Source organism: Pan paniscus, chromosome 7 (assembly GCF_029289425.2).
Source record: "Pan paniscus chromosome 7, NHGRI_mPanPan1-v2.0_pri, whole genome shotgun sequence".
Classification (NCBI taxonomy): Eukaryota; Metazoa; Chordata; class Mammalia; order Primates; family Hominidae; genus Pan; species Pan paniscus.
In genome coordinates, this window is record NC_073256.2 from 14,874,414 (window position 1) to 14,946,502 (window position 72,089).

The 72,089-nt window shown below is 40.6% G+C and overlaps 1 protein-coding gene, 1 long non-coding RNA gene and 1 pseudogene across 4 annotated transcripts; 1 reads left to right on the plus strand and 2 right to left on the minus strand.

Annotated features, from left to right (window-relative positions):
- Positions 1 to 6,396: 6,396 nt before the first annotated feature.
- LOC134728391 (large ribosomal subunit protein uL23-like) lies at positions 6,397 to 21,344 on the minus strand (annotated as a pseudogene).
- A 6,359-nt stretch (positions 21,345 to 27,703) lies between these two features.
- On the minus strand, positions 27,704 to 29,986 carry LOC129395831 (uncharacterized). Its single transcript, XR_010112882.1, has 3 exons — positions 29,848 to 29,986; positions 28,519 to 28,621; positions 27,704 to 27,865 (listed from the first exon to the last, which is right to left on the minus strand). It is a non-coding gene; the product is annotated as an uncharacterized LOC129395831 (long non-coding RNA).
- Positions 29,892 to 45,063, plus strand: ZNF596 (zinc finger protein 596). 3 transcript variants are annotated; one of them, XM_063606618.1, is made up of 8 exons: positions 29,892 to 30,134; positions 30,543 to 30,675; positions 38,004 to 38,198; positions 38,526 to 38,609; positions 40,601 to 40,727; positions 41,436 to 41,519; positions 42,339 to 42,421; positions 42,876 to 45,063. In XM_063606618.1, the coding sequence occupies exons 4-8, from the start codon at positions 38,598 to 38,600 to the stop codon at positions 44,082 to 44,084; spliced, it is 1,515 nt and encodes a 504-aa protein (XP_063462688.1). In that variant the 5' UTR covers positions 29,892 to 30,134; positions 30,543 to 30,675; positions 38,004 to 38,198; positions 38,526 to 38,597; the 3' UTR covers positions 44,085 to 45,063. The 3 variants fall into 3 exon arrangements, with proteins under 3 accessions (XP_063462688.1, XP_034821492.1, XP_063462689.1); XM_063606619.1 differs by lacking the exon at positions 38,004 to 38,198 and having other exon boundaries at positions 29,909 to 30,134; XM_034965601.3 differs by lacking the exons at positions 30,543 to 30,675; positions 38,004 to 38,198 and having other exon boundaries at positions 29,902 to 30,134.
- Positions 45,064 to 72,089: the final 27,026 nt, after the last annotated feature.

Genomic DNA, 72,089 nt, shown 5'->3' on the forward strand with positions numbered 1-72,089 from the left:
ATATCAACAATAAACAAGGTCACTCCGTAGACTGAAAATAAAACCACACAAAAAGAAGGCCACTCTATTCATTTCTGAACACAGACAAAAAAAGATCACAGTGTAAACTCGAAACTCCTCAAATATTCATTCCCCTTTCCTGACTGACATGAGTATTGTATTTTAACCAATTATAACTTTAGTTCAATTTCTCTCACCTCCTAAATAAAATTTGTTCAGATATACAATTACAGAATTATCCAATTTCTTGAAAACATTCCATCAAAAGAAAATTCTTGCTTCCTTGAGCCCTTCTCTAAATGACCCAACACAAGTCCAAATCCTAGAACAAGTTCCTCTTGTTAAGCCACGTCCCAGTTTCTCCTAGTAGGCTATTTTCCTTGCTTAGCAACTATCAATAAACCCAATCTTGTTACAGGTGGTCATTGACAATGGGCATCAATAACCCCCTTCTATCTCTTCTCAATGTAGCAAACACAGTGATTGTGGCAAGTCAGATCTTGCAAGTCTTCTGCTCAAAATGCTCCCAGTCTCATTTAAAAGCTAGTGTCCTTACAATCACCCATAAGGCCTCGGCTGAAATGGTCCTCAACCTTGGCTGCACATAATTTAAAAACTGTGAATGCCAGGATTCTACCCTAGAGATTGTGATTTAATTAGCCCTGCCTCAAGACTTTTTATTTCGACTTTTATTTTAGATATAGTGAATACATGTGCAAATTTGTTACATGGCAATGGTGCACGATGCTGAGGTTTGGAGTACAGATCCCATAACCCAGGTAGTGAGCACAGTACCCAATCGGTAGTTTTGAAACCCACCCACCTCTCCACCCTCCAGTAGTCCATTGTCTATTGTGTCCATATTTATGTCCATGTGAACTCAATGTTTTAGTTCCCACTTACGAGTGAGAACATGTGGTATTTGGTTTCCGTTTCTGTTAATTTGCTTAGGATTCCGGCCTCCAACTCAATCCATGTTGCTGCAAAGAACTCTGAGTGTCTCTCACACACAGCCAATGTTGGGAACCATTGCTCTAGGTGGGCTGCTCTTCCTCAGCCTTATTATCCTATAATTGTTCTCTATAATCAACCTCGTCCAGCCACATTGGTCCCCTTGCTATTATTGTTCAAATTCACCAGATGTATTCCTGTCCCAATCCCTTAGTTCCTTCTTTCTGCTTTGAACACTCTTTCTTTTCTTTTGAGATATCTCAAAGCTTGTTTCCTCACCTTCTCAAGTCTTTGTTACAATGCCACCTTGTAACTGAGATGTACTATGACCACTCTCTTGGAAATTGCAAAGTTCTCTTGCCTTCCCCCATTGCCCTTTCCTTGCCTCATTTTTTTTTCTACAGCATACATCCCTTCTAAAAATAGTACATAATTTATTCACTCATTATAAGGGTCAGTCTCTCCCAAGCTAGGAAGCAGGGCCCTAATATTAATCCTCTTTATGCCTTACTTTACAGAGCTATAAATTAGTTTGTGCATGCAAATTTACTTCAAACACTGTCAGCTATAAAGTAAGTGCTTAAAAGTAAGCATGTGAGTATTTATACTACGTAAATTAACTAAATTATTATGTGGTCTTTTAGGTGTCTTTAAACGTATAACCCAAAGAGATAATTATATCACATCAGAAGCAGTGTACATTTCACTCCCTACAGTGGTGTGTTTCTGCAAGGCAGGGAGACGTCGATTGCTTGGATGCTTGGAACACTTAGTGTTAGGTGGGGAAGGCTCTTTCCACCCCCTTTTTACCTATCACACACATTGCTAACCTGAAAATGGAAACAAAATGAACAAGAGTAGTGGCATGTGAGAAAAGAGAAGAACTGAATAGTTTCAGCAGATAAGCAACAAAAAGAAAAGGAAAGGCAGTAATACTTCTAACACAATTTTGAGAGTGAAGAAGAACAATGATCTTGTCAAAAAAAATAATATCCCAGCCGAGCTCAAAGTATGACATGGAAAAAAAAATCCACTCTCTCCACAGTCACCATTAATAATCTAATGTATTGAAACTTAATCTTAAATAATTACAGAAAAAGGCTTTCTTGTTAAATGCCTGACTTTTATTCTCAATAGAATTTTCAATGGCGGAAGAAGAATCACTTATTTTCACTACTATCCTGAATTCTCCTAATTTAACAACATGATTATCTGCAGCAAAGATTGATCAAAATAGCGTGGGTTATTTATCAGATTTTACCTGACTATAGAAATAGTTTTCACTTTTCTTTATCGGAGATCAGTGACTTCCATAAATGAGGGTGAATGGACGTTTTCTCCACTTCTTGATTTCATGCCACAGAAATGATGAGCCTTCACCAGAAACAACCTCCCATTAGGGTCTTTCACAATGACATCTGTCTAGAGGGGTTTGTCTGAATAGAAAATAGTTGTCTAGATTTTAAACTTGAGGACAATGAGAAGAGAATGGAAATCCAGTTTACTAAGGAAAAATAACTAGATAACCTTTTTTTCCCTACAGAGACTTATTTGCCAATATGCATTTAATAAAAGGGGAAGATACTCAATAATTAGCAAGTGTAGGTATATTTTCAGACTTTTTTTCCTTGTATTCAGGGCTATGGAAAAAGAATATAAGATAGAACATAGAAAACAGCAGCTCATTTTTCTAGACCTTACAAAATTAAAAGTAATTTGTAATTATACAGAGAGACACATCATAGAAATCCTTTAATATTATAATTAAGATGAAGTATCTCCAATCTAGCCAAAAAGGCCTACTCAGAAACATTTTTCAGAAAATACACTGAAAAAAGTAGTCCTAATTCAAAGACTGACACGCGCACACACACACACACACATCTCAAAACATATAGAGCAGAGAGTTGCTATAGGAAATTCAAGCCTTCTCTTAATACATTTATGTAATAAAAGAAAACATAAGTCTCAGTGCAGAGTAATGCAATTATTCTTGGTCAATACTGAGTACATAAGATACATGGCTTGCAAAGTATCAACACACATAAAATGACTTTGTCTCTATTATGCATCTCTGCTGTGGAAATGCCAGTGTCTAATGCACATATTTCTGTATTTAGCAGATATACTAGTTTGAGGAAAATATATAATCAGCATCTAAGATTGAATAAATAAATAAATAATAAATCACTCCTTTTCCTTGTACTATTCAACCTTGGCTAAGGTTTCATTGAATTCAACTACTCAGTAGAGACTTACATGTTTTTTTTTTTTTCTCATGAGTAGACAGAAAAGTAGAATATAGGAAATTGTTTAGAATTTTTTCATAAAATTAGTACATGCACTTTGCACTAAATAGGTTTTAGACAGACATAAATTATAGGGCTCACTAAATGTTGTTTGGAAATATTAAAATGTCTTTACAACTTACAGAGCTGCTTAAGTAAATTTTGGCTTTCTTGCCTGCATTACATAGCACAGCCAGAACAAAATAGTTTATATATGTCCTGTTAATACAATGTAGGTGTGAGAAAATGTACCATTTATACTATTTGACACATAATATCTTCATTTTCCAGTATACACATTATCTCTTGGAACGAAAGAAAGCACTACATAAAGTAGCATTATTTATTTTAGTCTTGAGGAAACAAAGTATTTGTTCACAAAAATAGGAACTTATAAATAGTATTTGCATAATCATGAAAAGTGAAAGTAAATTTCAAAATGGACTTCAAACACAGGGACACTGCCACAGTTTTACTTTGTTGATATGATTGTTTATTAGCATAATGTTTTGGGGAAACATTTGGCAAAATGTGTTGAATGTCATTAAATGACAATTTAGGCCAGGCATGGCAGCTCATGCCTGTAATCTCAGCACTTTGGGAGGCCAAGGCGAGTGGATCACCTGAGGTCAGGAGTTCGAGACCAGCCTGGCCAACATGGCAAAACCCCATCTCCACTAAAAATACAAAAATTAGCTGGGCACGGTGGTGCTCACCTGTAGTCTAGCCACTAGGGAGGCTGAGGCAGGAGAATCACTTGAATCCGGGAAGCAGAGGTTGCAGTGAGCCAAGATCGCACCACTGCACCCCAGCCTGGGCAACAGAGCAAGACCCTGTTTCAAAAACAAAACAAAACAACAACTACAAAAAACTCAAACCCCAAATTTCCCTTTTTATGATCTATCCTAAAGAAACAATTCAGAGTAACAATTTTGATCTAAAGAAAAATAAAGATAAGCTTTCAAAAATGATGAGGTAGCATTTTGATTGGCCTCAACATCAAATAACCCGTCCAGGAGAAATGGACTTTTCAGAACACTGGAACTATGGGAAGACACCTAGGTACTGGCTCTGCTCTCTGGAGCTCACTCCTCATCTGCCTTCTTTTAGGGTTTGTCCTGATGCCAAGTTTGACTTGACAGCTAAGATGTGCAGATCATGTTAAACATTCCCTTAAATGAAAACATACAGAGTATTTGTCTAGTTCCTCATAAATGGCAACATGATCCCAGGTCTAAAATCCACTCTGGCATTGAACTTTTCTGATACACTGTAATTTCGCTACGTCCAGGCAAAAATTACATCCAACAGTGATTCACCCTGCAGCCTGTCCCTTAGAGTTTCTGAAGGTCCAGAGAAGTTTTGTTGAGATATGTTGTATTTGTCATGCTATGTAGGTTTTTCAGCCCTTCAGTTATCATAAATAAAAATCAGAGATGATTTAACATCATAGTCAGTGTGTGGTGTTTTAACTGGCACAGAGAGAGAGACTCCTTGAAAACCTGTACACCTGGGTTACATTTTAAGTAACTGCACTTTTATATCATAATATAAATAAGTATGGAAACATTCGATTAAATTATCCAAGGCTATCAAAATTCTGCAAAACTTCCTAACCTCTATGTGTCCCAAACAGTTCTTGAACAAATCCAATAACTTGTTCTCTCATTTACCAAAATTGGTTGCAATTTATGTTTGCTATTTTTTTCTACAAAATTTGAAAATATTTCAAGGCACTGAAGACCTAAATTTTTAGCAAACTTAATAACCCGTTTGAAGTAGGTCATAATCAGTCTCATGTAAAAAAGAAAGTAAATTTTGTTAAAGATGGTTGTGAAAGTGAGAAAAATTAAAATAAATAGCATTAAAATATTAAAGGTTTGAAATTCAAGAATAGCAATGGTCCTTTTTAGGAGGATTTAAGTTCATAAATAGAAATCCTGAGGGTGGCATTGCCTTTTCCTCCTTATAAGAAACCCCTGTTTTTTCAAGCAGTTAAGGTCTCTGTAAGAGAAGTGATATGCTCATTTGTTCAACATTAGAATCGCAGCCTAAATTTTGCATGCTTCCTTCAAACCTTTTTGCTGCAAAGAAGACAAGAAAAAAAAAAGACTCCTACTTCTCTGTATTCTTCACTGTGTCTTTACCTCACCTCCACTCATTGCCAGAATCTTTAATGAAAGGATTCACAAAAATGGGATGAAGAATTAGCATTTCTATGAATAAACAGATTCACAGTATAAAAATTAGTTTTTTCAAAAAAGCAGGCAAAAAAAAAAAACCCTCAAAATAAGACTTTAGAGAACTGGAGGTCGTTTGCTAATTTTCTAATTCAATTCCCTATGAGGGTGGGTCCCTTATCCAAATAGTGATCTTTTATTTTCCTTTTATGTCTAAAAAATTATCTTTTAGGTCCCCGAAAAGCACTATAAGAATTAAAAGCAATTGAATACATTTCAGATTATAAAAGGTACTGTGATTAAAGAAATAATTACTAAGGAGAAAGTATTAAGTATTATTTTTTAAAGATATTCATTCCTTAAACTTCTCGACAGCATTTACTAAGTGACCATTTGACATATTAGAGACTAAGGGCATCGTTTCTCCTCCAAAAGTGAAGTTTTGATCATGGGCTTCAAACTTCCCATTGCTTAAACTGCTCATGTAGGGAACTTTTCACATTTTCTGAAAACATCATTCTCAATGTAATGATGACCTTAAAAGGATAGAAAGGCTATACGATTTGCAGTTAAGAATGTAGGTTTTGGGCCGGGTGCAGTGGTTCACACCTGTAATCCCAGCACTTTGGGAGGCTGAGGCGGACGGATTACGAGGTCAGGAGATAGAGACCATCCTGGCTAACATGGTGAAACCCCGTCTCTACTAAAAAAATACAAAAAAAAAAATTAGCCAGGCGTGATGGCGGGCGCCTGCTGTCCCAGCTATTCGGGAGGCTGAGGCAGGAGAATGGCGTGAACCTGGGAGGCAGAGCTGGCAGTGAGCCCAGATCGCACCACTGCACTCCAGCCTGGGCAACAGACTCCGTCTCAAAAAAAAAAAAAAAAAAAAAAATGTAGGTTTTGGAGGCAGACTGTGTTTAAAATGGAATTCTAACTGATAAGAAACTAAATGACAAGAAAGTTCGTAAAATGAGGAAAATAGTACCTCTTATATTTATTTTGCTGATTAAAAGACTATATAGGTAAGGTTCTTAAACCATGTACATTTGGTAACAGTCTTAATGTATATCAGAGACAGGCCTAGAACTGTTAATCCCTGGCAGAACTTGCAATAGACACTCTTCTTACACAGCAAGAAAACTAGAAAACATCTTAAGAAATTCCTAAAGTATAATAATAATAAAATAAAATAAAATTGCTGCTGAGGACTTACCTACTTTCTATTGAATATATTCTCCAACTTCCTAGAGTTAAAAAAGCTACTTGTTTACATCTCTATTCCAGTTATCATTACAACACTATTAAATCGATACATTTCTTACCTAATAGACTAAGCTTCTTTTCTTAATTTTTAAAACAAATTTTATTATGTATATTAAAGATATACAACATAAGGTTATGTGATACATACAGATAGTAAAATGGTTATTACAGTGAGGCAAATTATCCATTATCTCACATAATTGCCCTTTTTTTTCTTTTTTTGTGGCAAGAGTAGCTAAAACTTACTCATTTATCAAATCTCAAATCTCAAATCTGTTATTAACTGTAGTCCTCAAGTGTTATTAACTGTAGTCCTCACGTTGTACATTACATCTCTAGACACATTTCTCCTCCATATCTGTTACATCATATCCTCCGAGCTACATATCTCCATTTCCTTCCCTTGGCCCCTGCCTCTGGTAACCACTGTTTCATTCTCTATATCTGTATATAATTTTTAGATGCCACACATAATTGAGATCATGCAATATTTTCCTTCTTGTGTTTGGCTTATTTCACATAGCATAATTTCCTCCAGATTCACCTAGGATGTGAAAAATGGCAGAATCTCTTTTTTTAAGGCTGAATAATATTCCACTGTTTTTTAGATACCACAGTTTATCTATCTGTACATCAACAGACACTTAGGTTGTTTTCATATCTTGGCTATCAAGAATAATCCTGCAGCAAACATGGGAGTGCAGACAGCTTTATGAAGTGGTAATTTCATTTTTTCTGGATATATACCCAAAAGAGAGATTGCTAAATCATAGGGTACTTTTATTGCTAATTTTTTTAGAAACCTCCATACCATATTCCATAATGGCTGCACAATTCACATTTGCACCAACAGTATACTCTCCCACAGAAGCCCTAGAAATTGTCATTTTGTTAATCATTTTGGATGCCTGAGAACTTGTAATCCAATGAGTAGAAATGTTGGTACCCCATTTATGGCTGTCAACCTGCCAGTTCTCAGGAGTTTGTAAAAGCCTAAATCTGAAATGATCTCATCCCATTAGGACCCTTGTCTCCTTTTCTGTTACCTTTTCCCACTGGCTCTGGCAACAGGGGTCTTTCTCCTTGGCTATCTTTGGATATGGGGGCTCCATCTTCTGTGCCACCTTAGGGAATGCCTTTTGCATGCATGGCTAAGTCATTAAAAAGCCTTCAGTTTCAGTAACATTTTGAGTGAGTACTCTCTGAAGCTGCATTGGAATCTCAGGCTTCTTTGTCTGGAAGATAAATATTGGGCTACAAGTTTCTTATCCTAGCTTTGGTTTTGAGGCCTCTCTGTTCTCCTCTTGGGTTGGAAGTTATTCCTGGCTTTTTGTTTCAAGATGTCTCTGTGATCTTGAACTTGATCCTTTCATGGGAACTTCTCAGTTGACTAAATTCTCCCTTCTCAAACCTCTGCTATGTGTTCCACCAATATGGAACTAATTCTACTTCCTTTCCTGTTTACATGATTTTACTAAGAATTATTTAGAAATTTAATCACTCCTTTGAGAAAATTTTTGTCTTCCAAATTGCCTCCTTTTAGACTTTTCCTTTCCCAATTGAGTCTCTCAACTCCCTGTAATCACTGAAACTTTAGGGACCCCACTCCATGCCTTGGAGTGCTCTCCATGCTCTCAATGTTCTCAAGAATCTGCAAAAGCAAACACCTGGGGCTGAAAAATAAAATAGAAAAAATTTTATTTCTCAGCCTCCGTAAGATTGTATGTCCAAACAAAAGAAAATCTTAAAAATCTCCAAAAATATTGGTGAGAAAAAAGCTTTGGCCCTCATATGAAGAAGATAAAAACTTGTTCCATTTTCCAGATACACAGTTATAATACAAATATAAAATGGGGCAAACACAAAAACCAAGTCTTCTATATAAACTAGTGAATTTTGTATTATTATAATAACATTAGTCAGGGTTCTCCAGAAAGGCAGAATCAATAGGATATATGTAGATAGATGAGAGAAGACTCATTAGGGGAATTGGTTCACATAATTATGGATGCTGAGAAGTTACACAATAGCCTGTCTCCAAGTTGGAGAACCAGGAAAGCTGGCAGCATGGCTCACTCCAGATATAAAGGACTCAGAATCAGGGAAGCCAATTGTGTAACTCTGATTCTGAGGCCAAAGCTCTGAGACACTGATTCTGATGTCAAGGGCAGGAGAAGAAGGATGTTTCAATTTCAGAAGGAGATAATTCACCTTTCCTCTTCCTTGTTATTCTATCTGGGCTCTCAACCAATTGGATGGTGCCTGTATTCATCCATTTTTATACAGCTGTGAAGAAATACCTGAGTCTGAGCAATTTATAAAGAACAAAGAGGTTTAATGGGCTGACAGTTCCACGTGGCTGCAGGGGCCTCACAATCATGGCAGAAGGGGAAACAAAGACATCCTTCTTCACATGGCAGCAACAAGAAGAAGTGCTGAGCCAAAGGGGAACAGCCCCTTATAAAACCATTGGATCAGGAGAACTCACTCACTGCCATGAAAACAGAAAGGCAGTAACAACCACCATGATTCAATCACCTCCCACTGGGTCCCTCCCATGACATATACGGATTATAGGAACTACAATTCAAGATGAGATCTGGGTGGGGACACAGGCAAACCATATCAGTGCCCATCCACACTGGGTCAGGGTTATCTCAGTGTCTTCCAGAAACACCTTCACAGATATGCCCAGAAATTGTGTTTGACCAGCTATGTGTGTCTCTCAATCCAGTCAAATAGATGTCTAAAATTAACCATCAGAATATTTATGCCTGTTTCATGGCTGAAATTGTTTGACCAGCTATGTATGTTTCTTAATCCAATCAAGTAGATGTCTAAAATTAACCATCAGAATATTTATGCCTGATTCATGGCTGAAATTTCAGGATGAAAGCTATGAAATCTCTATTTGTGTTTGTATATCTATTAATGTATGTTATGTATATGTGATATTTTCTTAACTCCGGATAGCACTGCAAAATTCATTTATAAAACCCTCTAAAAGTGCTCTATTCTAACTTGGCTTGCAAAAAAAAACCATTTATAAATAAATATTCACCAAACTCCTAGAAATATAGGAACTGATCAAGTGTTTTTTAAGTTAACATGATTTGGATAAAACTGAGTTAAATGAGATTAATATAAAATTTTTGGTGTAATAAAACTATGTCTTCAAAGTTATCACTATTGAATATAAAACAAACATAAATTCCTATTCTGCTTGAGTTCTAGTCAAATAAGCTAATATTATACTTACAGAAATGTAAAATCTTAAAGCTTATAGATTTGATTCTAATTAAGTTGTCACTCTTATGAAAAACATTATTCTTTTATGGTGAAAAGATACACATGTATTTAGAGTTAGCCAGCTGGACTCAGTTTAGATGATCCCAATTTTGTTGCAAAATCCAAAGCTTCATAATCAGGAGCCAGTCAAACATATGCCTTGTTCTCTTTATCAGGACAAATCAGGGTAGTGACCTTGGCCACATCACTGTCATAGACCTTCTTCACAGCCTGTTTGATCTGGTGCTTGTTGGCTTTAATATCCACGAAGAACACAAGCATGTTGTTTTCTTCTATCTTCTTCCGGCCGACTCAGTGGTCAGCGGAAACTTGATAGCATAGTGGTCAAGCTTGTTTCTCCTGGGGGTGCTCTTCCGAGGATATCTGGGCTGCCTCCGGAGTCGCAGTGTCTTGGGCCGCCTGAAGGTGAGTGACATGCGGATCTTCTTTTTTGCGTGTGGCTGTGGACACCTTTCAACACTGCCTTCTTGGCCTTTAAAGCCTTCACTTTGGCTTCGGCTTTAGGAGGAGCAGGAGCTTCCTTCGCTTTCGGTGCCATCTTGTGAAAAGCGAAAAACATTATTTCAAAAATAATTTGTTCACAGTAAATCTGCCTAATAGTAGTTTCCAAAGTACTTTTGCTAATTTTTAACCTTAAACTTAAGCTAAGTAAAAGATTCGCATTAAATATCTAGACCATTTATAAATAAGATACAATACTAAAACATTAATTACTGAACATAAATAATTCAAGTTTATATACTTTTGGCTTCCTATTTTTACAGAAAGACTAAAGATATTTTGGCCCATTAATAAACATGTTTTTTTCTGCCACACTGAGAAATTGTATTATGAGGAAACACATCCCTCTAGATGTTGGGAGACAGTATATTCATACATTTTCTAACCTACTATAGAATGCTAATATATGACAGTTTATAACTGACTACTTCCTAGTTTTCTCTGGAAAATAAAAGATTACTAAGTATTAAAATTATAATCAGTATATGTAAATAAAACGACTAGAAATAATGGAATAACTAGAAACAACCCCATGCAAAGCATGCAAGAAAAGTAGGGCATGTTTCGCAAGTAAAGTAGGATGTATTTTTTATAAGGAAAACCATACATAAGATACAAATAAAAAGAGATAACTAACCTTCCCTGTGTTACATTTCTATGGGTAAAATGCTATGTTTTCAGAAATAATATAAAATTCCTGTAAATTTGTTATGTCCTCCTTATCCATGCTATGTGCCAGTATAGAGTAATGAGTCATAATTCCAATTATTATTTTAAATATTGTGCCGGGCGCAGTGGCTCATGCCTGTAATCCCAGCACTTTGGGAGGATGAGGAGGATGGATCACAAGGTCAGGAGATCCAGACCATCCTAGCTAACCCGGTGAATCTCCGTCTCCATTAAAAATACGAAAAAATAGCCAGCTGTGGTGGCAGGCGCCTGTAGTCCCAGCACTTTGGGAGGCCACAGAAAAAATTGAATACCCTTGTCAGTTGTGGTATAATAAACTCTCATCAGATCTTTCATCACAGCCATTTCATACTCTTTGTCATTTAGATATTCCCCCTGATGCTTTCCTGAAAGCTCTTGCAATCAGCTACAGGTCAGAATGTTCATCTCCAACACAGGACTCCCTCTGAGACTCACAGAAAAGAGTATGACAGGTACTCTGGTTATAGGCTTCTGATGATATTGCTTAAATAACTTTAAGACCATACACTTGACTTAGTGAACATCTCCAGAAGTCTGGTTGAGAAATTGATGGATTCATGACACTACTAACCCAAGATCCAACAAGACTGGAATTGATTACATGGCACTGAATGAGCTGATGAAAATTGATTATAATTTTATAGCTTTTTGGATCATTGATGGTTCTTTAATGTTCTAGTTTCTGAATTTAAGAAATCTCTTTCCTTAATCTAACTGTAAATTACAACAATTTAGTAGATTATACTTTTATAAACAGAAATGAGGCATTTATCTTTTTTCTCTGCCTGATTTCTCCAGAATTTTGAAATTCTTACTGAATACTCTTATTTTCATGATGATATAGTTGTTATCAAAAGTCCAATAAGAACCTTATAACAGGACATAATTGGAAATTTTGGTTATATTCTCAAGGTTTTTACAGGAATATCATATTTAGGAAATGTACCTAAGATCAGTTATGACCAGCAATCTTAAGGAAGTAAGGTTGACTTTATGGAGACAATGCTTACAAAGCACTGTGAGAAATGGGAAAGTTCTTCAAAGATTATAAAAAGTCACAATTTCTTATTATGAGATTGCTACCCACTATTTTTATATATACGTGTGTGTGTGTGTGTGTGTGTGTGTGTGTGTGTGTGTTCCAAATCAGTTGTCCTAGCTTGCTCCAGCATGCCTGGGCAGAACTAGACAAGCCCCAGCCCATAGTACATGCCATTCCTTATTTGGAGATGCTTCCTTACCTATCCCTGGGCAACTTCCTTTTCTTTCTTTGTTCTATTCCCCTTACCTAATTAAGAAAGTTTTAAACTAATAGCCAATCGGGTAAAGTGTAAAATGTGAGGTCCTATTTCAGCCAACGGAAACTAGACACAGCACTAGGGTAGACACATCAGGTTATAAGTAACTCCGTCTCCTTTGTTTGGTGTGCTCTTGTGGCTGGACAGCTATTGAGTAGCATCCTTTATGCAGAAAGTAAAGCTCGCCTCGCTAAGACATCATTTGTTCCCACGTTGTTTTTTTTTTTTTTTTTTTTTTTTTTTTTTTTTTTTTTGGAACACCAAAATCTTCATTCCCAACAGCACTCTGAGAAAAGCCAGCCTGATACCTAGATTACAGGGTTCACAGCCTTCAGGTTAGTAAAGAAGGTCATTTCCTGGTAGGCCCAGGAATTTGGGGATATTTTGGGGGCCTCAAGAAGAGAGGAATTCACACAAAGCTATGAGGACTGCAGCTGAAATTTGATAGTATGTGCTTGGCTTGGGTTTTAGCATGAATAAGGCCTTTAAAAGTCAAATCTGAGATTCTGTATGAAAACTTCCAGCAAAGAAACTTGAAAGCACCTATGTGGTCATCTCCTGTTCTTGCTGCACTTACGTAAATAATCAAGCAAAATCTAACAAAACTAGACTTATTTTTAAAACAAGAAGAGTCTTACTGTGATTATGATCAAAAATGATGGTTACTACAGAGAGAAATTTTATGTTTCAATGGAAAACTATAATTTAGCCGGGCATGGTGGCACATGCCTATAATTGCAGCACTTTGGGAGGCCAGGAGTTCAAGACCAGCCTGGGCAACATGGTGAAACCCCATCTCTACCAAAAATACAAAAATTAGATGGGCATGATGGCATGTGCCTGTAGTCACAGCTAATCAGGAGGCTGAAGAGGGAGGATCGCTTGCACCCAGGGGGTAGAGGTTGCAGTGAGCTGAGATTGCACCTTTGCACTCCAGCCTGGGTGACAGAGCCGGACCCAGTCTCAAAAAAATTTTTATTTCTTTTTGAGAAATTTGACCCCCACTGTGTCAGTGTGGGGCGGTGGGGCCTAATGGAAGGTGTTTGGGTCATGGGGACGGATCTCTCATGAATACATTAATGTCCTCCATGGGGGTGAGTTCTGCTGTCACAGGAATGGATTAATTCCTACAGGAGTAGCTAGTTAAAAAGAGTCTGGCTTCCTTGGCTTCCCTCTTGCTTTCACTTTTGCTACGTGATCTCTGGTGCACACCTTGCTCCCCTTCCACTTTCCACCATGAGGTGAAAAAGACTGAGGCCCCACCAGATGCAACTGCCCAATCTCAGACATTCCAGCCACCAGTATTGTGAGCCAAATGAACCTTTTTTACTTATACATTACCCAGCCTCAGGTATTCTGTTACAGAAGCACAAAATGGACTAAGACACAAATGTAGGTATAAACTCACTGAAGGTGTAGGGAAAATGGTGTTGACCTAAGTCACTTTGAAAATGAATAGAATCTGTAAGCTGAAGGCAAATGAACTATACTTCATCATTGGATTCCATTTTACAAAGTTCTTTCCAACAGAAGCAATTGTGAACAATTGTAAAACCACAGTGTCTGTATCTGGAATAAAACAATGACTCACATAAGTCGCAGATGGTGGGAACCAGGTTTCTCACTGTTGAACTGTGAGGTTACAAATTAGCAAGGTGAGAAGGCTAGAATGATTCATGTGATAGTAGATCAGAGGTGGAGACATAAACGTAAACTTATGTTTAGTTTAATATAGATACACACAGTTCTACATAGAAAACTTTATAATTAGATGTGTATAGGTAGGTTAGACACACACATATACTTCCTAGCATTACTAATGAGGGACAAGATACAATGTGCTCTTTCAGCAGCCAGACGTAAGTTTTCCTACCATTCTGAAAGGAGTCAGGCTCCTTGAAGAAATGTCTGAAACTAGAACTGGGAGAGTAAATATAGGAGCCAGGATAATCTGGAAGTATCAGAAAGTAAGTAAGTACTAAAAAAATTAAAATATATCAAAGAAAAATAAGAGCCAATAAAAAAAGCTACCGATTGCCAACACAGGAATGAATTGTGCAACATAATGCTGCAGTGTTGAATAATAGCTAAAGCTTAAAGTAATTATCTAGGTGTCTGTATTTGTATGCATAGGTGAATAAGCAAATGGAGTTGCATAGAAATCTCCTTTGCAAAAGAATTCCAAATAATTGATGTAGACACTCAGCCATCAAGAAGGTGGAGCCAACTCCTCACTCCGTTAAGGAGTGAGGCTCTGCATAGTGGCTTGCTCCAAAAAAACACATGTAGTATGGACAAGGAGGAAAAATAACTTCACAGTGGAGAAACCTGACAAACAGTAGCTCTGCAAAATGATCCAAGTGAATATCAAATGTAACAGTTCACCTTGAGAACATGAAGTGACAATGAGGGACATTCTACAAAATGCCTGACCAATCCTCCTCAGTACTATCAAGGTCACCTGAGATGGAAAGCCTGACACACTGTCACAGCCAGGAACAGCCCACATGATGACTACATGTCATGCGGGATCCTGGATGGGATCCTGGATCAGAGTAAGAAAGATCTAAGGGAATCCAAATGAAATATGAACTTTAGTCTGTCAGTATTGGTTCATTAACTGTGACAAATTGTGTAAGACATTAATAAGCCATGTGAGACACACTGATAGAAGATGTTAATAAGAGAGGAAACTAGGTTGCAGCTACATGGGAAATCTTTTTTTTTTTTTTTTTTTTTTGACAATTTCTGTGTAAGTAAAAAAAAGATGTAAAATAAAACTTTATTTAAAACACTGTTTTTTTGAACACTTCCTTGTTTAATTATTTATACCATGAATTACTAGTAATTGACACTGTTAACTAGTCCTATTTTTTTAAATAAGAGCATTTATGACACAAAAAATTAAACAGTGCAGACTGACATATAAATCAAAACAAATGTTCTTTACATGTTTTCTGTTACTGTAGTAACACATATGTGTAAACTTAATTCTCATATTTTTTTCTTGTGTTCTGGTTGTGTCCTGGGTTCATTCTCTAAAATGCTGTTCACCTCAGGCCAGGAAAAATATTAACTATACAGACTCTGTTTCAATTCATAGCTAAATATTTTCACAAGAGTGACTTTGTAAAAATATGTTCCAATGGCAAATTGATTCATTGTGATGGGATCACTTATTCCGAAGACTTCTTGTCTTTATTTTGTTCCCATGCCTACCTTTTAGCCATAATATAGCAGAATCAAATATTGCTCACTGGGAAAAAATATTCAAAGAAAGAAAGAATGTGGACAGAACTTATGACCATGATGATTCAGTGTTTTACCACAATGATTTCTAAAACAGAAGAGTGTAAAAGGATATTCAAAGTCAATTTCCTCAGCGAGGCTTTGCAGAAAATGAGGAAACTAGAAAAACAAAAATGGCAGGACATTCTACGGGTGATTTTAAATGTTGCTATGTTTATGGGAAAAAATACTTTACCTTTTAAAGAATCACAAAAAATTATTGTAAACCCAAACTCTGGGATGTTTGCAAATTTAGTTGAACTTCTATGTCATTATGTCTATATAGGTAGCCACGAAGTTGATGATTTTTTAAAAATCTGTGCCTCATTTGTGTAATAAAAGACACAATGAATAATTAATACTCATAGGAAAACCTTATGAAGGGAAAATAAATCTTGGGGACCCAAAATCACTAAGCTAAAGGGAAAAGTCAATCTGGGAACTGCTTAGGGCAAATCTGCCTCCCATTCTATCCAAAGACACCCACCTGCTCACCGAGATAAATGCATACCTGATTGCCTCATTTGGAGAGGGTAATCAGCAATGCAAAAGAATGAAATCGTTTGTCTCTTACCTACCTATGACCTGGAAGCCCCCTGTCTGGCCTTCTCATCTTTCTGGACTTAACCAATGTACATCTTACACATACTGATTGATGTATCATGTCTCCCTAAAGTGTGTAAAACCAAGCTGTGCCCCGATCACCTTGGGCCCATGTTGTCAGGACCTCCTGAGGATGCATCACGGGCACACATCCTCAAGCTTGGCAAAATAAACTTTCTAAAAAATCTGAGAGCCGTGTCAGATTTTCAGGGTTGACACATGTAATGTAGGATGTCAATGTTTATAAAACAGACATTATTGTATCTACTATTAGAAATATGCTGCCAATTAACCTTAAACTTTCTCAACAAAATAAAAAATGTTGAGGTATAAATAATACATCTAAGCTTAAGTGGTGTTGCAAGTTTTAATATGTCTACTTTTCAATTTTTCAATACTATTTTTACTAATTTAACACTGTAAGAAAAATGAGTAATTAAAACAAGAATAAAAGTGTTTACAGGGGGTGCACATGTTTCCTCCAGCCTCTGCCTAAGGACAATGAAACTCTGGTCTTCACTGTGGACACGCCACACTACCAGGTGCTCCAAAGCCATGGTGACCCACCCTCGGGTAGGTCCTGAGGAGAAAAAAGCTCTGGTTCTAATCCTAACCCTAACCCTGTCCCAAGACTTTGACCCTGAATCTAAATCCTGATCCCTACCCTGGTCCCTAATTCTGACCCTAACTTTGACCCTGACTTTGATCTTGACCCTGACCATGACCCCACCTCTAAGCATACTTCTGGCCCTGACTCTGACCCAGATCCTAATCCTATCCCTAACCCTATTATTATCTTTACAATCTATGTCTAATCTTACTGTCTAGTGCTAAATAGCTGTACCCAAAAGCACTTTTAAATTATTTAACTTCTTTTCCTTGAATTCTCTAAGGACATCCTAAAGGAGATGTCATTATGTATTTTGCTTTCCCTCGGAGTGGTATGGCTTCACATATGAAGTTCTAATACTTTGCAAGACATAAAATGTTTGGAGGGTAACAGCACTGGGTTGTTAGGGATGTATGTTGGCATTCATGATAGATTTTCCTTAAAATAAGAACAAATGGCTTGAGTAGGCTTTTGGAACGTAGGATGTTTCCGTTGGTTCATTTCTGTGTTCAGTATTCCCACATGAATCTAAACACGACTCTGCTCTTAGTAGCTGTGTGACCCTGGGAAAGTCACTCAACCTCCCTCAGCTAAATTTTGTTGTGTGTGTAATGAGAAGAGAGTTGTGATTTGTATTTAGTGAATAATAACAAACAAAAGGCATTTAGCTTTCTGGAAGCTGGTATGTAGTAGAACCTCACGGAAATACTAGCTCTGTTAATAAAACTAGCCCAAAAGAAGGTTTCAAGGTCAACAACAGTATCATGCAGTGAAGGACATAGATGAGAAGCTGCTTCTGCAGCCTGTAGCTCCTGGAGGCCCGTTTTGTCCATGATTTAGCAGGAACGCACTACCTTTCCATGAGGAGAAACTGCCCACAGAAACCAACACCATTCTTTGAAGACAAACATGTCTTAATAGCCTTTACATTAAGTAATAGTGCAATAAAAATAATAATTTATTATAAGTAATAATGTGAAATTATTTACACTACCCTAACCCCTAACCCTACCCCTACCCCTACCCCTAACCCCTAACCCTTAACCCTAACCCCGAACCTAAACCCTAACCCCTAACCCTAACCCCTAACCCCTAACCCTAACCCCTAACCCTAACCCTAAACCCTAAACCCTAAACTGTAAACCCTAAACCCTGCACACTGTGGTTCACGCCAGCAATCCCAGCCCTTTGGGAGGCTAAGGCAGGTGGATCACCTGAGTCCAGGAGTTCAAGACCAGCCAGGATGACATAGCAAAACACCATCTCAACTAATAATACAAAAACCAGCTGTGAATGGTGACACACAGCTGAAGTAGCAGCTACTAGGGAGACTGAAGCAGGAGGACTGCTTGAGCCCAGAACGTGCAGGTTGCATTAAGCTGAGATCGTGCCACTACACTCCAACCTGGGCAACGGTGCAAGACCCTGTCCCCAAAAAAAAAAAAAAAAAAGACATGGTATGATGGCTCATACCTATAATCCCAGCAATTTCAAAGGCTGAGGCAGATGGATCAGTTGAGGTCAGGAGTTGGAGACCAGCCTGGCCAACATGGCTAAACCTTGTCTCTACTAAAAATACAAACATTAGGGCCAGGCACGGTGGCTCATGCCTGAAATCCCAGCTCTTCTGGAGGCCGAGGCAGGAGGATCAACTGAGGACGGGAGTTCAAGACCATCCTGACCAAGATAAACAAACCCCATCTCAAACAAAAATACAAAATTAGCCTGCTGTAATGGTGCACGTCTGTAATCCCAGCTACTCAGGAGGCTGAGGCAGGAGAGTCACTTGAACCCAGGAAGTGGAGGTGGCAATGAGCTGAGATCCTGCCACTGCACTCCAGCTTGGGCAACACAGCAAGACTCTGTCTCAAAAAAAAAAAAAGAAAGCAAAAAGACAACCCACAGAAAGGAAGAAAATATTTGCTTGCACATTATATATCTAACAACAGTCCATTAACTACAATACATACAGAATATGTATAACTCAACAACAAAAGCAACCAAATTACAAATGGCGACAGAGTTGAACTCACACCTTGCCAAAAAGACATGCAAATAGAAAACAAGGAAATGAAAAGACGATCAATATCATTATCATTGTGGCCATCAAAACTGAAACCACAACCACATACTCCTTCACACACACTAGAAAGGCTATAATCCACAAATATTAAGTAACAAGTGTTGTCAAGGTCAGAGAGAAATCACAACCATTAAATACTGTATGTGGAATATAAAATGGTACAGCCTATTTGTAACATAGTTTGGTATTTCCACAAAAAGTTAAAAACACGACAGGCAAGGTGACTCATGCCTATAATCCCAGCACTTTGGAAGCCTGAAGCAGGCAGATCACTTGAGTGCAGGAGTTCAAGACCATACAGAGAGACATAGCAAAACCCCGTCTCTACTAAAAATACAAAAATTAGCCAGGCATGCTGCCACACACCTCTAGTCCCAGCTACTAGTGAGGCTGAGGTGGGAGGACCGCTTGAGCCCAGAATGTCGAGGTTGCAGTAAGCCAAGATGGCACCACTGCACTCCAGCCTGAGGAACAGCACAAGACCATGTCTTAAAAAAAAAAAAAAAAGAGTAGGCATGGTGGCTCATGTCTGTAATCCCAGCACTTTGGGAGGCCAAGGCATGTGGATCAATTAAGTCCAGGAGTTCAACACCAGCCAGAAGGACATAGCAAAACCCCGTCTCTACTAAACATACAAAAATTAGTCGTGCATGGTGGCACACACCTGTAGTCACAGCTACTAGGGAGAATGAGGAAGGAGGACTGCTTCAGCACAGAATGTGAAGGGTGCAGTAAGCAGAGATGGCACCGCTGCACTCCAGCCTCGGCAACAGTGCAAGACCCTGCCTCAAAAAAAAAAAAAAAAAAAAAAAAACTGGCCAGTCGTGGTGGCTCCCCCTGTAATCCAAGCATTTTGGGAGGCACAGGTGGGCATATCACCTGTGAATAGCAGTCCAAGACAGTCTGATCAACATGGAGACATCCAGTCTCTACTAAAAATACAAAAAAGTTGCTGGGCGTGGTGACCCATGCCTGTAATCCCAGCTACTCGGGAGGCTAGGAGGAGAATCACTTGAACCCAGGAGGCAGAGATTGCGGTGAGCCGATGTCACACCACTGAAATCCAGCCTGGGCAGCAGAGCAAGACTCAGTCTAAAAAAAAAAAAATCAAAAGGCAACCCACAGAAAGGAAGAAAATATTTACACGCTATATATCTAACAACAGTCTGTTAACCACAATATATAAGGAATTTGTATAACTCAACAAAAACAACCAAATTACAAATGGAGAAAGAGTTGAACACTCGCTTTGCCAAAAAGACATGTAAATGGAAAACAAGCACATGAAAAGATGATCAATATCATTATCATTATGGCCATCGAAACTGAAACCACAACCACATACTCCTTCACTCACACTAGAAAAGCTATAATCCAAAAAATATAAAATAGCAAGTGTTGGCAAGGTCAGAGAGAAATCACAACCATTAAATACTGTATGTGGAATATAAACGGTGCAGCCTATTTGTAACAGTTTGGTATTTCCTCAAAAAGTTAAAAATAGGCCAGGCACGGTGTCTCATGCCTTTAATCCCAGCACTCTGGGAGGCTGAGGCAGGTGGATCACTTGAGGTCAGGAGTTCAAGACCAGCCAGAAGGACATAGCAAAACCACGTCTCCACTAAAAAATACAAAAATTAGCCAGGCATGGTGCCACACACCTGTACTCCCAGCTACTAGGGAGGCTAAGGGAGGAGAACTGTTTTAGCCTAGAATGTGGAGGCTGCAGTAAGCTGAGACCGCACCACTGCACTCCAACCTGGTAGACAGCACAAGACCCTGTCTCAAAAAATAAAAATCAGGAAAGGTGGGCATGCTGCCTCACATCTGTAATCCCACCACTTTGGGAGGCTGAGGCAGGAGGATCACTTGAGTCCAGGAGTTCAAGACCAGACAGGATGACATAGAAAAACCCCATCTCTCCTAATAATATAAAAACTAGCCAGGCATGGTGGCACACAGCTTCAGTCCCAGCTACTAGGGAGGCTGAGGTGGAAGGACTACTTGAGCCCAGATTATGGAGGTTGCAGTAAGCTAAGATCGAACCACTGCACTCCAGCCTCGGTAACAGTGCAAGACCCTACTTCAAAAAAAATAAAAAAATAAAAAAAGGCCGGTATGGTGGCTCATGCCTCTAACCCCAGCACTTTGGGAGGCTGAGGCAGGCGGATCACATGAGGTCGGGAATTCAATACCAACATGACCAACGTAAACAAACCCCATTTCAACTAAAAATACAAAAGTAGCCGGGCATAGTGGCACATGCCTGTAATCCCAGCTACTCGGGAGGCTGAGTGAGGAGAATTGCTTGAACCCAGGAGGCAGAGGTTGTGGTGAGCCAAGAGCACAGCACTGCACTCCAGCCTGCACAAGAGGGCAAGACTCCGTCTGAAAAAAAAAAAGAAAGAAAAAAAAAGAAAGTGAAAAGACAACCCACAGAAAGGAAGAAAATATTTGCTTGCACGTTATATATCTAGCAGTCTGTTAACCACAATATACAAAGAATTTGTATAACTCAACAACAAAAACCAAATTAAAAAAGGAGAAAGAGTTGAACAACACACACTTTGCCAAAAAACATGCAAATGGAAAACAAGCACATGAGAAGGTGATCAATATCATTATCATTATGGCCATCAAAACTGAAGCCACAACCACATACTCCTTCATACACACTAGAAAGGCTATAATCCAACAAATGTAAAATAACAAGTGTTGGCAAGGTCAGAGGGAAATCACAACCCTTAAATACTGTATATGGAATATAAACAGTACAGACTATTTGTAACATAGTTTGGTATTTCCTCAAAAAGTTAAAAATAAGCCGGGCATGGTGGCTCATGCCTGTAATCCTAGCACTTTGGGAGGCAGAGGCAGGTGGATCCCTTGAATCCAGGAGCTCAAGACCAGCAAGAACGACATAGAGAAACCCCATCTCTACTAAAAATACAAAAAGTAGCCAAGCATGGTGTCACACACCTGTAGTCCCAGCTACTAGGGAGGCTGAGGCAGGAGGACTGCTTGAGCCCAGAATGTGGAGGCTGCAGTAAGCTGAGGTCGCACCACTGCACTCCAGCCTGGGCAACAGCACAAGACCCTATCTCAAAGCAAACACACAAAAAAGACCTGCCATGGTGGCTCACGCCTGTAATCCCAGCACTTTCGGAGGCTGAGGCAGGTGGATCACTAGAGTCCAGGAGTTCAAGACCAGCCAAGACGACATAGCAAAACCACGTATCTACTAAAAATACAAAAATTAGCCGGGTATGGTGCCACACACCTGTAGTCCCAGCTACTAGGAAGGCTGAGACGCGAGGACTGCTTGAGCCCAGAATGAGGAGGTTGCAGTAAGCCAAGATGGCACCACTGTACTCCAGCCTGGGCAGCAGTGCAAGACCCTGTCTCAAAAAGAAAAAAATAAATAATGGCCAGGCGTGGTGGCTCAATCCTGTAATCACGACAGTTTGGGAGGCAGAGGCGGGTGGATCATCTGAGATCGGGAGTTTGAGACCAGTGTGACCAACATGGAGAAACCCCGTCTCCACTAAAAATACAAAAAATTAGCCAGGCATGGTGGCCCATGCCTGTAATCGCTGCTACTCAGGAGGCTGAGGCAGGAAAATCGCATGAACCCGGCAGGCGGAGGTTGCAGTGAGCCAAGACCGCACCACTGCACTCCAGCCTGGGGAAAAGAGCAAGACTCAGTCTCCAAAGAAAAAAAGAGACACTGAAAAGACAACCCACAGAAAAGAAGAAAATATTTGTGCATTATGTATCCAACAACAGTCTGTTAACTACAATATATAAAAAATTTGTATAACTCAACAACAACCAAATTACAAATGGAGAAAGAGCTGAACACACACTTCGCCAAAAAGACATGCAAATGGAAAACAAGCACATGAAAAGATGATCAATATCATTATCATTATGGCCATCGAAACTGAAACCACAACCAGATACTCCTTCACACACAGTAGAAAGGCTATAATCCAACAAATGTAAAATAACAAGTGTTGGCAAGGTCAGAGAGAAATCACAACCCTTAAATACTGTATGTGGAATATAAAATGGTGCAGCTTATTTGTAACATAGTTTGGTATTTCCTCAAAAAGTTAAAAATAGGCTGAGCAAGGTGGCTCACGCCTGTAATCCCAGCACTTCAGGAGGCTGAAGCAGGCAGATCACTTGAGCCCAGGAGTTCAAGACCAGCCAGTACGACACAGCCAAACCCCATGTCTACTAATACAAAAATGAGCCAGACATGGTGGCACACAGCTGCAGTCCCAGCTACTTGGGAGGCTGAGGAAGAAGGACTGCTTGACCCCATAATGTGGAGGTTGCAGTAAGCTGAGATCGCACTATTACACTCCAGCCTGGGCAATAGTGCAACACCCTGTCTCAAAAATAAAAATAAAAATAAAACGGGCCAGGTAAGATGGCTCACACCTGTAATCCCAGCACTGTGGGTGGCTGAGGCAGATGGATCACTTGAGGTCAGGAGCTGGAGACCAGCCTGGCCAACATGGTGAAACCTTTTCTCTAGGAAATAATACAACAATTAGGGCCAGGCTCTGTGGCTCACACCTGTAATCCCAGCACTTTGGGTGGCTGAGGCAGGCGGATCACCTGAGGTTGGAAGTTCGAGACTAGCCTGACCAACATGGACAAACCCCATCTCTACTAAAAATGCAAAATTGGCTGGGCGTGGTGGCGCATGTCTGTAATCTCAGCTACTCAGGAGGCCTAGGCAGGAGAATCGCTTGAACCTGGGAAGCAGAGGTTGCGGTCAGCCGAGATTGCGCCATAATACTCTAGCCTTAACAACAAAAGCAAAACTCCACCTAAAAGGAAAAAAAAAAAAAAATTAGCCAGTGTGGTGGTACAGACCTGTAATCCCAGCTACTCAGGAGGCTGAGGAAGGAAAATTGCCTGAACCTGGGCGATGGAGGTTGCAGTGAGCCGATATCAGGCCACTTAACTCCAGCCTGGGCGAAAGAGCAAGACTTGTCTCCAAAAAACAGAACAAGAAAAAGGAAATGCATGGGACGAAGTGGTATATCCTGAAATGAGGACTTTCCTTCTGGACTAGGGTTTCCGATGAAGGTGACAGTTTATCCTTCAGTCTCCACAGGTCACAAATTTGCCATCCAGCAAGAGGCAACAGAGGGAGCCCCCCCAAGTCCCATGCCAGAACTATGACATAATCACATTCCCTCACTCATTTCAGTACCTAAATATTAATAATTCATCAGCTTAAACATCTACACTTACTTTACCAATTTTCCATTGTATAGATGAAGAGGTTTCCAAATTTTATATAGGTTGTCATGATGTGGACAGGACTTTTTGATAGTTAACTATAGCGAATGACTAAAATATAAGTGTTTAAACCTAAAATACCTTGTAACTGTTAACACAGGGCTAGAGAATACAGCAAGGTAACAGTCTGTCCAGTAAATTCTTCTGAAATTTCCTTTTTTTTTTTTTTTATAGACGGAGTCTCACTCTGTCACACAGGCTGGAGTGCAGTAGCATGATCTTGGCTCATTGCAGCCTCCACCTCCTGGGTTCAAGCGATTCTCCTGCCTCAGCCTCCTGAGCAGCTGGGACTACAGGTGCATGCCACCACACCAGTCTAATTTTTGTATTTTTAGTAGAAATGGGATTTCACCATCTTATCCAGGCTGGTCTCGAACTCCTGACGTCAGGTTATCTGCCTGCCTCAGCCTCCTGAAGTGCTGGGATTACAGGAGTGAGCCACTGCACCAAGCCCTCTTCTGCAATTTCAATAATCAATTGTGCTATTTGCCTTTCTTTCAGCAATGAGATTTTATTTTTCTTTCCTAATTATTTCAAACATGAACTTTGGTTCCAGAGAACTAGTATTTCCTTGATTTATAAATTGAGGGCAGCTGGGCACGGTGGCTCACGCCTGTAATCCGAGCACTTTGGGAGGCCAAGGCAGGCAGATCACTGGAGGTCAGGAGATCAAGACCAGCCTGGCAAACATGGTGAAACCCCATCTCCACTAAAACTGCAAAAAATAGCCAGCCATGGTGCCAGGTGCCTGTAGTCCCAGCTACTCAGGAGACTGAGACAGGAGAATCGCTGGAACCCGAGAGGTGGAGACTCTGGTGAGCCAAGATCGTGCCACTGCACTCCAGCCTGGGTAACATAGGGAGGCTCTATCCTCAAAAAAAAAAAAAAAAATTGACGGTCGTCTCACAGACAATCTAATAATGAATTATTTTTTTGTCTGTAGAAAATCAACATTAACTTTTCTACTTTTAGATATCGTAATTGCTGTGACTTGAAGGACTTATCTAGAAAAAGCCTTAAAAAACTACGGTCAGCACTGGGTGAATAGGTTGGGGGAACCCACATAAAATCCCCAAGACACCTGGGAGTCCATGTCCCCATGAGTGGGACTGCAGGCAGCTGTAGCAGACGGGATGGGAGGGGACAGCAGGCAGGAGAACTCGGTGTCTGGAGTCCACGGTTCTAAGGCCAGTGAAAACCATTGGCAAAGTGAAATCCGAAGCTTGACAGGATGAAATTTGTGATTGTAAATGAATATTTGCCATTTCCAAGTGACATCGCCAGTGGTGGTGGGATGGATGGGTGCTCCTCCAAGTGGGCTGCAGTGAGGAGAGCGCAGCACCAGGCCAGGATGTTCCTGCCAGGAACACAGGATCTGCACATGTTTAGGAGGAAACGCTGGGGAGACCCAGCTTGGAGTCATCTCTGCTCTTTACATCTGTTAAGGCTGTGAAAACTGAGAGTCGGCCGGATGTGGTGGCTCACGCCTGTAATCCCAGCAATCTGGGATGCTGAGGCGAATGGATCACCTGAGGTCAGGAGTTCAAGACTAGCCTGGCCAACATGGTGAAACCCCATCTCTACTAAAAATACAGAAAATTAGCTGGGTGTGGTGGTAGGTGTCTGTAATTACAGCTAATCGGGAAGCTGACGCAGAAGAATATCTTGAACATGGGAGGCAGAGGTTGCAATGAGCAGAGATGGCGCCATTGCACTCCATCCTGGGTGACAGAGGGAGACTCCGTCAAAAAAAACAAAAAACAAAAAACAGAAAACTGAGTCTCAGGAACAGTTCCCGAGAAGGAAAATTGGGCCCGCATGGAAATAGACATTTTTCTCCCACCTAGGGCAGGGAGTGAAGTGAAATAGGTCTGTGGAGTGGACTTTCACATAGAAACCCTGTATTTCCTAAATTGGGGGTTATTTGGGGATCACCTGGAGGAGTATTCCTGCTTTTGGTGAAACACACGGGGGTATTTTTTGTGAAGCTGCAAATCTGGCACAGCAATAACAGCTGGGGAACTGGAGATAAAGGAGAAGGCATACTAAGTGCTGTTGCAAGTTTCCCAGAAGTATGACATTATTGGGAAGTAAACTACTTTTTAAAACAACCGGGGCAATACCACGTCAGTAAGGCAGAGACAACACCATGAAGTTTCATGACAGAGGCCACATCCAGCCCAAACCCAGCCCAGCAGAGGCTGTCAACTCAGCGCCCCAGCGAGAGCCGGAAGGTTCCATTCTTAGAGCTGCAGACCCTCTCGTGTGGGCTGCAAAGGCCATGTCTGCATCCCGGGCGGTATGTACGCTCTGAGAGATACATGCGTGTTCCGAGGGTTATATGAGTGTGACGGGTGTGGCGTGAGTCTGACTGTGTAACGGGCGTTCCAGGGGTTACGTGTGTGCTCTGAGGGACACATGCGTGTTCCGGGGATTATATGAGTGTGACGGGTGTAGCGTTAGGTGACGATGTCATCTCCGCGTTCCAAGCGTTATGTGCGCACTGAGGGACACATCCACGTTCCCGGGGTTGGATGTGGAAGGCAGCTACCCCGACGGGTGTGCTCTCTGCATACGACGGGTGCTAACACTAGCATCACAGATGCAGTGTTATTAGCACTACGGAGGTTATTATCAGTGTGGCGGGTGTTCTAGTTGCTTTCCTGACACTACATTTCTGTTCCAAGACCGCAGCTTGGCCCTGTGGCCGCCACGCCTTGCGTGTGGAGAATGAACCTCGAGTGCGCTGGATTCACAGGGGATTTTGGTTTCTAATTTTCCACATGAAGGGTCTCTACCCCTCAGCAGTCAGGGCTGAAAACAGGAAGGATTTTACTCAACCATGGACGCCGGCTCAAGGTGTCCCAAAGCGAGGGGCGTTTCCTGGTATGTGCTGAGCAGAACGCAGCTCCCGCCCTTGCAGGGCGCAGGCGCGGAGGAAGCGTGCGGGATGCGGCCGCCTCAAGGCTCAGAAAAGCCGGGCTCGCGCGTGCTCTGCTGGCAGCCGGGGCACTGCAGCGCCCTAGAGCTCAAGGCACTGTCGGAAGCTGGGCGCCCTCTGCTACCCCTCCTGCTGCACCAGTTAAAAGACAGCATGGAGTGTTCGGCGCCATCATTCTAGAAATGCAAACTGACACAGAGCCCATTAGCCCGTGAGTTTCTAAAAATGCAGAAGGGACAATTAATTGGAAACCATAGGAAATGAAATCAACATGAATGCACATTTTACAACTTATGCAAAAAGTCACTCAACATAGTCCTCAGACTTAAAATGCAAAACCGTCAGAGGCCTCTTAACCACAGTGACTTTATTTCAAATAAAGGCTTTTAAAAAGTTAAATCTGGGCAGGGTGCAGTGGTCACATCTGTAATCCCAGCACTTTGGAAGGCCAAGGCGGGTGGATCACTTGAGATCAGGAGTTGAAGACCAGCTTGGGCAAATAGCAAGACCCTTATGTCTACAAAAAATATATATATATATTAGATGGCATGCTTGCACATACCTGTAGTCCCAGCTACCCAGGAGGCTGAAGCGGGAGGATTGCTTGAGCCCAGGAGTTCGAGGCTGCAATGAGCCAGCCGTGATCGCACCACTGCACTCCAGCCTGGGCGACAGAGTGAGACCCTGTCTCTCTCTCTCTGTCACACACACACACACACACACACACACACACACACGTTAAATTTCTTGGATTATATATTTCGGGGGTTGAGCACTTTTGGTTATAAAATATTTATGATTGTGGGAACAAGTTAATAAAGACACGAAACTTATTTAAATGTCCCAGAACTTTAAGAACAAAAAGCATTCTTAGTTTAAAAATAAGTTTTACTTTAAAGGTAATAGTACACACATAAATTGTTGTTAAAATCGACAGTAACAAAGAGAAGTAACAATACTAATAGCCTGTCACAAACTGATTCTTAATAACCTATATAAACAAACATTAAGCCCGGGCGCCGGGTGGCTCATGCCTGTTATCCCAGCACTTTGGGAAGCTGAGGCAGGCAGATCACTTGAGGCCAGGAGTTCCAGACCAGCCTGACCAACATGGTGAAGCCCAGTCTCTACCAAAAATACAAAAGATTAGCAGGGTATATTGGCACGCACCTGTAATCCCAGCTACTTGGGAGGCTGAGGCAGGAGAATCCTTGAACCCAGGAAGCAGAGTCGCAGTGAGCCGAGACCATGCCATTGTGACAGGAGAGAAACTCTGTCGCAAAAAAAAATTATATGTTTACAACAGGTGCATTTCTCCTCTTGCTTTCTGAGGACGCCCTGCTATGTAGCTGAGTAGTCGCTAATAAACTATCTTAACTTCACTATACTCTGTGACTTGCCAAAAGGTCTTTCCCATGTGAAATCCAAAAACCTGTTCTTGGGGTCTAGGACAAGACCCATTTTATAATGACAAAACTATACAAATTCTAGAGGAAAACATAGAAAGAAAGCTATGTGACCTTGCGTTTGGCCATGAGTTTTAACACGACACTATCAGAGGCATTTGAACCCCTCCTCTATATGAACTCCAGGGTGGTTTATGTTCCATTGGCTAAGAGAAAGTTTTCTTCAAAAATGTGACATGATTTGAGGTCAAACATTAATATCAAGTAAACTCAAAAGATTGAGAAGCTAGCATTAGTTCTGGGAAAACCAGAAGTGTGCCTTTTTTGGAAATAATCATTGGTAGCACAAACTTAAAAATCTCCAAAGGAAATAAAAATGAGTTATTAACTTACAGTTTTCACCAATTAAGATATAAATGAAGCTAACGAAATTCGGAAATACAATTTCACTGTTTTTAATGTTCATTAAAAAAAAATCCTTATCAAATAGCCCCAGTAAGTCACCAATTAAGTCTTTACTACTTAAAAGCAAAATCCACCTATGTCCTGAACAGTATCCACTTTACGAGCCTCATTATATGTACAGGAGATAAAATTCAGAAATAAATAAATATACATGTACATGTATACAAATATATTTCAAATTAAAAAATACTTTTAGATAGTGGTATGTATTACATTTAGAAATTAATAACGAAGTAAATTATGGGATGTCATCCACGCCTGTCCCAAAGGTACCGAATTTATAAATCATCTCAGGTGCAGAGCAGGACAAGTTGAAAATAGGAATGACATGAACCCGCGCGGAACAGCTGCCGGCGCGGTGTCCAGGGCAGCACCCCGCCCGGTCCCGGCCCCTCCAGCCCTGGGCCCGACCCCTACTACTACGCCTCTGCCTCGACGCGAACGCGGAGCCCGAGCGCGCGTCACGCCGTGTGGGGCCGAAAAGGCTGCTACCCAGAGGCGGAGTGCGGGCTCGCGAGGGTCCCCACCCCACTCTCGCTCCCGCCAGCACCTACGGACTCGCGTCCCCGCCGCGCGCCGACGCGGGAGCAGCACCGCCCCCGGCACAGGAGCCTCACGCGCCTCTTACCTAACAGGAAGTTGGGTGGAAGCAGCGCGGACCCACGGCGCACCGAACGCTCTCAAACAGAACCCGACGCAGACACGCGCTTTCAACCGGCGGAGACACTGGCAGGGCCAGAAACGCGCGCAGTGGGGGCGGGAAGTCAGTAAGCTCCCCGCCCCGGCCCGAGACCCCGCCCCGGCCCGGCCCCGCCTTTTTCTCTGCCTCCCCTCCCTGCATGTACGGGCCCCGCCCCTCGCGCGACGTTTTTTGTTGACCCGGAAACGGATTCTCCGGAGCCAAGGTCCGCTCGGGTGAGTGCCCTCCGCTTTTTGTGGCCAAACCCAGCCACGCAGTCCCCTTCCTGCGGCATCCTCCACACCCGGGGTCTGCTGGTCTCCGCGGATGTCACAGGCTCGGCAACCGCCCTCCTGTCGGCGGGGAGTCCCGCGACGCCCAGAAATGCTCCGAAGCCTGTCGCTCAGCTGCCAGATCTGCGTCTGTGTCCGGTTCCGTCACTGAGGTCGCCCCTGTCCGGCCCTTCCTCCCTAGGTCTCTTCACCGTCCGCCCATCCTGTCGCGCGCGGCCTCAGGTCCCCATTCGGCATGTGGCTTGTCTTCCGTCGTCCCCACCCTCGCCCCTCTTGGCCCCTCAGGGCAGCCCTGGGATTCGGCAGACGCCAGTCCTCCCTGAGATGCTTCCCCATCCTTCCCTCCGCCAGGCCCTACGTCTCCGCAAACCCCACGCTTCGGGGTGGCCGCCTCAGACAGGACCCTGAGTCCGAGACTGGGGTAGGGGACCTGCCCGATCCTGTAACAACCCTCGTGCTTCTGCACAATCGCCTCCCACTAGCGGTGAGTGTTGGGTGTTTACCTTCCCGGTGTCCCACTGAGAAGTGGGCTCTTCCTTGGCAGGGGCTTCTTCATTGCCTCGCTGTGGATGTCGAGGTGGGGCAGGAGAGTGAGGAGAAAACAGAGAGGAGGGAGGTAGAGCCAACGAGCGAGAAAAGGGGAGGGAAATTTAGATGGGAAGTGGATGGGTCTGAGGAATTTGAACAAACATTGACAATGAAGGAGAGTGACCTGAGCAAGTAGTAGTGGGGTAAATGGAAATAGACAAAATGGGAATCAGCAGAGATATGGAGGACAGAATACAAGGAGGAGGCCTTGACCGTCAGTAGCAGAGAGGGCAACAGAAGCCTAATTCCCAAATTCCTTAGATGGTTTTCTGATTTCCAAACTAGTTTCCCTTTTAAATTTATTGTGTCAGGTTCAGCTTATAAGGCCTCAATACTTTTCAGTCTTAATTGTATACTGAAAATACTTTTTGTTTATTAAATACTTTTTACATTAATTCAGTGTGCACTTCGTAAGGATATTGATGATTTGAGTTAGTTTAGTATTCAACAGCTTCCTCTATTCCTTTATATGATCTCTGTATTTAATGGCTGTGGCATAAAGTTTCCAACTAAGTATAAGTATCAAGTTTTCTTTGTGCTGTTTTCTGCAAATATTAAAGGATGACCTGGATTGTCCTAGAACTTTGTTCCAACAGATTACATGTGTTCATAATGAATAAATTGCTCAAAGATATTTCCAAAGCTCACCTTTTATGTTTTTCAGTTCCAATAATTACATCTTTTTAAGGTTTATATTTTTTGATGACTTAATGTGATGTTCTGGAGAAGACAAATGCTTTTAATGAATATGATTAAAACCGTGAAAGACAAATCGCTTTTACTTAAGAGTGTGACATATGATCTGAAATCTTTAGGGGGCAGGGATGTTAAGGGAAAACTGCCACTATCGTATCAAGGTCATGCCATTCCTGTGAAGCTGGTGCTGGTTACTCTCTACTGGCTTCTGTTCACCTTTCCACCAGCCCCAAGACACACATACTGACACAAGGCAGTGGATAGGGAAAGAGCAAGACTTGATAAAGTAAGCACAGAACAAAGGTATCTTTCTAATGAGGAGGAGGTGTTGGTTCTGGGAAGGAAGCTTGGGATTTGGGTATTCAGGATCCAGAAGTGAGAGAGCCTGGGAAGTTCAGGAACCAGAGAAAGAAAAAGCCTTGCCCATTCTCACCCATGACACTGTGCTCAGCAGGTACTAGCAGACTTCAGGCTCTGTGACTAAAAGGGGTCAGACCAGTTGATATACCCACAGCTGCCATGTAAGGATGTGTGGACTTCACTAGGGAAGAACGGTGTTATGAAAGAAGGGGCAGAAAAACTCACCTGTTGGTCTCCATGTAGACGTTTATTGTCCTGAATTCCTGGAGGTTCAGTGAAAAGCAGAAGATTGTCTTTTACACATGTTGAGTTATGCCCCCATATATGTGGTTGTGGTAAAGAAAGAGGGCGTCTTGATGAGAGGTCCTGAAATGCATTTTCCTAATACTCAGCAGGGGCTTCTCAAGAAGGATCTTCCCTAAGAAAGAAGCTCAGAGAACAAAAATGGAAAAGGATTAGATATGGCACTTTCGCTGGAAAAAGTCATGTTATTCATTGATTGTTTTGTCATCTCCCACCTTAAGTGTTGTTTTTAGGATGTGGTAATCTCTGACCCTGCCTAACACATTTCCCAACTCACCCATAGCCTTCCCTTAACGTCGTCCCATGTTCACACTATCACACTGTGACCCAGTGAATTCAAACTTGTGAAGTTCCATTCGGGGGATCATATGGGAAAGGCTTCACACCCAGACATAGATTATAGATGGGAAGTGGGCCACATGGTGTCAGTGAGGCAAGTATGGATTGTTTAGGGACAATGCACTGTCAGATCTTTGTTGACCATGATTAGAGAAACTGTGCATATTAGTAGTGAATTAATGTCAAGAATATCTGACAAATCCTGGAAAAGAAGATTGATGAGAGGAAATGTGTTCTGCCCAACTGTATAATGCATTTGAAGCTTAAAACAATGAATCAGTATTGATCTGGCCACAAAATATTAATTATTTGAATTGAAAAGTTTAGAAAATGATAGCTTTGACAAATTAAGGTAGCATTTCATCCACACGATGGAGTGTGTTTTATTCAGTAATTGATTTTAAAATGGAATCAACCTAAGTGTCTAACAGGAGGGAGTTTTATAAATTGTTCACAGAACATCTGTTCCAAGGAGACCTTGATGTTCATAGATTTGTAAAGAATGCTGCTTACTAGCACACTGACTCCTCTGCAAATGTCTGAGGGTTCCTCCACTTGGGGCAAGTTGGCAGTTTGATCGCAGAGTAAATAAATGGTGCATTTTATAATGTAATATATTCTAGCAAGATGCAGCCCACAAACTGTTTAGATACTCTTATGTACCATGTAAACTTCATCTACTACTTTAACCAGAACTTGATACTGTATGTCTGTTTTTTTTTTTTTAGATTTGGATAAAATGACAGCTCATTGTTATTTCCAGTTCACAAAGTAATCATGAGGCTGAATAAATTTTATTATTTTATAGACATATGTGTAAAATGAATTTTTCTACGAAACTCATTTTTGATGTATATTAGATGCTATTTTATATTCTGTAGTTTAATTATATGTACACACACACAAACACACACTTCGGTGTCTTATTATGTTTCTGCAGTGAAACCAAAATCCTTCCTTCACGCCCTTTGATTTTATGTTTTCCTCAGGAAGGCAGGAGCTATTGTATATGATAAAATATTATGTTTTATTCAGTCCACTTATGAAATTGTTTAATATTGTTATAAATATTTATATGACTTATTTTAAATTTCCAAATAACATAGGTTACATGAAATTTGACAACTTTATTTTTTTCTTTTCACAACTATTTTGACTGTATACTCACCAAAAATCAAAATTTAGACAAAATTGACTTTTAGACTAATTCTCATTTTTTACATGTAAAAGACCACATGGGACTTTTAAGTCTAGGTTGCCCTGAGTCTACAGTCACTGAGGTTTTATGTCACTATGTCCTCCATTCTAATAATAGGATTTTCAGGCTTTATTCATGTCATTTTTATATCCTCATTAAGTTTTAAAATGTATTTACATGGGTCTACAAATTTATTTCAAATCGTAGTCATAATATTTGCCTGTTGTAAATAGACACTGATTTTGTGTGTTTGCTTTTTTTAAGGACTAATGTTGCTAAACAGGAAATATTTATTTCAGAATATTCATAATAGTTTTGCCCACTTTTTAAATATTCTTATTAGTATTGATAATTAGAATTGATTCCACTTTTTCAAGTTTACAGTCACGTCATCTGAGAATAACTACAGTTTCAGCTCTTTGACTCCATTTTTGTAGTCCCTCTCCTTTTCCCTCTTGTTTTGGTCCCACCTCAGGCATCATGTGCAGTGGTGAATGCCATCAGCCTCACCCAGCCTCCTTTTTCCAGCCTTATCTTTAGTGGAAATGGTCCTTTTGTTAACTGCTGAATATATTGTTGAGATTTTATTGATTAAGAAGAATTAGTCCCCACAATTTGGTATGATTTTTAAAGATTTTATATTATTTTTAAAGATTTAAATTATATGAAAATGTTTTTTTCAAAGGTCTATTTATGTGATTTTTTTAATCTTTAAAATTACTTTGTGAAAATGATAGGTTTTCTAGTATGGAATTATCCTTTTATTATTGCAATAAACTCCACTTTACCATGCTCTGTCATTATTTAACCATACCAGTGATGGCCAGGTGGCCAAAATAAATAGCCAAATGGCTAAAATTGTATTGATGATTTTTGCAAATGTAAGTAAGGAAAATTGTTGGTTAAATTTGTAGTTATTGTTACATTCATGTTCATTTTGATTAGCATAATAAACTAATAAGGACAGGCTTATTTTTCTCCTTCAAAATAACTTAGGTTACAAAGGAACTAGAAGTGATTTCACATGTAAGAACTCTCACAAATCACTTTTACAGTTAAACTCTGATATATAACTTAAACATTAAAATTGGCTAATCAGATTTTTGTGCTGATTAATGAGGGAAAGTTTTTACTCTATTTTTGTGGAAAGTAATACATCATACATATTCATGTCAGAATATAATTATTCCCATTTCTTAGATTTTAAATTACTACTTTTAAATAAATACAGTCTCTTTTATTAACCTGTGTTTTTTCTTTCCACCATGGGTCTTTTCAGTTTCATGATTTTGCTCTCAAAACTTTTTAATTATTGATTTCTGTCAAATCTGTTCATTCATTACATTATTTTATTATTTATTAAATTGTTTTATCTTTTTAAGTCTTATTAATATGTACTGAATTTGTAACAATTTGGAAAGTCAAGTAACTCCTGTTTTATCTTTTTCTTGGTTTATGAGTGTTTTTAAAGTTTTACGTTTCTTGAAGATCACAGCTGTAGCCCCAATTCCATGGTTCTGGCTACTTACATTTATCATACTTATTAATATCATGAATGTAATTGGAATACCCCTTTGATTTTACTGGTAACGTATACCCACTAGTGTACTGAGACAGAAAAAAAAGTCTTTAGAACTCAGATAAATATACAGTTTATATTTACTATTTATGTATGTGTGATCTTGTTATTAAATTACTCTATCATGTTTGTGGAATTAGCAGTTTCTCTTTGAATTTGGATGTTTCTAGTTATGTGTATTTCCAACGTATGTTTTTAGCCACATACACTTTTTTGAATATCATATTTGATGTTTAATTTTTGCTAGGATTGTAGGCTGGACTCCAGATCCAAACTTGACATGTAGCAGACCCATTAAAAACATACATTAAGCCCCTAGCACTGTTTTAATCTCCATGGCCTGGCTGAGCTTCTGCCATCTGTCCTCCTAGGCACAATGAGGTCTGGACATCTCATTCGGCATAACTCAGCTGTGGCCATTGGTGGATCTCATCCTTAGTATTAGTCCCTGCTGGCAGGGGTGACCCAGGCCCACATAAGCCATTGCTGGCCTCCTTGGAGGACTTAGAGAATCCTGAGATTGCCCATGAGGATGGACATGCCTTTCAGTCTAGCACCCACCTTTAGTGATGCCTGTGGAGATTGAGAAGCTCCAGGGGCCTTGGATGTCTTTCTTATACCTCCATTGTCTTCAGCATCACTCCCATACTCTTGAGCCAAGGTAGAGAATTTTGAGGAGGCTTGTGTGGAGGTTTATGGTGGCCCCCATGGTTCTGTGAGACTGGTAGAAGGCACAGACCCCTTAGACTTCTCCCCAAGGAGAATACGTGAGACTAGTGGAGGAAAGGAGAGTAATGAAATATGCATTTCGTGTCCCAGGCTATCAGAGCACAGCTCTAACGAAAAATACAGGGCATCGTATGGCAACTGGCACAGCTCTGTGAGACTGGGAGATATTGCACAACCTTGAAAAATCAAGATGTGACCCTACTGAAGGAACAAAATAAGTCTCCAATAATTGACCATAAAGAAATAGAGGTTTCTGGCTGGGTGCGGTGGCTCACACTTGTAATCACAGCACTTGGAGAGGCCGAGGTAGGCAGATCACTTGAGGCCAGGAGTTCAAAACCAGCTTTGCCAACATGGTGAAATACAAAAAATAAAAAATTAGCTGGTCGTGGTGACGGGCACCTATAATCCCAGCTACTCGGGAGGCTGAGGCAGGAGAATCACTTGAATCCAGGAGGTGGAGGTTGCAGTGAGCTGGTATCGTGCCATTGCACTACAGCCTGGGCAACACGAGTGAAACTCCGCTTTAAAAAAAAAGAAAAAGAAATGGAAGTTTCTGATTTTCCTGATAAGAATTACAGGTAATTGCCTTAAAGGAGCCCAATGAGCTATGAGACAACACTGATAGACAAGTAAAATCTGGAAAAGAATACATGAACAACATGAGAATATCAACAAAGAAAAACCATAATAAAAGAATCAAATATAGATTCTGGGGCTGAAGAATACAGTAACTGAACTGGATCAATACAGGGCTTCAAGAGCTGACTTGATCAAGCAGAAGAAAGAACCAATGAACTCAAAGACAGGTTATTTGAAATTATTCAATCAGAAGAGCAAGTAGAAAAAGAATTTTTTAAAAGTGAAGAAACTGTCTTTGCTAAAAATTGGAGGGTCCTAAGAACTCCTCCCCGCCCCCACCGCCAATGCAGAGTCTTACTCTGTCACCCAGGCTGGAGTGCAGTGGTTCGATCTCCGCTCACTGCAATCTCCACCTCCCAGGTTCAAGCGATTCTCATACCTCAGCCTCCCGAATAGCTGAGATTACAGGTGCCTGCCACCATGCCCAGCTAATTTTTGTATTTTTAGTAGAGACGGGGTTTTGGAGTTTCACCAAGTTGGCCAGGCTGGTTTTGAACTTCTGACCTCAGGTGATCCTCCCGCCTTGGCCTCCCAAAGTGCTGGGATTACAGGCGTGAGCCACCATGCCCGGCAAGAACTCCTTTTTATGTTAGATTCACTAGGGTTTAGCAGCTCACAGAGCCCAGGAAAACAGTTTACTTAGCTGATTTATTACAAAGGACATTTTAAACATTACATATGAACAGCCAGCTAAAGAGTTACATACAGCAAGTTTTGGAAGCATCTTAGGTTTAGGAGGTCTGTCTCCAAGCAGTTGGGAGGTACCATTGTTTCAGCATATGGATGTGTTCTTCACCCACCCAGAAGCTCTAGGAATCCCATCATTCAGGGATTTTTATGTGGTGCTCATCAAGTAGGCATAATTGTTATTAACTCAATCTCCAGCCTCTGTCCCTTTCCCAGAGGATAGGGGGTGGGACTGTGTGTTCCAAGCTTCTAATCAAGTCATGGTCTTTCAGGTGATCAACCCCCATCCTAGAGCCTAGTAATAATTGTCTCATTAGAACAGAAGACACTCTTATCACCCATGAAGTTCCAAGGCATTATGAGCTCTGTACTGGGAACCAGGGTCAAAGACCAAAAAGAACAAAAGCTTCTCCTAGCAACTCTATTGCTTAGGAAATTACAAGGGTTTTGGGTGGCTCTGTGCCAGGAACTGGGGATGAAAACCAAACTATCTATTTCTTACAACTAACAGTGTCACATACATGTTCAAGTTTTCATGTTCTTAGTGTCCTTTCATTTCAACTTGAGGAACTCCCTTTAGCATTTCTTGTAAGGTATGTCACTTGTAAAGTGTGTCTTTTAAGGAATCCACCATGATAAAATGAAATTTGAAGCTGCTTGGTAGATAAATTCATGCTAAATTTATCTACAGGTCAGACTTGAGGGACTGGTATTTCTAGAAGCCTCACGTGGAAGAGACAGAATCATTCAGTACAAGTGTATCCAGAGGACCAGCAGAAGGGAGAAGGAATGGAGGGAGGCTCCTGAGGGCTGAGATGCATGTGGAGAAAGCCTGCAAGCACACAAACCGAGAATAATTAAATCTGAGAAATTCCAGGATTTATCTGTAGGTGGAGCCACATCTCCATGATTCAGGGATTCTTAGGATTTGGAATCATAGAGGGAATTAAACATTTCAGAATTCCATGGGCTAGGTGGCATATGAAACTGCATGATTTTCACATTTCTAGGTCTAAAATAAAAATATTTGTATCTTTATTAGCAGCAATAGTCATTTCTTCTGACCCTGGGAGAGGAGAGCCACCAACCCAACCCACCCCCTACCCACTGCATGTCCTTGTTGGTTGGACTGGGGCTAATGGCTTTGGGGCAGATGTTAGAAGCAAAACTGGAGTGTCATGGTTTTTTTGTTTTTGTTTTTGTTTTTGCTCAGATTTGTCTTCTTAGTGCTTGGATGGTGTGAGTGAAAACCCAGAGGAATACATTTGGTGGCTGAGCTAGTACAATGCCATCACCGGTGAGTGGGAAATTCTTCTTTCTACTGAAATTTGTACCCCTGTTACCAGCCTAAGGGCAGATTCATCCTATTAACATGGATGTTCTAAGTGCACTCAAGGATCCAAGCTCCAATTAAGATTCCCTAGGGCTTCGGAATGTTTACATTGGCTCAAAGAGTCATCAAGAAGTAATGTCCTTTCAACAGTACACTAAGGCATTCCAGCCTCTACTAAGGCTGTGTATTAAGATGTGAGAGGTTTTTGTTTCTCTCATCCAGCCTCAGGGAAATCATTCATTATGAGCCTCTCATGGCCTTGTTGGGGAAATAAATTCACTCATTACCTATGTTTTTGGCAGGAGTGGGCTTGAGAGTATATGTGGGTAGGTGGTGAAAATAAGTGAGAGCAGGTTATAGCCCATACAAAGGCAGATGTTTTCCCAGGCAAGCTCAGTTAGTCTAGTGTTTCAGGTGTTAGGGGAGGGCTGTTTAACTTGAAGGGAAAGCAGATAGGGTTAGGACAGAGGAGACAATGAGGAATTATTCATTTATTTTTCCTATCTAAAAATCTTAATGTCTTGAGAGAATAAATGTGAACTTTTGAAAAACTAAAAAAGCAAAATTAAAATTCTTATTACCCTTGTCCCCAAATTAACCTCTGATCAAATTTGATAACTGGAAGCAACTGGAGTGTTGTTTCTTTAATTTTGGTTGTGCATTAAGTGATGGAGTATAGGAAACAGAGTAAATTTAAAACTCTGAGGAAATTGTTGAAGTGGAGAGACCAGGACAATCAAAGGATTTTTTTTCCCTAAATCTAGAGACAACATGAAGAAACAAAAGAGAATAGTACCTAGTGCATTAGTCCGTTTTCACACCGCTATAAAAAACTACCTGATGGTAATTTATGAAGAAAAGAAGTTTAACTGACTGACAGTTCTGCAGGCTTAACAGGAAGCATGACTGGGAGGCCTCCAGAAACTTACAATCATGGTGGAAGGGGAAGCAAGCACCTTCTTCATAAGGCAGCAGGAGAGAGAGACCAAATCAGGAAATGCCACACACTGTTAAATCATCAGATCTTCTGAGATATTACCAGCATGAGAACAGCAAGGGGGAAGTTCACCCCCATGATTCAATCACCTCCCACCGGACCCCTCCCCCAACATGTGGGGATTACAATTCAAGATGAGATTTGGGTGGGGACACAGAGCCAAACTATATCACCTGGTGTTTGAAGATCCCACATAAAATTGAGAAAGGAAATCCTCAGACCATGGAAAGTGGCAGGATGAGACCATCTTTCAGTACTGAAGTCTTAGAGTCCCTGGCCTGTGCTGCTGAGCCATTCATCCTTATCCATTAACAGTGAACACCTGCGTTGTGTAGACACAAGAGGCTGCATCTGCTGATACCAAGTTCTGTATGAAAGTTGTTCACACAACTGAGTGTTCTCAGTCATTTCATGAATAATGTATTTGTGGCTTGTATCTAAAAAGTGATAGATAGGAACCACTTTACATACTATCTCATTGGACCTTTTTGAACTCATAACAGGTCTTTATTTTATTCTGAGGACACTGAGGTCCTATAGTGGAATATCTAACTATAGTCTTGATTAAAACGTGACAAATTATGGATGCTGCCTCCCTTGTAGTGAGTCTATAGATTTTCTTGAAGGTGGTGGAGAGGAGAATTTTAGTTCTAAATTTCCAAGTACAGATTTCATAATTAGCATCTGTAAGTTATACTTTAGAAGTCTATTGGGAAATCTTCAGGTTATATTATGCCACACCACATGTGATATTTCTCTATGTGAAGTTTTATGTATGAGTAAATCTGAAAGCCAGATTCCCAGTTCAGATTTAAAGCAATGTGACAGGAACCCCAAACACTGTTTTGAGTTTTCTGTTCATACCACCCACACTTCCTTAGTACAGTCATTTGATCTTGCTCCACTGAACATTGGCAGAGATAGCCCTGTTTGCAGTAGAATGTCCATAATGTTTTAGGATTCCATGACCTTCGAGGATATCATTGTAGACTTCACTCAAGAAGAGTGGGCCCTGCTGGACACATCCCAGAGAAAGCTGTTTCAAGATGTGATGTTGGAGAACATCAGTCATCTGGTCTCTATTGGTGAGTCTCTTTATATTTATTATGTATGTATATATGGATTCATTCACTCACTCATTTTTCACTGATTCATTCTTTCATTCTACACGTGCTTAGAACAGCTTTCTCATCTATCACTTCAACTTCTGCTTTGATCCTTTCATAACTCTCACAATTACCTGACAGCCATTTCTTTCCTTTTCACTTATATTGATTTGTCCTCTCTCTAGAAAGTCATCTTTCTGACCACAATTTCACATCCTTCTTGCTCTTCAATCTCCCAAACTCAGAAAAGTTATGGTAATTCACTGCTTTTGTATGCATAAATAAATGTATTGATTTCTTTAAAGTAATTATTCTATCATAGGGACTGTTCTGCACAGAACCTAGATTGTTCTGGTGGAGCTAATATTTATTGCATAGTTTTTTAATATAATGTCAAACACTATGACAATTTGTAATTTCTCACTAAGTGAAAATACTGAGGATTCTGAAATCAGTATTTGAAGTGAGGCATGGCCATCAGCAATTATAGGTCTTTTATGTCTGGGAACAAGTTCAAGAGTTTTCATTTTGCTCATGAAGGACTGTCAATGTTGTCTTCAAGGTACTCTTCCCAGGCTGACCTTCAGTGGCTAACTTATCCTTCCCAGTAGGCTGCCCTGTATCTGATAACCTTGTACATTTGTCAGCACAGAACTCAAAATCCATGTATCTTTTTCCCCAAAACAGGCAAACAGCTCTGCAAATCAGTTGTGCTTTCCCAATTGGAGCAAGTAGAGAAACTTTCAACACAAAGAATAAGCTTCCTGCAAGGTGAGCTCTAAGAAGCAGTGCTTCAATAGGAGGAGGAGAAACATGGCCAGTGAGTGAGTAGGACCCAACAGTTGCCAAAGGAAGATTTCTTTTGTTTTTTTAGACAGAATCTCACTCTGTCACCCAGGCTGGAGTGCAGTGGCATGATCTCGGCTCACTGCAACCTCTGCTTCCCAGATTCAAGTGATTATCTTGCCTCAGCCTCCTGAGTAGCTAGGACTACAGGTGTGCACCACCATGCCCAGCTAATTTTTTTCTATTTTTAATAGAGACAGGGTTTCAACATGTTGGCCAGGCTGGTCTCGAACTCCTGACCTCAAGAAATCCACCCACCTCAGCCTCCCAGAGTGCTGGGATTACAGTCATGAACCACCACGCCCAGCCGGAAGGTTTCTTAAATTTGCAGTGTTTCTGAAATGTAGGCAAAAACCTGAGGGAAACATTTCTCAGATATTGTCATTATACTTTGTAGTTATCAATTTTTATTCAAGTATCTCTCTGTCATTGTCTTTGTCTTTTGTAAAGGGGATTTTTGTGTACTTATTTGAGTTAAACTATTACATACTAGCCCTTTATAATGGTCCTCTTCTTTGAAAATTTTTCTTTCCTTTACTTCCTCGACTTGCCTTTATTTTTTTATATGCTGAAAATGTCAGTAGTCAATGTGCTATAATACTCTTCTCCTTAAAGTGTGGTTAATTTAACATTCTTTCCCTGTCTGTGTGTATTTGAAACACACTCAAATGGGCATTGGAGCTATTTAACATTTTTATTCCCCTAATGCCTATATAGCATCTTTTTTTTTTTCATTTATTTCAGGTAGAGAAGTTGGCATTAAACATCAAGAGATACCATTCATTCAACATATCTATCAGAAGGGCACGTCCACCATCAGCACAATGGTAAGCTTTATGGATCCAAACCCTGTTCTTACATATAGAAACCTGGACATTAAACAACTTTGGAATTTGGTACAGGTACCTGACTGTACTTAAAGCCCTCCCAGCAGAGTTTTAGATAGTTTGGATTTAGTGAAGACATTAACTTCAAATCAAAACCATAATGTGAGGCTTTATGACAGGACAATTGTATAAACTTGACTACGTGCTGAAACTTTCAAACATGATAAAGTCTTAATAACTAGTCAGATAGCTCTTCAGTTGGGATGCTACAACAGGAAAACTCTCTACATGCAGTTAGATAATATACTATGTTTGTATAACTGATATAGGAACAACTGTAACTGGAGTCTACCACTGAATGATTACTCTAGAATTAATATGTAGAGAAATGAATGAAGTAATGAATGAGTGTGGATAAACCTTTAATAGTCTTTTGTTTCATTCCCAAAACCAGAGATCTCATACTCAAGAGGATCCTTTTCTATGCAATGATTTAGGAGAAGATTTCACTCAACATATGGCATTGACTCAAAATGTGATTACTTACATGAGAAAGAAACACTTTGTAAGCAAAAAGTTTGGGAAAATCTTCAGTGACTGGTTATCCTTTAATCAACACAAGGAAATTCACACCAAATGTAAATCATATGAAAGTCATCTATTTGATTATGCCTTTATCCAAAACTCTGCCCTTAGACCACACAGTGTGACTCACACTAGAGAGATAACATTGGAATGTCGTGTGTGTGGGAAAACCTTTAGCAAAAATTCTAATCTTAGGCGACATGAGATGATTCACACTGGAGAGAAACCACACGGATGTCATCTATGTGGGAAAGCCTTTACTCATTGCTCTGATCTTCGAAAACATGAGAGAACTCACACTGGAGAGAAGCCATATGGATGTCATCTATGTGGGAAAGCCTTCAGTAAAAGTTCTAACCTTAGACGACATGAGATGATTCACACTAGAGAAAAAGCACAGATATGTCATCTATGTGGGAAAGCCTTCACTCATTGCTCTGACCTTAGAAAACATGAGAGAACTCACTTAGGAGATAAACCATATGGATGTCTCCTATGTGGGAAGGCTTTCAGTAAATGTTCTTACCTTAGACAACATGAAAGAACTCACAATGGAGAGAAACCATATGAATGTCATCTATGTGGAAAAGCCTTCTCTCATTGTTCTCACCTTAGACAACATGAGCGAAGTCACAATGGAGAGAAACCACATGGATGTCATCTATGTGGGAAAGCGTTCACTGAATCTTCTGTGCTTAAACGACATGAGAGAATTCACACTGGAGAGAAACCATATGAGTGCCATGTATGTGGGAAAGCCTTCACTGAATCTTCTGACCTCAGACGACATGAGAGAACTCACACTGGAGAAAAACCATATGAATGCCATCTATGCGGAAAAGCCTTCAATCACTCTTCTGTCCTTAGACGACATGAGAGAACTCACACTGGAGAGAAACCATATGAATGCAATATATGTGGTAAAGCCTTCAATAGAAGTTATAACTTTAGACTTCATAAAAGAGTTCACACTGGAGAGAAACCATATGTATGTCCTCTATGTGGGAAAGCCTTTAGTAAATTTTTTAACCTTAGACAACATGAGAGAACTCACACTAAAAAAGCAATGAATATGTAAGAGTCATCAGCCATAGCGTTAACACTAAATACACCAAGGACAAACATACTACAGGAATATTATGTCTGTAATCAGTGTGGAAAAGCCTTTATTTATATTTACCACTTTGCTCAACCTAAATGAATTCAAGGTAGAGAGAATCCAGATGTATTTAATGTTTATGGCACAAACTTCAGACTCTAGGCTGACCATACACAACGTGAGAGAATGAAACTATAGATCAAAGGAATGTGGAGGAGTCTTCATCCACAGCTCTAACTGTTAAATAAATGGGAGAAATCACATCAGGAAAATTCTGTGCCTGTCGTCAGTGTGAAAATGCCTTTGCTGATAATTTATCCTCTAAACAAATGAGTAAAATCCACAGGCAAGCAACCATATGTCTGTAATTGCTGTGCACTCTCATTCAGCTAAGCACCAATTTTGGTGTGTGCAAGAAAATTCATTATCAGGTAACTGATAAAAACAGGAAATATGTGAAAATATTTTTTATTAGGTGGATGAGGCCTCTTGAACAATTCCAGAAATTCATAGTGGAGAAGTTATTCAATGAAAACTCATGAGAAATCCTTTTCTTAATACAGCAGCACTTCTATAATAGATCAGAATTCACATGGTGTAGAACTCTCAATGACATAAATGGAGGGTAGTCCTCAGTAAATTACTCATTCCTTAGTCAATACCAGCATTTTTCCAGTGAGAAAACTATCTTGACAGCATAGTGGAAAAACCTTCAGGCAGCTTTTATGTCAAAAAAGTGAGACAGGGACGAAAACTCTAAAAAGCCATTGATGAGATGTATAGCTGGGGGACAAGACATAAAGCCATCAAGCACGTGCTTGAGAAAAAAATTATAATTTCAAACAAAGACTTTCTACTTAAAATATGTGGGTTGAAATGTACAATTCTGAAATAACCTGGGAATATTGAATGCAGAATTATGTAAGAAGTAATAAGATTAAATTAGTACTGTCAAAAATACAAGCATTAAGTGTTGTTGCTGAATAATAGGTTTATTAAAATCTATGTTTTTTGTTTTTTGTTTTGAGACAGGGTCTCGCTCTGTAACCCAGGCTGGAGTGCAGTGGTGCAATCTCAGCTCCATGCAAGCTCCGCCTCCTTGGTTCATGCCATTCTCCTGCCACAGCCTCCCGACTAGCTGGGACTACAGGGACCCACCACCACACCAGGCTAATTTTTTGTATTTTTAGTAGAGACAGGGTTTCACTGTGTTAGCCAGGATGATCTTGGTCTCCTGACCTCGTGATCTGTCTGCCTCAGCCTCCCAATGTGCTGGGATTACAGGCATGAGCCACCGCGCCCGGCCCAAACTCTATGTTTTTAATTCAGTTTTAAACACATAGATTTGGGTCAGTTAGAAAATGTGGATGGGTATGGCGGGTCACACCTGTAATCCCAGCACTTTGGGAAGCTGATATTGGTGGATCACTTGAGGTCAGGAATTCGACAACAGCCTGGCCAACATGGTGAAACCCCATCCCTACTAAAAATACAAAATTAGTTGGGCATGATGGTGGATGCCTGTAGTCCTAGCTATTCAGGAGGCTGAGGCAGGAGAATCACTTGAACCCAGGAGATGGAGGTTGCAATGAGCCAAGATCATGCTACTGCACTCCAGACTGGGCAACAGAGTGAGACTCTGGCTCAAAACAAAAAGACAGTGACATTCAATGGAACTAATACACATAGAACACAAAATTATAGGTCCTAACTATAGTAGTGGTATATATGTACATGGTAATGATTAAGTCAAACATGGATTATGAAAGACTCACTTTAAAAGTACAGTGTTATGGTGCTTAAATTTGCCTTTTTGTTTTTAAACCACTTTATCAAAGTGTAATTGACAAAAGCTGTTACTTAATGTATACAACTTACTAAGTTTTGAGATAAGGATAAGCCCAGGAAACCATCACCACCACCATCTGTGCCACAAACATTCATTCTCTCCAAAATTTCCTTCCCTCATTTTTCATTGTTCTCTTTGTGATAAAACCACTTACATCACATCAACCTGTAGCAAATTTTTAAGTATATAATATAGTATTGATAAGTATAGGCAATATATTATATGATTTAACATTGCAAAAATAAAACTAATTACAAATGAATCTATTTAAATATAATTTGGCAGTGCTAGATAATTGTGGTTAAATTCGCATGAATGTCTCCCAGAATCAGGTATGAGCATCATAACATAGAGATTTTTGTTGCCATGGGCTTTTTTTCTTTAAGAACCTTTCTGTTCTGTGTGTAAATGTTTAATATTCTCACTTCTCCTCACAAGGGCTCTTTTATTTATGGAATCTTAGCTTATATATTCCTCTCTAGCCTCTAAAGCTTACACTTTAATCTGTTTTTTTTTTCTTTTTTTGTTTCATCTTTATTCACTCCATCCTACCCAGAAGCAGAAACCCCACTATTTTGCACAAAACAAAAATGTCAGCTTATTTTTCCTCAGCCTAGACAGGCCATCTTTCTTCTGGGACCTTATGTTCCCTTCATGTTAATTTTCAAGTGCTTGAGAAAATCCAGTGTGATACTTCATTGACTCTCCTCTTTCTCATGAATTCTACCTCAGAAAATCCTGTCTGAAAAGGCTACCCTCATGCCTAAAGCAGCTGTTTCATGTATTTCGTTTAAGTTTTGTTACTGTTAATGGTGGGTTGGTCCAATAAAATCCACAGTCATGCTGGGAACAAAAATTTTTTACTCAAATATTTTAAGCCAAATAATGGTTATTCTATTTTTATGGGTGAAATAATTAAATCAGAATTTTCACAATAATGACTATTTGTATACGAAAAAGTTCTCCACTGTTCACAGCTTAAAATCACATTAAATCCATTGGTGTCAGCTGCCTCATTTACCACATGCGACCATAAGGCCCGGCTCTTTTGGCCTGTGACAGAAGTCAGTATATTTTCTCCCTGTGCCACATGTGTCCCTGCTCCCAGTCCTGGGTTTCTGTGTTGATGCCAAGGTATAAGATACCCATAGTAATAGCACACACATGCACAGCCAGATTTCCTTTGATATCAGATTAAGAAGTGGTTCCTGCAGAAATTTTTAGGTAAGGGCTAGTAAGCTTTGAGTCATCAGGTCATTGCCATGGAAAGGGAGGTAACCCCTGGGTATTGCCATGGCAGTGGTAAATAGATATGGCACACTGGTGGGTATCTCTGGAAAGTTGCTTTTGCTATGGCTTTGTTTTAGCTACTCCTCAATCTGGTCCAGTGTCTGAGCCCTACCTCTGGAGTCAAGTCCCACCCCCTACCTCATCCTCTCCTCAGATATTAGATATTCCTCCTTAATCTTAAGGGTGCTGTAGAAGGGCAGAGGTCTGTATTCTGTAACTGCTTCCTGCTGAGCTTATGGGCATAGGCCCTGCCTAGCACTGGAGGAGTAAAAATCCCTGGGTACAGGCCGGGCGCGGTGGCTCATGCCTGTAATCCCAGCACTTTGGGAAGCCAAGGCGGGCAGATCACAAGGTCAGGAGATGGAGACCATCATGGCTGACACAGTGAAACCCCGTCTCTACTAAAAAAATAAAAAAAATTAGCTGGGCATGGTGGTGGGTGCCTGTAGTCCCAGCTACTCGGGAGGCTGAGGTGGGAGAATGGCGTGAACCTGGGAGGCAGAGCTTGCAGTGAGCCAAGATCACGCCACTGCACTCCAGGCTGGGTGACAGAGCGAGACTCCGTCTCAAAAAAAAAAAAAAGAAAAAGAAAAATCCCTGGGTACCTCAACTAAGGGACCCACAGGCAGGACACTTTTTCATTCTCTGGGTCAGTAAACAGGATGGTTGGAAGTCTTCTGCTAGCATTGTCTTTACCTGGAAGTTTTGTAATCTAGAAGACACAAACTTTACTAAGAGGTTAAACAAGGAAGTGACAAAGAATAGTAAGATAGCTATCAAAGGTCCCAGGAGAGGTAAAGACCAGTGAGACTTGGGAAGGTAATTTTCATAGTTGACCAGATATAGTTGGGAGTCAGTGCCCTGATTATGTAACCAGGTAACTTGCTCATAGATCTTTTGAATGTTAATCTCAACTTCTCCATATTTGTTAATATACATGCAGCAGGTTTTACTAATAACTTCACAGACTCCTCCTTGTTCAGCTAGTAAATAATTCAACACTAGTCTCTTATAGAGAACTAAATTTGCCAAAGAGTCTAAGGACTTGATTTCCGTTTAATGCCTGACCTGTGATAGTGGCTAAGCTTTCTAAGGGTTTGAGTCAAGTTCCTTAGAGTTAAGTCATGGTAGACAAAGCTGCCCCAGGGTGCTGCTAATCCTATCACTGCCCTCATTTCTGCCAGAATTAATCCTATCACTTGCTTACTTCTGGTATTCTTGGGTCTATTGGGGTTATAGACAGTGACCCCTGGTGAGTCAAGGGGGGGCAATGTACATTCACTTCTGTTCCAAGTACTTGACAAAGAAAAGCTACTCCTAAAAGAACAGGTGACTCCCTAGAGTTGGGAGTGGTTACAGATTCTGACTTATTCCCATTCATGGCCACAAACAGAAGCCCTATGGGGTATGATGTTTATTCTTTGCGGTCAAGTTGGGTCTATAGAGATATTTTCTCCCTGTTCCAATGGGGGTAGTCAGATAATCTTTGTTTCCCAGAAGTGGGCAGTACTTCCACCTTCCTGGACTGGGCAGTCATTTCTCCTTTGTATGTTCTGATCCAGAAATCACCATATATGTTTTCTTCTCACTTACAAGTGGAATCCCACTTACTGCAGCCTTGGAAACTTGACCACTATAGTTGGATCAGAGAGCATCACTCCACTTTTGTGTCATTAACATAGACGTGAGAGCAAAGGATAGAATCATTTGTGCACTGGAGATATGGATATCTAACTTCCCAGGTCCAGGGAATAGTGGTGGAGGAGGGGTTCAAGTGGAATACATTAAGTGGGGGAGAGTTGCACTTAACTAGTAGGGGTTTGATTATTTCTGGATTGCTATGGTTAGTTAGGAGGCCAGGGGGGATGGTCATGAGATTTTCCAGGTAAGCCAGAAGATATAACTCTCTATCCTGGGGATGTTGATGACAAATCTAACAACTGTGAAGATGATTCCCTGATGCTATAATCTTAGAAATCTTTACTATAGAGTTATGTTCTCACGCACACTGGATCAGGGTAATTGGAAGACCAAACATCAACAGTGACAACATGGTGTCCAGCTAGGCATTAGCATGGTCTCTATACCCAACAAGGACAAGACAGGTGTTTTGCAGAAGTTGGCTAATGCAACATAAAAGAAGTTCAATTAAGAAGAAGAGAAAAATTAAGCTCCTATTCCCACCCACAGCATCACATTTCCACTTTTAGCTGAGTGTTGAATCTTTTAAATAGGTACCAGAGGTCTTCCAAAAACTCATAGATGTAGGTCATGATGTCCTCTTTTTGTGCCTGTGACTCAGAAACAGGTTTAATCATGGACAGGTATACCCAACTGGTTCTTCCCTGAAGTTTCACAGTGGTGGGAGTACTCAATAAAACCTGATAGTGGGCCTTCCATTTTGGTTGTAGTTGATCTTCGGGGGATATTTCTTTCCAAGTTTTCAGCAAAACTGCATCTCCTGGTTGAATAGGGGGGTTAATTCTTTTATTAATCTCCTGGTTGAATAGGGGAGGGGGGAATACTTTGTTTCCATATGCTTGGAGGGCCTTTTGAACCTGGCTTCTTCAGGCAGCGGGGAATAGGGGCCAGGGCTTGTTGGATAAGTGGGAGGGGTTCCTGATGACTTTGGAGTGTAATTCTGCACCAAAGAACTAGTGGGGTCCCCCTCAAAAGTAGGAGACTGGGGAGGCTCTGAAGTGGGAGCACAGATCTCAGAGGAACAGCTAAAAGGGGGTCATCTAGGGTATCTGGTGCAGCTTCAGACACATTCTACAGCTAGCCCTTAGATTAGGATCCTGGTAGAGGGAAATAAAAGCCTGCACATAGCAAACTTCTTACCATTTTATTTCCTTTTCACACAACAAATCTAATTGTATGATATCATTATAATGTAAAGAACTGTGTCTAGAATAAATATATTGGTTTATCAATTTTTATTGAATCCAAACATTATTGCAATAGTAAACAAGGTTTTTCTTTTTCAACCTGTCTAATAATTTGAACCTACTCCAATGGCCTAAATGACACCCGAGTGGTGAGTCTTTTTGAATGCTTACTGTTGTCCCCATGTCTAGTAAGGCTCACTACAAGGGGTTTTAGTTAGCCTAAGTTTAGCAAATGCATACTTACTTTTCCCTTTTCATTTCCCACTTTCTATAGATGCCAAGGTGTTACAAAAGTAGATTAGGAAAACCTAGCCAATACCAATCAGGACATAGGCATGGGCAAAGACTTCATGACTAAAACATTGTAGGGAAAAGAAAGAGAGATCAGACTATTACTGTGTCTATGTAGAAAGGGAAGACATAAGAAATTCCATTTTGACCCGTACCTTAAACAATTGCTTTGCTGAAATGTTGTTAATTTGTAACTTTGCCCCAGCCAATTTGACCCAACTTTGAGCTCACAAAAACATGTGTTGTATAGAATCAAGGTTTAAGGGATCTAGGGCTGTGCAGGATGTGCCTTGATAACAAAATGTTTACAAACAGTATGCTTGGTAAAAGTCACTGCCATGCTCTAGTCTCAATAAACCAGGGGTACAATGCACTGTGAAAAGCTGCAGGGACCTCTGCCCTGAAAAGCTGGGTATTGTCCAAGGTTTCTCCCCATGTGATAGTCTGAAATATGGCCTCGTGAGATGAGAACGACATGACCGTCCCCTAGCCCGACACCCATAAAGGGTCTGTGCTGAGGTGGATTAATAAAAGTGGAAAGCCTCTTGCAGTTGAGATAGAGGAAGATCACTGTCTCCTGCCTGCCCCTGAGAACTGAATGTCTCAGTATAAAACCCGACTGTACATTTGTTCCATTCTGAGATAGGAGAAAAACTGCCCTATGGTGGGAGGCGAGACATGTTGGCAGCAATGCTGCCTTGTTATTCTTTACTCTACTGAGATGTTTGGGTGGAGAGAAATATAAATCTGGCCTGCGTGCACATCCAGGCATATACCTCCTGTTGAATTTGATTATGACATAGATTCTTTTGCTCACATGTTTTTTTGCTGACCTTCTCATTATCACCCTGCTCTCCTGCAGCATTCCTTTTGCTGAGATAATGAAAATAATAATCAATAAAAACTGAGGGAACTCAGAGACTGATGCCGGTGCAGGTCCTCCGTATGCTGAGTGCCAGGCTCCTGGGCCCACTGTTGTTTCTCTATACTTTGCCTCTGTGTCTTATTTCTTTTCTCAGTCTCTCATCCCACCTGGTGAGATATACCCACAGGTGTGGAGGGGCAGGCCACCCCTTCATCTGGCACCCAACATGCGGCCTTTCTCTAGGGTGAAGTTACGCTAAGAACGTGAACATTGAGGACAGCCGACGAGAGATTCCCGAGTACGTCCACGGTCAGCCTTGTGGTAAGCGTGTGCACTCGGAGGAATCCAGGGTAACAATGGGGCAAACTGAAAGTAAATATGCCTCTTATCTCAGCTTCATTAAAATTCTCTTAAGAAGAGGGGGAGTTAAAGCTTCTACAGAAAATCTAATTACACTGTTTCAAGCAATAGAACAATTCTGCCCATGGTTTCCAAAACAGGGAACTTTAGATTTAAGAGATTGGGAAGAAACTGGCAAATAATTAAAACAAGCAAGTAGGGAAGGTAAAATCATCCCACTTACAGTATGGAATGATTGGGCCATTATTAAAGCAACTTTAGAACTGTTTCAAATAAAAGAAGATAGGGTTTCAGTTTCTGGTGCCCCTGAAACCTCTGTAATAGATTGTGAAGAAGAGGCAGGAACAGAGTTCAAGAAAGGAATGGAAAGTTCACATTGTACAAATTTAGCAGAGTCTGTAATGGCTCGGTCAATGCAAAATGTTGACTATAATCAATTACAGGAGGTAATATATCCTGAATCATCAAAATCGGGGGAAGGAGGTCCAGAATTATTTGGGCCATCAGAGTTTAAACGACAGTGGCCATCAACTCCTCCTCCCGTGGTTCAGATGCCTATGACATTACAACCTCAAATGCAGGTTAGACAAGTGCAAACTGCAAGAGAATATCAAGTAGAAAAGGATAGACTCTCTATCCCGGCAATGCCAATCCAGACACAGTATCCACAATATCAGCCAGTAGAAAATAAAACCCAACCACCAGTAGTTTATCAATACTGGCTGCCAGCCGAATTTCACTACCGGCCGCCTCCAGAGGTTCAGTATAGATCTCAGGCGGTATGTCCTGTGCCAAATAGCAGGGCACTATATCAGCAACCCATAGCGGTGGCATTTGATCCCACAGCACCACCTAGTGGACAAGATAGTGCACTGCATGAAACCATTGCTACAGCCAGAAAACAGGGAGATCTTGAAGCATGGCAGTACCTGGTAATTTTACAACAAATACCGGCCAGGAAAGGGAGTCAAGCAGGAGCGTCTGTCCAAACTGAGGCTAGATATGAGTATTTCACCATGAAAATGTTAAAAGATATGAAGGAAGGAGTTAAACAATATGGACCCAACTCTCCTTATATGAGAACATTGTTAGATTCCATTGCTCATGGAAATAGACTTATTCCTTATGATTGGGAAATTTTGGCTAAGTCTTCCCTTTCACCCTCTCAGTTTCTACTGTTTAAAACCTGGTGAATTGATAGAGCACAAGAACAGGTATGGAAAAATCAGGCTACTTATCCTGCTGTTAATATAGATGCAGACCAATTGCTAGGAACAGGTCCAAATTGGAGCACTATTAACCAACAATTAGCAATGCAGAATGAGGCTATTGAACAACTAAGGGCTATTTGCCTCAGGGCCTTGGAAAAAATTCAGGACCCAGGAACCTCCTGCCCTTCTTTTAGTTCAATCAGACAAGGTTCTGAAAAGCCATATCTAGACTTTGTGGCAAGGTTGCAAGATGCCGCCCAAAAAGTTGTTGTAGAAATAATGGCTTATCAAAATGCAAATCCAGAATGTCAATTGGCCATAAAGCCGTTAAGAGAAAAGGTTCCAGCAGGAGTTGATGTAATTACAGAAGATGTGAAGGCTTGTGATGGGATTGGAAGAGCTATGCATAAGGCAGTGCTGTGGCCTCAAGGAATTATGGGGGTTGCTTTAGGAGGACAAGTTAGAACATTTGGGGGGAAATGTTATTGTGGTCAAATCAGTCATCTAAAAAAGAATGGCCCAGTCTTAAATAAACAGAGTAAAAATAAAGAGCCACCTGGCCTGTGTCCAAAATGTAGAAAAGGAAAACTCTGGACTAAGGAACGTCATTCTAAATTTGATAAAAATGGGCAACCATTGTTGGGAAGGGGGAAGAGGCGCCAGCCTCAGGTGCCGCAACAAAGTGGGGTGTTCCCAATTCAGCCATTTGTTCCTCAGGGTTTTCAGGGACAACAACCCCCACAGCAAATACCACCATTTCAGGGAATCAGCCAATTACAACAATACAACAGTTATCCCCCGCCACAGCAGGCAGCGCAGCAGTCGATTTATGTTCTACTCAAATGATTTCTTTACTCCCTGGAGAGCCCCCATGAAAGATTCCTACAGAGGTATATGGCCTGCTGCCAGAAGGGATGGTAGGCCTTATTTTAGGAAGATCAAGTCTAAATTTAAAGGGAGTCCAAATTCATACTGGGGTAATTGATTCAGATTATAAAGGGGAAATTCAGTTAGTGACCAGCTCCACTGTTCCCTGGACTGTGAATCCAGATGATAGAATTGCTCAATTATTGCTTTTGCCTTATATTAAAATTGGGGATAGCAAAACAGAAAGAACAGGAGGGGGTTTGGAAGTACCAACCCTGCTGGAAAAACTGTTTATTGGGCTAGTCAGTTCTCAGAGAATAGACCTGTGTGTACAGTCGCTATTCAGGGAAAGCAGTTCGAAGGATTAGTGGATACTGGGTCTGATGTTTCCATCATCGCCTTAAATCATTAGCCAAAAAATTAGCCTAAAGAAAAGTCTGTTACAGGACTTGTTGGTGTGGGCACCACCTCAGATGTGTATCAAAGTGCCATGATTTTACGTTGTCTAGGACATGATAATCAAGAAGGTACAATTCAGCCTATGATTACTTCTATTCCAATTAATATATGGGGCCGAGACTTGTTACAACAATAGCATGCAGAGATTACTATTCCAGTCTCCCTATACAGCCCCACGAGTCAAAAAATCATGACTAAAATGGGATATATCCCTGGCAAAGAACTAGGGCAGAATGGAGAAGGCATTAAAGTCCCAATTGAGGCTAAAGGAAATCCAGAAGGAAAAGGAATAGGGTATCCTTTTTAGGAGTGGCCACTGTAGAGCCTCCAAAACCCATTCCATTAACTTGGAAAACAGAAAGGCTGTATGGGTAAATCAGTGGCCACTACTAAAACAAAAGCTGGAGGCTTTACACTTATTGGCAAAGGAACAATTAGAAAAGGGACATATTGAGCCTTCATTTTCGCCTTGGAATTCTCCCGTGTTTGTAATTCATAAAAAATAAGGCAGATGGCACATGCTAACTGACTTAAGAGCCGTTAATGCAGTAATAAAACCCATGGGGCCTCTCCAACCTGGGCTGCCCTCTCTGGCCATGATTTCCAAAGATTGGCCTTTAATTATAATTGATCTAAAGGATTACTTTTTTACCATTCCTCTGGCAAAACAGGATTTTGAAAAATTTGCTTTTACTATACCAGCCATAAATAATAAAGAACAAGCCACCAGGTTTCAGTGGAAAGTGTTGCCTCAGGGAATGCTTAATAGTCCAACTATTTCTCAGACTTTTGTAGCTCAGGTTCTTCAACCAGTTAGAGACAAGTTTTCAGACTGTTATATCATTCATTATGTTGATGATATTTTGTGTGCTGCAGAAACAAGAGACAAATTAATTGACTGTTACACATTTCTGCAGACAGAGGTTGCAAATGCAGGACTGACAATAGCATCTGATAAGATTCAGGCCTCCACTGATTTTCATTATTTGGGAATTCAGGTAGAGGAAACAAACATTAAACCACAAAAAATAGAAATAGAAAAAGACACATTAAGAACATTAAATGACTTTCAAAAATTGCTAGGAGATATTAATTGGATTTGGCCAACTCTAGGCATTCCTACTTAAGCCATGACAAATTTGTTTTCTATCTTAACAGGGGATTCAGACTTGAATAGTAAAAGAACATTAACTCCAAAGGCAACTAAAGAAATTGAATTAATTGAAGAAAAAATTCGGTCAGCACAAGTAAATACAATAGATCATTTAGCCCCATTCCAACTTTGAATTTTGCTACTGCACATTCTCCAACAGGCATTATTGTTCAAAATACAGATCATGTGGAGTGGTCATTTCATCCTCACCATACAATTAAGACTTTTACATTGTATTTAAATCAAATGGCTACATTAATTGGTCAGGCAAGACTATGAATAGTAAAATTGTGTGGAAGTGACCCAGTTAAAATCATTGTTCCTTTAAACAAGGAACAGGTTAGACAAGCCTTTATCAATTCTACTGCATGGCAGATTGGTCTTGCTGATTTTGTGGGAGTTATTAGTAATCATTACCAAAAAACAAAAATCTTCCAATTTTTAAAATTGACTACTTGGATTTTACCTAAAATTACCAGACTGAAACCTTTAGAAAATACTCTGATGGTGTTTACTGATGGTTCCAGCAATGAAAAAGTGGCTTACACCAGGCCAAAAGAACGAGTCATTGAAACTCAATATCACTCAGCTCAAAGAGCAGAGTTGGTTGCTGTCATTTCAGTGTTACATGATTTTAATCAGCCTATTAACATTGTTTCAGATTCTGCATATGTAGTACAGGCTACAAAGGATGTTGAGACAGCCCTAATCAAATATAGTATGGATGATCAGTTAAATCAGCTGTTTAATTTGTTACAACAAACTGTAAGAAAAAGAAATTTCCCATTTTATATTACTCATATTCGAACACATACTAATTTACCAGGGCCTTTAACTAAGGCAAATGAACAAGCCGACTTGCTAGTATCATCTGCCTTCATAGAAGCACAAGAACTTCATGCCCTGACTCATATAAATGCAACAGGATTAAAAAATAAATTTGGGCCAGGCACGGTGGCTCACGCCTGTAATCCCAGCACTTTGGGAGGCCGAGACGGGCGGATCACGAGGTCAGGAGATCGAGACCATCCTGGATAACACAGTGAAACCCCGTCTCTACTAAAAATACAAAAAAGTTAGCCAGGCGTAGTGGCGGGCACCTGTAGTCCCAGCTACTCGGGAGGCTGAGGCAGAAGAATCGCGTGAACCCAGGAGGCGGAGCTTGCAGTAAGCCGAGATGACGCCACTGCACTCCAGCCTGGGTGACAGAGCGAGACACCGTCTCAAAAATAAAAAATAAAAAAAATAAATAAATTTGATATCACATGGAAATAGGCAAAAAATATTGTACAACATTATACTCAGTGTCAAGTCCTACACCTGCCCACTCAGGAGGCAGGAGTTAATCCCAGAGGTTTATGTCCTAATGCATTATGGCAAATGGATGTCACACATGTACCTTCATTTGGAAAATTGTCATTTCTCCATGTGACAATTGAGACTTATTCACATTTCATATGGGCAACCTGCCAGACAGAAAATGTACTTCCCATGTTAAAAGACATTTATTATCTTGTTTTGCTGTTATGGGAGTTCCACAAAAAATTAAAACAGATAATGGGCCAGGATACTCTAGTAAAGCATTTCAAAAATTCTTAAATCAGTAGAAAATTACACGTACAACAAGAATCCCTTATAATTCCCAAGGACAAGCCATAATTGAAAGAACTAATAGAACACTCAAAGCTCAATTGGTTAAACAGAAAAAGGAAAAAGAGAGTAAGGAGTATAACACACCCCAGATGCAACTTAATCTAGCACTCCATACTTTAAATTTTTTAAACATTTATAGAAATCAGACCACTACTTCTGCAGAACATTTTACTGGTAAAAAGAACAGCCCACATGAGGGAAAACTGATTTGGTGGAAAGACAACAAAAATAAGGCATGGGAAATATGGGAAGGCGATAACGTGGGAGAGAGGTTTTGCTTGTGTTTCACCAGGAGAAAATCAGCTTCTAGTTTAGGTACCTACAAATTACAGAAGAAGTTGCCATCCACCAAGGAAGCGGAGCCACTGACCTGGGCCCAACTAAAAAACCTGACACGGTTAGCTAAAAAAAGCCTGAAAAACACAAGGGTAACACAAACTCCAGAGAATATGCTGCTTGCAGATTTAATGTTTGTATCAATGGTGGTAAGTCTCCCTATGTCTGCAGGAGCAGCTGCAGCTAATTATACTTACTGGGCCTATGTGCCTTTCCTGCCCTTAATTCGGGCAGTCACTTGGATAGATAATCCTATTAAAGTATGTGTTAATAATAGTGCATGAGTACCAGGCCCCACAGATGACCGTGGCCCTGCCCAACCTGAAGAAAAAGGAATGATGATAAACATTTCCACTGGGTATCATTATCCTCCTATTTGCCTGGAGAAAGCACCAAGATGCTTAATGCCTACAACCCAAAATTGGTTGGTAGAAGTACTTACTGTCAGTGCCACCAGTAAATTTACTTATCACATAGTAAGTGGAATGTCACTCAAGTCACAAATGAATAATTTACAAGAGTCTTCTTTTCAAAGATCATTAAAATTTAGGCCAAAGGGAAAACCTTGCCCCAAGGAAATTCCCAATGAAACAAAAGAACCAAAAGTCTTAGCTTGGGAAGAATGTGTGGCTAATACTGCAGTAATATTACAAAACAATAAATGTGGAACTATTATGGACTGGGCCCCTTGAGGCCAATTACATTATGATTCTATAGGCCAGACTCACTCATGTTCACAGGCTCCATCTCTCTGGCCCACTAATCCGGCCTATGATAGTGATTTGACTGAAAGGCTAGACCAGGTTTATAGAAGGTTAGAATCACCCTATCCATGGAAATGGGGTGAAAAGGGAATTTCATCACCCCGATCAAAGTTAGTTAGTCCTGTTACTAGTCCTGAACACCCAGAATTATGGAAGCTTACTGTGGCCTCACACCGTATTCGAATTTAGTCTGGAAATCAAGTTATGGGAACAAGAAATCATAAGCCATATTATACTATTAACCTAAATTCCAATCTGACAATTCCTTTGCAAAGTTGTGTAAAACCCCCTTATATGCTAGTTGTATGAAACATAGTTATTAAACCATATTCCCAAACTATAACCTGTGAAAATTGTAGATTGTTTACTTGCATCGATTCAACTTTTGATTAGCAGCACCATATTCTGCTGGCGAGGGCAAGAGAGGGTGTGTGGATCCCTGTGTCCATGGACCAACCATGGGAAGCTTCCCCATCTGTCCATATTTTAACAGAAGTATTAAAAGGAGTTCTAACTAGATCCAAAAGATTCATTGTTACTTTAATTGCAATGATTATGGGTCTTATTGCACTCACAGCTACTGCTGCAGCTGCTGGAATTGCTTTACACTCCTCTGTTCAAACTGCAAAATATGTGAATAATTGGCAAAAGAATTCCTCAAAATTGTGGAATTCTCAGTCTCATATAGATAAAAAATTGGCAAACCAAATTAATGATCTTAGACAAACTGTCATTTGGATGGGAGATAGGCTCATGAGCTTGAAATATCTTTTACAGTTACAGTGTGACTGGAATAAGTCAGATTTTTGTATTACACCTTGAGCCTATAATGAATCTAAACATCACTGGGACATGGTTAGACACCATCTACAAGGAAGAGAAGATAATCTTACTTTAGATATTTCAAAATTAAAAGAACAAATTTTTGAGGCATCAAAAGTGCAGTTAAATCTGCTGCCAGAAACTGAGGCGATGTTAAAGCTGTTCATAGCCTCACAAATCTTAACCCTGTCACTTGGGTTAAAACCATTGGAAATTCCACTATTACAAATTTTGTGTTAATCCTTGCATGTCTGTTCTCTCTGTTGTTAGTCTACAGGTATATCCAGCAGCTTTGGAGAGACAGCGACAAGCAAGAGCGAGCCATGATGACAATGGCGTTTTTGTCAAAAAGAAAAGGGGGATATGTAGGGAAAAGAAAGAGAGATCAGACTGTTACTGTGTCTATGTAGAAAGGGACGACATAAGAAATTCCATTTTGACCCATACCTTAAACAATTGCTTTGCTGAAGTGTTGTTGATTTGTAACTTTGGCCCAGCCACTTTGACCCAATTTTGAGCTCACAAAAACATGTGTTGTATAGAATCAAGGTTTAAGGGATCTAGGGCTGTGCAGGATGTGCCTTGATAACAAAATGTTTACAAACAGTATGCTTGGTAAAAGTCACTGCCATGCTCTAGTCTCAATAAACCAGGGGTACAATGCACTGCGAAAAGCTGCAGGGACCTCTGTCCTGAAAAGCTGGGTATTGTCCAAGGTTTCTCCCCAAGTGATAGTCTGAAATATGGCCTCGTGGGATGAGAACGACCTGACCGTCCCCCAGCCCGACACCTGTAAAGCGTCTGTGCTGAGGTGGATTAGTAAAAGAGAAAAGCCTCTTGCAGTTGAGATAGAGGAAGATCACTGTCTCCTGCCTGCCCCTGAGATGTGAATGTCTCAGTATAAAACCCGATTGTACATTTGTTCGATTCAGAGATAGGAGAAAACCCCCCCTATGGTGGGAGGCGAGACATGTTTGCAGTAATGCTGTCTTGTTATTCTTTACTCCACTGAGATGTTTGGGTGGAGAGAAACATAAATCTGACCTATGTGCACATCCAGGCATATACCTCCCCTTGAACTGAATTATGACATAGATTCTTTTGCTCACATGTTTTTTTGCTGACCTTCTACTTCTTATCACCCTGCTCTCCTACCACATTCCTTTTGCTGAGATAATGAAAATAATAATCAATAAAAACTGAGGGAACTCAGAGACCGGTGCCAGTGCAGGTCCTCTGTATGCTGAGTGCCGGTCTCTTGGGCCCACTGTTGTTTCTCTATACTTTGTCTCTGTGTCTTATTTCTTTTCTCAATCTCTCATCCCACCTGGTGAGATATACCCACAGGTGTGGAGGGGAAGGCCACCCCTTCAAACATCAAAAGCAATGGCAACAAAAGCCAAAATAGACAATTGGGATCTAATTAAACTAAAGAGCTCCTGTACAGCAAAAGAAACTACCATCAGAGTGAACAGGCAACCTACAGAATGGGAAAAAATATTTGCAATCTACCCTATCCGACAAAGGACTAATATCCAGAATCAACAAAGAACTTAAACAAATTTACAAGAAAAAAAACAACCCCATCAAAAAGTGGGCAAAGAATATGAACAGACATTTCTCAAAAGAAGACATTTATGCAGCCAACAGTCACATGAAAAAAATGCTCATCATCACTGGTCATCAGAGAAATGCAAGTCAAAACCACAATGAGATACCATCTCACACCAGTTAGAATGGTGATCATTAAAAAGTCAGGAAACAACAGATGCTGGAGAGGATGTGGAGAAATAGGAAGGCTTTTACACTGTCAGTGGGAGTGTAAATTAGTTCAATCATTGTGGAAGACAGTGTGGCAATTCCTCAAGGATCTAGAACACGAAATACCATTTGACCCAGCCATCCCATTACTGGGTATATACCCAAAGGATTATAAATCATGCTACTATAAAGACACATGCACACGTATGTTTATTGTGGCACTACTCACAATAGCAAAGACTTGGAACCAACCCAAATGTCCATCAGTGACAGACTGAATTAAGAAAATGTGGCACATATATACCATGGAATACTATGCAGCCATAAAAAAGGATGAGTTCATGTCCTTTGCAGGGACATGGATGAAGCTGGAAACCATCATTCTAAGCAAACTATCACAAAGACAGAAAACAAAACACCAAATGTTCTCACTCATAGGTGGGAGTTGAACAACGAAAACACATGGACACAGGGTGGGGAACATCACACACACACTGGGGCCTGACAAGAGTGGGGGGCTGGGAGAGGGATAGCATTAGGAGAAACACCTCATGTAAATGACAAGCTGATGGGTGCAGCAAACCAACATGGCACATGTATACCTGTGTAAAAACCTGCAGGTTGTGCACGTGTACCCTAGAACTTAAAGCATAATTTTTAAAAAGTGGATTATGAGCTTCAAATGGGCAGTTGGATTTTGAACCTAAATGCCACAGACAGCAACGGTTGGTAGAGAGGTGGGCTAAAAAATGGAAGGGAGGGACTGTGGAAGGGAGAAATGGAAGAGGTAAACAGTGTTGCCCAAGGGGAGACCTCAGAGGCCCTGACCTGCTGGATAACCTATCCCGTAGCAGAGACACTGAAAAAAATATTCACATGGCCAATTGCCTACCACTGTAGGTGGCTCTCTATTATGCCAGGGGCCTGGGAATTCCCAATTCCTTTGACCAAGAGTGGCTTGAGCAAGCTAGTTGGAAGACAGCATAAAGGAAGGGTTAGCAGCTTGCTATTAGGAAAATACTTCTAACTTATAGGGCAGAAAAGGGCAAGACCAATACTCCCCTAGGGTGAGGGCTATAACTCATATATCCGTCAGAATCCTAGAGAGAATGTCAACACAAATACTCCAGATCATATGGGGGGTGGCCAAAATACCAATGCTGAAAACTCAGAAGGCCCAAGTTTCAACCAACAAGGGTCCCTTCACCAAATCCTGAAAACCCTGGGGCACCCAGAATGTGGCCAACAGTCAATCCAAGACCAAATTGCGGTCAACAAACAACATGACTCTAGCATCCCAGAGTAAAAACAGTGGGGATCTCTCACAACCAAGTACCCTGCCTTAATCGTCCCCAAACAATTAACAGAAAGGTAAAACCAAACATAAGACTGCACACATTTTAGGACTGAAAATAAAATAACTAACGGAACAACACAATGGAGTCCGAAGAGAAAGTACTCAGGGAAGGGGTGACAAGGACATGCTCTAGCCAAAGACTTTTATTTTATTTCCTAGTTCTCCTGATACTACGGCGATGGGGGCATAAGGGACACTCACCTGTCCACCAGAGCACATATGGTGCTGACTGATTTTCCCCATGGGACCCAGGTGAAGATCTCGCCAGGATACCTCAGCTTGGGTGGACTTAACTGCCACAAAGGGTGGGTCCTGCACAGGGGGGGCCTGTAACCCACTGGTTGGCCAGTCAGACAGGTGGGTGTCACGTAAGGTGGTGACACTATGGCTGCCCTGCCAGTAGGCTCAGCTGCCGCAGTGGGAGGGGCCTGCACTGTGTCAGTAACCCACCAGGCTGCAAATTTTCTGAACTTTTATACTGTGCTTCCCTTATAAAATTGAATGCCTTTAACACCACCCAAGTCACATCTTGAATGATTTACTGCTCAGAAATTTCTTCTGCCAGATACCCTAAATCATCCCTCTCAAGTTCAAAGTTCCACATATCTCTAGGGCAGGGGCAAAATACTGGCAGTCTCTTTGCTAAAACATAACAAAAGCCACCTTTGCTCCAGTTCCCAACAAGTTCCTCATCTCCATCTGAGACTACCTCAGCCTGGATTTCATTGTCCATATCATTATCCGCATTTTGGTTAAAGCCATTCAACAAGTCTCTAGGAAGTTCCAAACTTTCTCATATTTTCTTGTCTTCTTCTGAGCCCTCCAAACTGTTAGAACCTCTGCCTGTTACCGAGTTCCAAAGTCGCTTCCACATTTTCGGCTATTTTTTCAGCAGCACCCCCCTCTACTGGTACCAATTTATAATATTAGTCTATTTTCACCCTGCTGATAAATACATACCCGAGGATGGGCAATTTACAAAAAAAAGGAGGTTAAATGGACTTATAGTTTCACCCTGCTGGGGAGGCCTCACAATCATGGCAGAAGGCAAGGATGAGCAAGTCACATCTTAGGTGGATGGCATCAGGCAAAGACAGAGCTGTGCAGAGAAGCTCCTCCTTATAATATCATCAGATCTCATGAGACTTATTCGCTATCACAAGAACAGCACGGGAAAGACTTGCCTCTATTATTCAATTACCTCTCACCTGGTCCCTCCCACAACACCAACCATGCTTGGCTAAGTTTTTAGTTTTAGTTTCATAGAGATGGGGTCTCACTATGTTTCAGGCTGATGTCAAACTCCTGGGTAAAGAGACCCTCCAACCTCAGCCTCCCAAAGTGCTGAGATTACAGGCGTGAGCCACCAAAGCTGGCCCATTTTTCTTGATATATCAAAATTATTCCATACAGTCAGATAACTTTTCTTTTCTTTTCTTTTCTTTTTTTTTTTTTTTTTTTGAGACGGAGTCTCGCTCTGTTGCCCAGGCTGGAGTGCAGTGGCGCAATCTCAGCTCACTGCAAGCTCCGCCTCCCAGGTTCACACCATTCTCCTGCCTCAGCCTCTCGAGTAGCTGGGACTACAGGAGCCCGCCTCCACGCCCAGCTAATTTTTTGTATTTTTAGTGGAGACCGGGTTTCACCATGTTAGCCAGGATGGTCTCGATCTCCTGACCTCGTGATCCACCCGCCTCGGCCTCCAAAAGTGCTGGGATTACAGGCGCGAGCCACCGCGCCCAGCCAATAACTTTTCATGTGGTTACTAACAGCCATGGATTTCCCTGTCCAAGGTACCAGTTTTTCGGTTGCATTTCTCTATATACTCATAGCCGTGGACACTGTCTACCTGTCTGATGAAATTCAAGTAACCTTTTCATTAGGTTTAACTTCCAAGAAATCTAAATGGATTTCTTATAAACAAAAGCAATCACACTATAGGAAATTTTTCTTTACCTTTCTCATAACTAGCCTAAAAGACAAAAATAAAGATTGTACATGTTATCAAGGCAATTCCTTCCTTGTCTTAATTGGGTTTTAGATTAGTTAGGAAAAGAGCTATAAAAGGGTTAATGTTTTTACATCTATGTAACTTTCTGTATTGCTATTATTTAACAGTGACCCCTGATTCTGTTTGATTGAGTGTTTTGAGTCTTCTGACATCTTTGGCAGGTTTCTTCAAGATTAAAAACCTATATTAAGTCTTTTTGGACTAAAACTAACTTTGGGATTTTGAAGGTTGACCCCTGGAAACCCTCAAAAATATTGCCTCTTACCTTATAGAGATTAAATGGTTAGACTTATTTGGTAAAATATATGGGAGACATTTTACCACACAGGGCACAAAGGATATCAAGTAATAAGTGATGGAAGATCTTTCAGTTACACTTATAGGTATGTTATTGATATAAATGTTCCTGACATAAATGTTCCAAAAATCATATATATTCATGAAAATCTGTTATCAGCCATACTTTTGTTTTGTTAAATATCTTCTGAAGTTATATTCATATAAATATGTTATAAATGTAAGTATTCTAAGATTATATACAACTTATAAAGATCTCAGGGACCTGATGCGAAGCTGTAAGACATGATTCTGGTTGTTATAAAATGCTACATATAATAAATATAACCAAATTTTCTTATGAATTAGGAACTTTTGTCAGATTTTAACCATGGTTAGGATTAGCACAGTGGCTCATACCTGTAATCCCAGGACTTCGGGAGGTTGAGGTGGGAGGATCTCTTGAGCCCAGGAGTTCCAGGCCAGCCTGGGCAACATAGTGCGACCATGTCTCTACAACAGAAAACAAAGTTAGCTGAATGTGGTGGCATGTGCCTGTGGTACCAGGTACTCAGGAGGCTGAGATGGGAGGATGGCTTGAGACCAGGAGGTCAAGGCTGCACTGAGCCATGATTGTGCCACTGCACTCCAGTCTCAAAAAGATTAAAAAACAAAATTTATAACAGTATTACTGTTCCCTCAAAAGCTACTCCTACAGGAGTGGCACAAAGGATATCAGGAAAAAAAAAAACCCTCTTAAATGCTATTCCCATTGTCTTCCCACAAAAAATTGCCTGGTCCATTATCGAGTCATGAAAACAAACAAAAAGGATAAACCAGTTCCTTATTACAGAGCTGGACTAAAATCTTATATATAAAACCATTCTAGGCTTAAAATACATAATGAAACAACTGAAATGCCTTACAGCCTTTTAAATGGATAAACTCTTAACAGAGCTTGGAGACCAGATTAAAAAACATAAGATTGGATAGAAAGTCATTGATATGACCCAATTGGTCACTACGAGTAAGCACTTTGAAAGACTTTTAGAATCATAAAAAATGCTAAAAGAAAGAATAAACAGGCTAATAAACTAATATCTTTACAAGTACAAAAGCTACAGGAACAGACCTCCTTATATCTATTATAACTCAAACTGATATGTCCTAAACAAAGGAAACCTGGGTAAGCTCTATACCTCGAGATGGCTGCATTCATTGTAAACAATGAGGTCCCTGGAAGACACGTCATCCGCTCTTGGAGTAGTCCTCTAATAGGCTGGCTCCTTTTGGGCCACACAGTATTCCCATCAGAGAAAGTCCCCGAGGGTTTGACAACAATCCACCCTGCAGGGGTGGAGGACCTGAGGAATTCTCTGGTGAGGAACTTCCTGTAATACCTTTTTTTGAAATTAAAAAAAATATTGTGGGTACATAGTAGGTATATATACTTATGGGGTACATGAGATGTTATGATACTGATATGCAATGTAAAATAAGCACATCATGGAGAATGGGGTAATGCATCCCCTCAACCATTTATCCTGTGAGTTACAAACAATCCAATTACACTCTTCTAATTACTTTTAAGTGTACAATTAAGTTATTATTGACTATAGTCACCCTATTGTGCTATGAAATATTAGGTCTTATTCATTCTATTTTCTGTACCCATTAATCATTCCCACCTCCCCCCTGCCAGCTCCCCCTTCCACCACTACCCTTCCCAACCTCTGGTAACCATACTTCTACTCTTTATGTCCATGAGTTCAATTGTTTTCTTTTCTTTTCTTTTTTTTTTTTTTTTTTTTTTTGAGACAGAGTCTCACCCTGTTGCCTAGGCTGGAGTACAATGGCGTGAACTTGGCTTACTGCAACATCCGCCTCCTGGGTTCAAACAATTCTCCTGCCTCAGCCTCCCGAGTAGCTGGGATTACAGGTGCCCGCCACCATGCCCAGCTAATTTTTGTATTTTTAGTAGAGATGGGGTTTCACCATGTTGGCCAGGCTGGTCTCAAACTCTTGACCTCATGATCTGCCCCCCCCACCACCTTAGCCTCCGAAAGTGCTGGGATTACAGTTGTGAACCACCACGCCCAGCCCAGTGGTTTTCATTTTCAGTTCCCACAAATACATGAGAACATGTGATGTTTGTCTTTCTGTGCCTGGCTTAATCCACTTAATATAAAGATCTTCAGTTCCATCCATACTGTTGCAAGTGACTGGATCTCTTAGTTTTTTATAGATGAATAGTACTCCACTGTGTATACATAACACATTTTCTTTATCCATTCATCTGTTGATGGACACAGGTTGCTTCCGAATCTTAGCTATTAACTAATACTAAGACGATGAAGATTCTTGTACACTATTTGTGGTCACTGGAGTCACTGTATTCACTTTAATAACAACTCTAATAAATCAAAGTATCCCTCTGAGTAAAAAAATACTTCTGTGATGGGTGTTTCAAATCCTATCCAGGGAATCCCCATGTCTCAACCTGTCCATATCATGCTTGGATCATTTTAGAAAAACATGCTTTCCTACTATGTGATATTGCCCCAGGAAATTTGATGGAATGACATTTACTTTCTGAGTTGAGAGAACACATAACATTCTGTTTCAAGGGAGAAATCATCTTGGAATTTCCGGATTCTCCGGAACACAAAATTATTAATTAAATTATTAAAAGAATTAAACCTATAAAATATCAAATAGACTATTCTAAGCCATTGCCTAAATTTTCCCAATATCCACTAAAATTGAAGGCAGTTCAGGGACTTTCACCAATTATAGAGGAATTAATTAAATGAGGACTTATAATTCCTTCACTACTCCCTACAACATTCCAATCCTACCAATCAAAAATCTAATGGACAAGTTGGAGATTTGTTCAAGGTTTATGTGCAGTAAGCAAAATTGCAATCCCAAGATTTCCTGTGGTCCTAAATCCAGAAACCAAACAGAGGAAAATTTAATAGAGCCAGGTCTTTATGGAGGTCACTGTCACCACATCTGAATAACTTGGGTGCAGAATCTGGGGACATGATTGACTTTCCTTAATTGGATCTACACTATTTACCTGAGGAGAAATGTTTTGCTAAAGAGGCTAGCCTTGATTAGATTTGGCTTAACAGGAGCCAAGTTATTCAGGTGGGTCCCTTGGATTATACAGTTGATGAGATGATAGGACTGATTAGCATATATAATTGATGAGGTTATCAACTGCATAAAAAGAGGGCTGACCACTCACATGGTGCTTTCCCAGGAGAGTGGAAGAAGCTCTGAGCACCGGAGTGTGGTGACAGCGACCTCCATAAGGACCTGGCTCCATTGGATTTTCCTGTTTGGTTTCTGGTGAGTACTGGAGAAATTTTCACCAGGGCAGACGCATCCCATTTATTTTCGTCAATAAATTTTAACGTGAAAATTATTGTTTAATTGGACTACAGGTATTTGGTGGCAAGCTCTCTGAGAGGAGTTTAGGTTACTGTGGACATGTAATTTCTCTCGAATTCTAGTTCATATGTAATGGTCAGAGAAAAACTTACCTAATCTTGGCACACAGGAGTTGATTTCTCTGGGCTGGGCATGTTGGTTCATGCCTGTAATCCTGCCACTTTAGAAGGCTGAGTCGGGAGGATCACTTGAGGCCAGAAGCTGGATACCAGCATGGCAAACGTACTGAGGTCCCATCTCTACAAAATATAATTTAAAAGTTACCTGGGCATGGTGGTGGCTCATGCCTATAGTCCTAGCTGCTTGGAAGGCTGAGGCAGGAGGACTACCTTGAGCCCAGGAAATGGAGGTTACACTGAGCTGTGATCATGCCACTGCACTCCAGCCTAGAGTAAAGAGAGAGACCGTGTCTCAAAAAAAAAAAAAAAAAGTTGATTTTCTGCAATTAGATTAGTAGAAGTATACAGTACATAAATAAGTATAATAAGCTGAGACCCAGAGAATAGTTCTCCGAGGAGTGACATATAAGTTTAGACTGTGGGAAAGGGAAAATGAAGAAAAAATGTGTTTGTGTGTATTGGGGTGGAGGTACATGTGGATGAAGGCTGATAGTTAAGAGGGAACAGATAAAGTCATGCTTAATTTTGATTATGCAATTCTTAGGGGCCCTGTAAAAGATTGGTTCGTGGATGCGTGGTGTTGTCATTAACAAATATTGGAGACCAGGGGGTGTATTTTTGTATGGTTTTGTGGGGGAGGTAATATCCTCAGACATTTCATTGACTGCAACTATGCAAGTGTAAATGATCTCAGAAGTAGAATCCAGACAAGAATCTGTCACTGTCAGTTTGGAGATAGCAACGGAAGAAATGGAAGCAATTGAATTCCTCATGTGTAAGAGTGCCAAGATAGGGTACAAAAAGAAGAGAGAAGAGAGTCTAGGATGGAATTCTGGGTCATTTAAATAATATCATTTGTGCTATTTGCAGAGAACTTAGAGGAGTAGTGACTACAGAGTAATTTTAAAACAGTAGTATGAAAAGGAGAGAATAGTTTGGTTCTTTTTTGTTCCAAGTAAAAGACTAAGGAACACCCATTAGGTATTTTATGGAACAATTATTGGTGTTGTTGGCAAGACATATTAATGAACAGACCATTGGTGGTCTCAGTAAGTCAAAGGGTGAGAGGGGATGAGGAAATGTTACCATTTTGACTTTCAATGTTCAGTTCAACTATGAGGGAAAGCACAGGAAAGCAGATACTAGAGAGAAAATAGGTTTAGATGTGGTTTTTGTTTCAAAAGCTTCATGATGATAGACTGGGAAGAGTAGAAGGAGCTGGTAAAGGAGATTTACTATATAAGTGGTAACATGAAGCTCCTAAGGGCAGGAGATAAAGTTTGAATTTGAATCAATTAATCATGCCAAGGGAAGAAAATATTTCAGTTTTATAGGCAAGAAGTAGTAATGGATGGGTATGGATTAAAGTAGAACTGCAGACTTCATGGCAGTGAGCTAAGGTAATTGGTGAGAAAATTTAATTCATCTTTGTAGGAGGAGGAAATTCCATCTGTGTAAAGTATGATAAAGGTAAGTATGTGCGTGATGCAAAAGTCATGGAGTAGATTTGATGTATTTATGGAGCTAAAAGAATAATTTAGACAGCAAGATACTGTGGGATTGCAAGATATATTTGAGAGTTACTGGGTATTGTGTGTCCGTATTAGGCCAGGATCAATCTCCTAGTCATGTTCTCTGTCAGAACTGGCTGCCGAATAGGAAAAAATATGAAGCCGCTAAGATTGGTGTTTAGATCCAGAGTAAGATCAGATAGTAGGAGGTAGTAAGAGGTCAAATGGACAGATAATTTTTGATGCTGCTGGTCAATATTGAAGAGCGTCATGGTGATTAACCTAAGCAGTGAAAACGATGAAATTTGAAGGCCAATGGAAAGAAACTAGGTTCAACTAACTCTAGGGTCCCTGCGGTAGAAAACTGTGGACATTGGAAATGATTCTGTGAACATCCCCAAAGGCTATGATTATGGGGTGTGGCCTCTGATTTTTTTACATCTGGAATCAACAGTAAAACCTAGGTATAGTATGTACTTCTCAAGGTGACCATATTTAGAAATGTGAGTGTGTGAGCAGTGTTACAATTAGACTAGACTTAAAATCTTACCAGACACGTGGCACAGGTCTATACTCCCAGCTGCTAGGGAGACTGAGATGGGAGGGTTGTCTGAGCCCAAGATTTGGAGGCTGCAGTAAGATATCATTGCACCACTGCACTCCGGCCTGAGCAACTGAGGGAGATCCCATATAAAAAAACAAACAAAGGTCGGGTGCGGTGGCTCACGCCTGTAATCCCAGCACTTTGGGAGGCCAAGGCGGGTGGATCATGAGGTCAGGAGATTGAGACCATCCTGGCTAACTCGGTGAAACCCCATCTCTACTGAAAATACAAAAAATTAGCTGGGCGTCGTGGCGGGCGCCTGTAGTCCCAGCTACTCGGGAGGCTTCGGCAGGAGAATGGCGTGAATCCGGGAGGCGGAACTTGCATTGAGCCGAGATCGCGCCACTGCACTCCAGCCTGGGCAACAGAGCGAGACTCTGCCTCAAAAAAAAAAAAGAAAAAAAAGAAAAAGAAAAAGATGTACTGGACCCACTTTGGAGCTCTGAAATGTTATCATGTTACTAAAGCCTTCTGAGCCCACATTCAGCTCACTTCTTACACTGAAAATAACACCAACAGCAGGGTTATTGGGAGAGTTATTTAGACAAATAGATATGTATATAACTAGGTAAATCTATATCTATATCTGTGATCTTCAAGGAGAGCGTCACATGTAATTAAAGTTTAAATAATTTACTTTTTATTTTTATCTGAACCTTAGGTGAAAGCAGTGAGTTAAGGCTACGTTGAGAACGCTGTCAGAGAGTGCATTGATCACCCACCTGCACCTACGAAGATGGGAAACTGCCTGAGACGCCCCACCTCAGATGACACTATTGAGCAACTGTCGACAGGGCAGGATCTTAGGCCCCTACTGCCACATCTGGAACAAGCTCCAGTTCCAGTCTATCACCCAGCACCTGGCCAGCCTCTGTTAGCAATAATGCTGACTGAAGAAGAACAAGTTAGAATAGCTCAAAGACTAAGCCTTCTACAGTGTCTGCCTGAAGAAGTTTATGACCCTGGAAGAGATAAATCAGAAGAGGAGATGCCAGAGTGTGTGATCTGTTTACTGGAATTTGTTTGTGGGGACCCCATTCGATGTCTGCCATGCAAACACTTCTTTCACCTTGACTGCATAGACACATGGCTGCTGCGATCTTTCACATGTCCCTACTGCCGGGGGCCCGTGGATGCAGCGCTGTCTACATCCTTGGGACAAACTGGGTGACTTCAAGATAAACATAATTTTTGATGGTTTTGGTTTTTTGCCACTAAGCCAAAGAGCCAGGGAATAGAAATTATGATGATGCACAAAAAGTTTTCTAAAATTTTTAAAATAACTACAGATGCTGGGACACAGTAAGTGACATTTTAGAAACTTACAGGGAAAAGTAGGGGGATTTTCTTATGGACAGCTTGACCCAAGGTTTATAAATACAAGTGCATTTAGATTTTGTTTTTGCTCTAGTACGTAGGAATTGTGTAAAGTGTTGCAGCAGCTGTATTTGTTTTAATTGTGTGAAGATTAGGAAAAAGATTGTGGTTATTTTTACTAAATGAAATAACTTCTCCCCAGTGCAAACCCTTAAATAAAGTTACTGGCATTTACCTTAAGGTGTTTTTTAAGAGCTGCATTTACATGTTCAAATAAACTTTCACAAGGCCCTTATCTTTTTTCTCCAACATTTTATGAAACGTTTAACTTTTTAAATGTCTCATAAATACAATCAAAATTTTAAAAAGGGCGCATCCCACACAAGAAGCCCAGTTGAGTTTGATGTCCGTGTAATCACGATATGTCTCCAGGAATGTAGTGCTAATTATGTTTATTTTCTGTGTTCCCTGCTTAAGGAGAGCTTTCTTGTGTAACCTGCCTCTGGTGTTTTTTGTTTTTTGTTTTTGTCTCTGTTTCCTGCTATTCTACCGTCTTAGGAAATTTGTTCTAGCAGCTCAAGAAAGGCCCATGGGCCTTTACCTCCTCTGAGTGGTTTTTCTCCTGACAGGGGACACTTTGCATTGATCCCTGAAGCAGTGCCACTCCTCAAGGCAGCCTTCTGTGGCTCCCTGGACCGTGCTCCTTCAGAGGAAGATCTTCCTCCAGACCTCAGCTTCTTCCTGTATGACATGAGGGAGGCTGG

What these genes read in the sequence shown, in the direction of transcription:
- ZNF596 (XM_063606618.1), top strand. An exon ending in CAGTCATCTGGTCTCTATTG is followed by an intron (nt 40,728 to 41,435) that starts GTGAGTCTCTTT and finishes TCCCCAAAACAG; the next exon opens with GCAAACAGCTCTGCAAATCA. An exon ending in CGTCCACCATCAGCACAATG is followed by an intron (nt 42,422 to 42,875) that starts GTAAGCTTTATG and finishes TCCCAAAACCAG; the next exon opens with AGATCTCATACTCAAGAGGA.